Below are 72,089 nucleotides of genomic sequence, written 5' to 3'. Positions count from 1 at the left end.
TCATATGCAAGGGGTGTAAGTATCTTGATACATCGTTATATTGATATTAAAATAAGGTAAATAGTAAAAGATCAGGAGGGCCGATATGTTCTGATTGATTGTTTGTTGGAAGGAAGACCGTGGATAATAGCTAATGTATATATACCACCATCCTTCAAAATAGATGTCCTTTTAAAAATTTATGATTTTGTGCTCAAGGTAGGGGATAAACCACTTTTAGTTATAGGGGATTTTAATAATATTATGGATAGTAAAATAGATTGATGTAGGGTTGGTAAGGTTCAAAATGCCTGCACGGGTTCTAAATTAGAAAATATCACGGAGGAAATGGGCTGGATCGATATCTGGAGGGTGCTACACCCCAAACTAAAAAAATATTCATGTTTTTCAAAGACACATAGGAGTTTATCACGGATTGACTTAGTTTTCACAAATAACACAGGCGTGTTGGATATTGAAGGGGTTAAATATAGTCAACGAGGGATCTCGGACCATAACCCAATTATTATAAATATAAAAACACAAAAAAAACAGACTCCAAACTCTGCTCTGCTGGATGACAGTGTAGATGCCTGTCAGCGCCTTCCTGGTGAAGTCTGCCCCAGGCTGTGTGACACTCCCCGCCGTGTGTAGCCAAGCCTCGCAGCTAAAGGCTTATTCTGCAGCATGACTTGCGATCGAAGATCCGGGCTGTGCACTGGAGGCAGCTGCCGAGGACCCCGCCAGCAGCCGGGGACCGTGACTGAGTCATCACCGAAAGGAGGGGAACTGATCCCAGCGGCAGAGTCGGGGACACTTCCATTCCCGGGCCGAGGCAAGCTGGTTTCTAACTGGCTTCTGTGCTCTGATGGGCAGAGGACAGCTGGGTGCTGCCGAAGGCTGGAGCACGGCGTGTGTGTGGCACTGATCATGTATGGGTCATGCGAGCATTGGTAAACATAACTCTTCACAGACAAAAGGAGGATGAAAGAGCCGCAGCTAAACCCAGTCAGTTCTGCTGCCTAGTGATGAATGAACATCAGCCGTGACGATTCGCGAACGCAATCAAATGTTAGCAAACCACAAGTTCGCTGCGGGCCCCATTCACTTTAATAGCAGGCGAACCTGAAAAACCATCAGGTCAAATTTGTAGCCACCAAATACTTACTAGAAGCGCACAAATCGTCCCACAACATGGACAGTGACATACCACAGGGGGATAAATGGCAAAAATTCCCCCCAAAAATATGTATTTTAATCAGGGGCCATTTTTATGCGTCTTAAAGGGAAACTGTCAAAAATGTGCCCTGCTGGAGCCTAGAAAATTTTTATTTTGGACCACGGGATTACAGGCCCCAATCATTAGGCATTCACCAGACAGAAAACATCAAGAGATTATGTGGCTGGAGGTATATTAGACGGTCATCGGATATCAATTTTATTGCAGGCCAGTGGAGTATAGGCCCCAAACATTAGGCATTCGCCGGACAGAAAATATCAAGTGATTATGTGGCTGGAGGTATATTAGATGGTCAAAGGATATCAATTTTACTGCAGGCCAGTGGACTACAGGCGCCAAAAATTATTAATTCACCGGACAGAAAACATCAAGTGATTATGTAGCGGGAGGTACATTAGGCGGTCACCGTATAACAATTTTACTGTTGGCCAGTTAGATTACAGGCCCCACAAATTAAGCATTCAACGTACATAAAAGATCAATGTTTATGTGGCTGGAGGTATTTTTGGCGGTCGATGGATATCAATTTTACTGCAGGCCAGTGGACTACAGGCCCCAAAAATTATTTATTCACCGGGCAGAAAACAGCAAATGATTATGTGGCTGAAGGTATATTAGACGGTCACCGTATAACAATTTTAATGCAGGCCAGTGTAGTACATATGAAAAGAATACTCAGGGTCAGGAGATCAATGGTCGTGGCCCAGTGTCTGATTACTCAGAGGTGTCTTTGAATATAACTATTGAGCTGAGTGTGCCTTATTGTAGTTATTTAAAACATAACTTTTATTTTATCCATATTTAGAATATTGTGACACTTAAATTAAAACAATGCTAGTGTTGCACTGCTTTATTGGAAGTGTGTCAGGTGTAACTAGCAGCTCTGGTCTCTTTGTTCAAGCGGCAAATATATCAGAGGGGTCGCCTTCAGAACGATATTTCAGCAGATTACTCGGCCTAGGTTCTATCCCTACATAAACTAGTCTTGGTGAGCTGGGAGAACCCTAAAAGGCTGTAATCCGGGCACCACCAGAGAGACCAGGAAACTGGCTCTCTAGAAAGCCTATGGGAACCTTTAAATGTGGCAGCTGCACAGCATGTGGCCAGATTAAAAAAACAAAAACATTGGGGGGCGGAGCTAGCCGTGAGCCGGGATGGACGTCTGATCCTAGAGCTCTTAACAGACGCTGCTGCAGCTCCGGTATAGCGGGTGTTATTTCCCCCTAAGATGGTGAAGACCAGTAAAGAAAGAAGCGACACTGCACAGGGCACTCAGAAGTCGTGCCATACGCAATCGGAGATGGATCGCTTTCTGAAAAAACAGAGTTTTTCGCCGGCACACAGATCCAAGATGGCGCCGGAAGGTGCCAGAGCTGCCGAACCGCCTGAGGATTCAGATGGAGAGAGCTCCTGCGCAATGTCGGAGGGACCTGAGCATGCGGATCTACCTCTGTCCAGGGCCTTCTTCAAGAAGACGCTCTACAAAGCGCTGCAGCCCCTACACAAAGATATTTCTGATATAAAAACCGAGGAAAAACAGATTGGGGGCCGCGTTATGGCACTAGAGGAGGCGCAAACTGCTATTACTAGCCACGGGGAAGCAGTGAGAAAGGTCCTACAAGGCCATAATACATATATCACCTCAGCACTTCTCCACCTGGAAGACCAGGAAAATAGAAGTAGGCGGAAGAATGTCCGCATAAGAGGTGTACCAGAAGATGTTCCTCCTGGTGAAATTGCGACAGCGGTTACCGCCATATTTGCGTCATTAATAGGGGAAGAGAAGGCCACACAGATCGTGATTGAAAGGGTTCATAGGGCTCTGAGGCCTAAGCCACTTGAGAACGGCCCCCCTAAAGACATTATATGCGGCTTATTGAACTTCCTAGACACTGCCTCCATTTTAAGAGCTGCTAGAGAAGCCAAGAACATCTCCTATAATGGAGCTCACGTTCAATTCTTCCAGGACCTAGCGTCCAGCACACTGGCAAAACGTAGAGCTTTGAAGCCAGTTACAGAAGCACTGAGGTCACATAAGCTGCCAGTAAGATGGCTATTTCCATTTGGCCTTGCAACTTCCAAAGCGGGTCAGCAGATCATTATCAGAACACCACAGGACTTAGCGTCTGCATGGGACAAACTTGGTATTGAACCTGTGGAGGTGCAGTCGTGGATGTCGATGCCAGAAGATCTGGGCATACCTGACCTGCCTGAGATTCCAACATGGCAGGTAGTTAAGAAGCCAAAATCGCCCAAGAACAGAAAGATCACCTGAAATAACAGAGAATTATCCAGTTATGTTCATATTTCTTTCTCATTAATTCTCCACATGCGCCCTTGTATACCATCAGAAGGGCATATGTATGTTTGCTGGAAGATGTCAGATGATCCATATTGATATCTTTCAAGGTTATACGTTCATAATGTTATATAGATACTAGCCAACCACTATAAAGTGGAGAGGCACCTAAAATGTACATGTCTAAATTTTCATGTCACTTTTGATCGAAGATGTTTAGAGCAGCTAATATTACTTTCTCACCAACTTAGGCTCATGTTTTATATTATTTTATTTTATTTGATATTGGTAGACACCCGTTACACAATAAGGTGTAAATCATGCTGTAAATGCAGCTAGTCTTGATGTCAAAGGCTTTCCTCCCTTCCATGCAGAGGTGGGGTGTTGCACTGGGCCGGGCCTGTCCTCCCTGCCCGCTGGGTGGGGTGGGCGGGGCTTGTTGGAGTGGAACGCACCCACCTCCATTATTGATAGTGTCAGTAATTGTTTACTACTCATTGTTCATTATTAAGGTTCACTGTAAAAATCTGTTTCCCCCAGTTTTATACCTTTGCAGGGCTCTTGATGATTCAAAACTTTCACTCTCTCATGTAGATTATGGCTAATCTAAACGTATTGTCACATAATGTGAATGGACTTAATATCCCTCAAAAAAGAAGACAGATTTTTAGTCTATTGCTTAAACAGAAAGCTGATATTGTCCTTTGGCAAGAGACTCACTTCCGCCATGGTCATATCCCCTCAAAATATGCACAGTGGTTCCATGCAACCCACTCATCTGCCTCTAGAGGCGTTTCCATTGCTGTCAGCTCATCAATACCATTTAAATTAACTAAATCCTTTGTTGACCCAGAAGGGCGATTACTCATCATTCAAGGCACTATCTATAACTATAAGATTACCATAGCTAACATATATGCCCCGAACGCAGGTCAAGTTCCCTGGCTAATAAAGGCACTTAGGAAAATTAAAGAATACTCTGAAGGTTTGCTAGTAGTAGGGGGGGACCTTAATGTCTCAATGGACATTACCACCCCAAGGTCCAATAATGTCACTAAGAAACAAATGGGGAAATTGATGATGGCTTTGGTGGAGGTGCGTCTGATAGATATTTGGAGGACCATTCATCCATTAGAGGCGGATTCCACATATTTCTCCCATGTTCATAACTCATATAGTCGGATAGACTACCTCTTCCTGCCAGACTCCTATATTACCTGTGTGAGAGAGGTTGAAATAGGGAACATAGTGATCTCAGATCACGCTCCTGTTACAATGATGCTGTCTCTCCAAGAACTTCCACATAAAGCCTGGTCGTGGAGATTAAATACCACACTTTTGGAAACACAATCATATGTAGACTCACTGACAGATAAATTGGAGAACTACTTCAAAACAAATGATACACCAGACACCTCCACCCCGATGCTTTGGGAAGCCCATAAGGCTTACATAAGAGGAGAGTTGATAGCACTGGGCTCCTATGTTAAAAAGAAATCCACAAAGGAACTGATGTCTACTCTCACAGACCCAAACTCAAGAAAAATTGCATAAACTAACACATTCTGATAGTCACAAAGACGCTCTAGTCACTCTTAGACGTAAAGTTAAAGACCTTCTTAATATCAAGGGGACTAGGTCCTTACTGTCTTTGAAAAGTAGAATATATGAACACGGGGACAAGAGGAATAAAATGATGTCCTATTTAATTTAAAAAAGGAGAGAAAAAACCTTTGTCTCCTCGATAAAATCTGGTCCCACCCCGAAAGTAACTTCGACCCCTCTCATAGCTAAAGCTTTCCAGTCATTCTACTCACAACTTTACAATCTCCCAGTGCCAAATGTAGATTTAGTTTCAGGCGAAAAAACACATACCTCCTTAATTGAGGAATTTTTAGCTTCAATTAAAGCACCCTCACTTTCAGAAGAGGAGAGCGGGCGTCTCCTTAGACCCTTCTCTGTAGCGGAAGTAGAGAAAGTCCTTAATTCCATCCCCATAGGGAAGAGCCCAGGTCCTGATGGATTGCCTATTATTTATTTTAAAAAATTTAAAAAGACTCTCCTTCCTCACTTTACAGATCTATGCAACTCGCTGTTGAGAGGGATGTCGTTGGCTCCCCAGGCCTTGAGGGCGCATATCACCATCCTACTCAAAGAAGGGAAGGATCCAGAGGACTGCGCGAGCTACAGACCTATATCCCTTCTCAACTGTGACTTGAAGTGGTGGTCTAAGTTGTTAGCATATAGGATTTCCCCCATGCTGAGCAGACTCATAGACCCGGAACAGGTAGGGTTCGTCCCTGGTAGAGAGGGAAAGCACAATATTTGGAGATTGATTCACTTGATCCATAATGCTCATGCCACAAAAGTCCCTTTGTTATTATTGGGGACTGATGCGGAGAAGGCATTCGACAGGGTAAACTGGGACTTCATGAGAGCTAATTTGTTGAAATTTGGTTTTCCTCTGGTATTTATCTCTGCCATTTTCTCACTATACTATATTCCTGCCCCATGGCTCAGGTTTTGGTGAATGGTGCCCTGTCGGATGCCTTCCCCATCAGGAATGGGACTAGGCAAGGATGCCCTCTTTCACCCACTCTTTTTATTTTATGTTTGGAGATGTTCCTTCTAAGAATTAGACAATCTGACAAAATTCAAGGTGTTTCCCTAGGCCAAATCCATCACAGGACTGCAGCATTTGCAGATGACTTGCTAATCATAATTTCTAATCCTGAAGAAGCCATCCCAACCATTATGTCCTTATTTGACCAATACAGCGTAGTCTCTAATTTTAAGATTAATTTCTTCAAGTTGGAAGCCATGCAGGTTAACATTCCAAATAAGATCCTAGACCCACTCAAACGTTCTTCCCCGTTTAAATGGCCAACAACTGCAATCAAGTTTCTGGGTGTCAATGTCCCAGCGGACCTGAATTTGCTGTTCAGACTCAATTACACCCCGTTACTTAATAAGACCAGATCCTTTATTTCCTCATTAAAGGTGCCTTTCATGTCCTGGTTTGGTAGGAAAAACCTGTTGGCTACGTTTGTCCTGCCCCAATTATTATATTTGTTCCAAGCCCTCCCGATACACATACCCGCATCTTTTCTAACACAAATCAGGAGAATATTTACGTCTTTCTTGTGGAAAACTAAAAGACCCAGATTAGCCTACAAACTTCTTGCCCAGAAGAAACACAAAGGTGGTATATCATTACCGGATATGGCTATGTATAACAGAGCCATTCATTTGGCTAGATGGGCGCTCCTGGCAAATGAAAAAATACAAGCTCCCTTTCTAGAAAATGTGCATACTGACAAAAAGTATGTTAGTTTGTTATCGTAACTCTACAGTGACTTCATTACGGGTAAACAAGATATCAAAAATGACTCCACTAAGTGTCCTACCTTACTTATTTGACAAAGTGGAAGGGGGAGATAAAAATTGGTGGCACTTATGGGGTAATATCAGAATAGGTGAAGTAACAGAAAATAACCGATTCTTATCATTAGAAGAAGCTCATGTCAAACTGGGTAGAAAACCCCCTTCTTTGGTGCAAAGCTGGGATTTTAAAAACACATGCAGGAAATATGATAAAACATCAGATCACTCGTTTTTGGAGCCCACTTGGCTAGAAAACTTTACTATTCTTCCCTCAACCTTGAAGAAGTCGCTCTCAGTCACATATAACAACTTGCTATCCGAACACACTATACACAAACCATACTATTTATGTCAGTGGGAAAAAGACTTAGGGAGGAACCTCTCAGTGGCAGAGTCTACGTATGTCCTCTCCTATGCACAAGGTTTCTCTTCTTGTGTTCGCTATCAAGAAAACTCCTATAAAACTATTACTAGATGGTACAAAACCCCTGAATACTTATGCTCTATAGGACTTTCTCCCTCGGATCGATGTTGGAGATGTCAATCAGATGTGGGATCTATGATCCATATATGGTGGTCTTGCCCTTTAATTAAACAGTTTTGGAAAGATGTGGAGAGTTCCATTAACGCCATATGTTCAATACATATAAATCTGTCTCCTGAGCTTGTACTGCTATGGATCCCTACTACTAATTTCAGGCCTTCAAAGGCGGATCTCCCTACTCATATGATTGCCACAGCCAAGCTACTCATTCCAACAAAATGGAGGGACACTTCTCCGCCAGATCTAAAAATGTGGTTCAACAAAATGCACCAGCTCCACAGATTGGAGGAGATGGTGGGATGGATCCATAGCAGTAGACTTAAATATCTGGAGACCTGGCTTCCCTGGAAAAGATCTCAAGAAGTAAGAGACTCTGAGGTTCTAGATTCAGTGGATTCTGAGTTGACCTGACTGATATGTCTTTACAGTAGTCACTGACTCATTTACAGATATAGGTCATAATTGGAGTGGGTTATGGGAAACTTCTGTTCAGGTTGTGGAATAGGAATGAAAACTCTATATGCAGATATGATGTGTAGGGAGATTTGGTTCATTCTATATAGACCCAGACATTTTTACATTTTCTATACCATTATACACATAGCCTATGTAAGATTATTAAATTTTGTGTCATTAGAGAGCTTTCCAGTTAATACTCTCCCTTTTATTATTTCTTCCTCTCCTTATACACTGCTCAAAAAAATAAAGGGAACACTTAAACAACACAATGTAACTCCAAGTCAATCGCACTTCTGTGAAATCAAACTGTCCACTTAGGAAGCAACACTGAGTGACAATCAATTTCACATGCTGTTGTGCAAATGGGATAGACAACAGGTGGAAATTATAGGCCATTAGCAAGACACCCCCAATAAAGGAGTGGTTCTGCAGGTGGTGACCTGACCACTTCTCAGTTCCTATGCTTCCTGGCTGATGTTTTGGTCACTTTTGAATGCTGCCGGTGCTTTCACTGTAGTGGTAGCATGAGACGGAGTCTACAACCCACACAAGTGGCTCAGGTAGTGCAGCTTATCCAGGATGGCACATCAATGCGAGCTGTGGTAAGAAGGTTTGCTGTGTCTGTCAGCGTAGTGTCCAGAGCATGGAGGCGCTACCAGGAGACAGGCCAGTACATCAGGAGACATGGAGGAGGCCGTAGGAGGGCAACAACCCAGCAGCAGGAGCGCTACCTCCGCCTTTGTGCAAGGAGGAACAGGAGGAGCACTGCCAGAGCCCTGCAAAATGACCTCCAGCAGGCCACAAATGTGCATGTGTCTGCTCAAACGGTCAGAAACAGACTCCATGAGGGTGATATGAGGGCCCGACGTCCACAGGTGGGGGTTGTGCTTACAGCCCAACACCGTGCAGGACATTTGGCATTTGCCAGAAAACACCAAGATTGGCAAATTCGCCACTGGCGCCCTGTGCTCTTCACAGATGAAAGCAGGTTCACACTGAGCACATGTGACAGTTGTGACAGAGTCTGGAGACGCCGTGGAGAACGTTCTGCTGCCTGCAACATCCTCCAGCATGACCGGTTTGGCATTAGGTCAGTAATGGTGTGGGGTGGCATTTCTTTGGAGGGCCGCACAGCCCTCCATGTGCTCGCCAGAGGTAGCCTGACTGCCATTAGGTACCGAGATGAGATCCTCAGACCCCTTGTGAGACCATATGCTGGTGTGGTTGGCCCTGGGTTCCTCCTAATGCAAGACAATGCTAGACCTCATGTGGCTGGAGTGTCTCAGCAGTTCCTGCAAGACGAAGGCATTGATGCTATGGACTGGCCCGCCCGTTCCCCAGACCTGAATCCAATTGAGCACATCTGGGACATCACGTCTCGCTCTATCCACCAACGTCACATTGCACCACAGACTGTCCAGGAGTTGGCAGATGCTTTAGTCCAGGTCTGGGAGGAGATCCCTCAGGAGACCGTCCGCCACCTCATCAGGAGCATGCACAGGCATTGTAGGGAGGTCATACAGGCACGTGGAGGCCACACACACTACTGAGCCTCATTTTGACTTGTTTTAAGGACATTACATTAAAGTTGGATCAGCCTGTAGTGTGTTTTTCCACTTTAATTTTGAGGGTGACTCCAAATCCAGACCTCCATGGGTTAAAAAATGTATATTTCCATGGGTTTTTTTTTGTGTGATTTTGTTGTCAGCACATTCAACTATGTAAAGAACAAAGTATTTCAGAAGAATATTTAATTAATTCAGATCTAGGATGTGTTATTTTTGTGTTCCCTTTATTTTTTTGAGCAATGTAGTTTTATTTTGCTTCCCCCCCTCATTACCTGTTACCCATTGTTATATATATGTAACGATTCTGTAATCTGATAAAAATGTGCTTATAGGTATAAACACATGCTTAATATAATTTACAACAATGTACACACATATGATGTTTACTGTATAAGAAATGATGTAATTTTTTGTACATGTGCTTATAAAAAAACAAAAAAAACATTCACGTGCTCCCACAATAACAAAGAATACACCATCAGAGACTTTATAAACTGTCTCGCTACTGGTGTGGTGTACCTGGCCCATTGTACTTGCCCACTAGATTATGTGGGCAAGACAAAACGAGAATTCAGGAGACGCATAAAGGACCACGTGAATGATGTTTTGAATGAAAAAGACACATCAGTGGCACGCCACATTGTACAACACCATGGAGGCAACACCAACTGCCTTAAATTTATAGGAATACAACATGTCCCCAAACCTAAGAGAGGTGGCGATTGGGACAAGATGATCCTGCGAGCCGAAACAAAATGGACATATAGATTAAACTCTGTGACACCGCAAGGTTTAAATGAATTTATTTCATATAAGCCTTTTTTGTAAATACCTGCCATAATTCCTTATTTGTTCCTGCCAGGATGTGCCTGGATCTCTCAAATACCCATTCTGCCAAACTAGGGTGCATTGAAGGCAGAAGCTTGATCTAAATTTGCTCCCCCAAGGGCTATAATCGATATTTGCTATCTAAGTTGTGGCATCTTACTGTCCACTTGACAGTACATTTCATCCCTCAAGCACTTTAGAGCACTGTAAATGCAGTAAGTGACCAGTATATATAAAAAGGAAATTGTGACCTGCAAGGACCTTAAATCCTGCATGGTCTAAACATCCTGAAACCTACAGTGTTTTTTCCTGGAATCGTTTAAATGGAAGTTCTGTGAGTGAGTGCTTGTGCGCACCCTGCAGACTACACATAATGTAAATTTTGATTGTCGATCTCTTTGCTCGCTTCTGTGGACGCATGTACCAAGTGTGTTTACTTTTACCCTGCAAGGACCTGCCGGGGACGCGGTGATAGATCCCCATAGCAACTGAGACGCCACCCACCAACGTCACTTCGGGTTTGAGACAGAGCGCTGCTGACTGGGCGAGATACAAGGTAACGGCCCAATGCATGTGCGCGTCTGCCCTGGATTACATGACGTATGCTCCAAAAGCGCTCACCCAGCAACCCTTGGTTAATTAACCAAGTGGGCAGGGTTGAGACGCCATAAAAAGAGACACTTTGAATCAATTAGTTGCCACTGCCTTTATATACATGCGGGAGCGCTGCCACTGTACCAGACACCCCGGCGTTTCATTCTGTGTCCCTGAAGAACCACTACTCTTTGTGGTGAAATGCGTCGGACATTTTTGAGGAAGACTTTTATGGTCAGGGTTTAGCAGCAATAGATCCGAGGTTCCAGCGGCTGTGGGTCGCCCTTTTAAGGGCGGGTGCCCGGAATACAGCCTGTTAGGGTTCTCCCAGCTCACCACGACTAGTTTATGTAGGGATAGAACCTAGGCCGAGCAATCTGCTGAAATATCGTTCTGAAGGCGACCCCTCTGATATATTTGCCGCTTGAACAAAGAGACCAGAGCTGCTAGTTACACCTGACACACTTCCAATAAAGCAGTGCAACACTAGCATTGTTTTAATATAAGTGTCACTATATTCTAAATATGGATAAAATAAAAGTTATGTTTTAAATAACTACAATAAGGCACACTCAGCTCAATAGTTATATCCAGTGTAGTACATGCCCCAAACATTATTCATTCAACCTTACAGAAAAGAACAAGTGATTATGTGGCTGGAGCTATATTAGACGGTCATTGGATATCAAATTTACTGCAGGTCAGTACAAATACATGTCAAATTCATATGTTTAAAAGAACTAAAGATATAAAATTGGATTAAAAACATGGCTAACGAAATCCCCCCTCTTGAAAAAAAAACAAATGATAATAGTTGAAATTCGATAACACGTGGTCGTCACAGGCGTTGAATTCCTCCGTGGCCCCAAACATTAGGCATTCACCGGACAGAAAAGGCCTTTTATGCCACTGTATTTACATAAGACAAGGACCAAAATTTGTTCAGTTTGGTGGTGGATATGTGTGGGCTGGCATGAGGAAATTCAATTAAACTTGGTCGTCACAGGTGTTGAATTCCTCCGAGATCCATGCCTCATTAAATATTAGAAATATGCACGATCCCCCCTGCTGTGCTGAACGTCCTTTCGGACAGGACACTCGGCGAGGGGAAAGCCAAGAGTTTCATGGCAAACTGTACCAGCTCTGGCCACAGGTCTAGCCTGCACACCCAGTAGTCATGGGGTTCCTCTCTTCTCAGAGCGTCCACATCGGCCGTTAACCCAATGTAGTCGGACACCTGTCAGTCTAGGCGTTCCCTGAGGCTGGATCCGGAGTGCGGCTGTCGATGGGTTGGCTGCAAGAATGATCTCATATTTGAAGTGACCATCACATCTTCAAACCACCCTCTTCTTGCATGAGCTGTAGGATTGGAACCCGCAACTGTTTCTCTGTGGGTGGAAATTCCTCTGCCAGCGCCCGCAACAGCAGAATGCAGAATCTCTTGAAGCGAGGCCTGGAAATGCTGCATTCTGACAGCCCTCTGTGATGCTGGTAACATGGCCGTCATTTTGTGTTTGTATCGGAGGTCTAAGTACGTTGAAATCCAGTACTGGTCTTTTCCCTTTATGCTTTTTATATGGGGGTCCCTCTTCAAACACTGGAGCATGAAGGGCCCCATTTGCACTAAATTGGAAGCGGTGGAGCGGCCTCGCTCCTGTTCATTGCCCAGGAGAATGTCGTCCTCGATCTCCTCCATCATCCACGGACAACACCAGGGATTCCATAAAAGTTTAGAGCCGGCTCTTCTTGCTCCTCCTCTTCCCCCAGGCATCATCCTCCTCTGACTCCTCTTCAGACTCCTGCTGACTTGTCTCAGATGGAGTAGCCCCCCCCTGGGAATTCATTCAGCATTGCGACTTCCTCATCTTTCTGCTCCTGCTCCTCGACGGCTTGATCATTGACACGATGCAATGCACGCTCGAGAAAGAAGGCGTAAGGTACGATGTCACTGATGGCGCCCTGGCTGCAACTGACCAGTTTGATGATCTCATCAAATGTCTGCAGAAATCTGCATGTGTCGCGCATGAGCAGCCACTGGCGCGGTGAAAAACAAACAAACTCCCCAGAACCTGTCCTGCCGCAGAGTTCGTACAGATAGTCATTAACTGTATGTTTCTGCTGAAACAGCCTATCAAGCATATACAAGGTGGAGTTCCAGCTCATTGGGCAGTCACAAATCAACGTCTGAAGGTCAAGTGGTGTTGCAGCTGAGCATCAGCAAGGCGAGCCATGGCCGTGTAAGATCTTCTAAAATGGGCAGAGATTTTCCTGGCCTGCCGCAAGACGTCCTGGACCCTGGTGTATTTGGCAACGAATCGCTACACGACTAAGTTCAGGACGTGTGCCATGCACGGCACGTGTGTCATTTTGCCCTGTTTCAGTGCATTCAGCAGATTGGCACAGTTCTCACACACCACTTTTCCAACGGTCAAATTTAGCGGGGTTAGCCACTGATCGGCCTGTGACCGCAGAGCTGAAAGGAGTGCATGACCGGTGTGACTTTTGGCTACCAGGCACAAAAGCCGCAGCACAGCATGCCAACGTCTCACCTGGCACGTCGAATAGGTTATGGGGAGCTGGGGGGTGCAGAAGAAGAGCCGGTAGCAGTGGAAAAGGAGGAGTCAGCCAAGGAGGAGACAGAGATGGAGGAGGAGGAGAAGGAGAAGAGGCAGGCCTGCATGCAATCCATGGCGGTAACACCAAATCCACGCAGGTGCCACGGGTTGCATGCTTGACAGCTGTCAGAATGATCACCCAGTGGGCAGTAAAAGTTATGTACCTTTTCTGCCCGTGTTTGCTAGACCACCTGTCTGCGGTCAGATGTATCTTGGCACCAACACTGTGTGCCAGAGATACATTCACTTGCCACTGAACATGGACATATAGCTCTGGGATGCCCTTCTGGGAGAAATATTTCCTTCCGGGGACCTTCTACTGTGGTGTGCCAATGGCCACAAATTTTCTAAAGGCCTCAGAGTCCACCAGTTTATATGGCAGTAGTTGGCGGGCTAGCAGTTCCGACAAGCCAGCGGTCAGCCGCTGGCCAAGAGGGTTATCCTGCATCATCATCTTTTTAAGTTCAAACATTTGGGTGACGGAGGCCTGCCTTTTGCCAGATGAACGCGATGACGGCATGGTGGAAGGTGGAGTGGAGGACAAATGGGAGGAGAGAAGAGAAGGAGAAGAGGCATGACGTGGAGCGCCGGGAGTGTGACTTTGTGGGTTCTGACGGTGTTGCTACCACTGGTCTTGGTGATGGGAGGCCAGGTACCTTCTTAAGGCGGTTGTTCCTAGGTGAGTGTTGGGCTTACCGCGACTTATGCGTTGACAGCACAGGCTGCAGATGGCAACACCATTGTCAGCAGCTGACACGTTAAAAAAAATCCCACACTGCAGAGCCATGTGCCGGTGTCCTGGGAGCGCTAGATGTGACCGTTCATGGTGAATGGCTCGCTCCAGATACATTTGCAGTCTGCTTTTTGCCTCCTGTGCACTGCGAGTTCTGCCTGCTTCTCCTTCTCCTCCCTATCTGCTGCTCCGTCTCTCCCTCTGAAATCCCCTCCTCTTCCTCTCTTGTGGGCACCCACGTGACGTCCATCGACACGTCATCATCGTCACCTTCACCACCACTGACATTAGAGATCTTGGAGTAGGCAGCAACAGCGGTAACCACCCTCCTTGGGATGATCTGGGTACTGTCGTCAGACCGCTGGGTGGTGGCCGTTGCTACCTCCTCTTTCTCATCCGATGGTAAGAATGGCTGCGCATCGGTAAGGTCTGGGAATGGATGGGAAAATGATTCCTCTGACTCGAGTGGAGGGGCTATTGTGGTGGTGGTGGTGTATTCTTTGGGGGTGCACACAGCAGAGAGTGAGGAGGGTGCAGAAGGTGCCTGTCATTTTCAAAATGACCCTGTGACAAAGTCCATATAGAAGAGCAGTATTTGTGGAAGCAGGTACAGTATATCGCAGGCCTCAATTAATATTTTGTGGAAGCCGGTATATCAATCCCATGTATCAGTATTTTGTGGAATCAGGTATATAGAGCCCATTAATGAGTATTTGCTGGAAGCTGGTAAATCAAACCCCTTAATCAATATATAGTAGAAGTTGGTGTATCGCAGACCTCAATCAATATTTGGTGGAAGCCGGTATATCAATACCCTGTATCAGTACTTTGTGGAAACAGGTATATAGAACCCAATAATAAGTATTTGCTGGCAGCTGGTATATCAAACCCCTTAATAAATATTTGGTGGAAGCTGATGTATCGCAGGCCTCAATAAATATTTGGTGGAAAGCCGGTATATCAATACCCTGTATCAGTATTTTGTGGATACAGGTATATAGAACCCAATATTGAGTATGTTCTGGAAGCTCGTATATCAAACCCCTTAATCAATATTTGGTGGAAGCCGGTGTATTGCAGGCCTCAATCTATATTTGGTGTAGGCCGTGGTATCACATCCCTCAATCAATATTTTGTGAAGGCCGGTGTATCACACCCCACAATCAGTATTTTTTGGAAGCAGGTATATCACACCCCTTAATCAGTTTTTTGGGGGCAACAGGTATATCACACCAGTTGCAATTAGTTATTCGGATAGCGTTTGTCCCTCTATATAGCTGCGGTATCTCAGCAGAACCGCATAGAACTGCTGCACAATACAAATGCACTATAATATACTTTCTATGTTAGAAGGTATATTATAGGTATATCACACCCCTCTATCAGTTTTTTTTGGGGGGCAACAGGTATATCACACCAGTTGCAATTACTTATTCCAATAGCGTTTGTCCCTCTATCTAGCTGCAGTATCTCAGCAGAACCACACACAACTGCTGCACAATACAAATGCACTATAATATATTTTCTATGTTAGAAGGTAAATTATAGGTATATCACACCTCTCAATCAGATTTTTTTGTTGGGGCAACAGGTATTTCACACCTGTTGCAATTACTTATTCCAATAGCGTTTGTCCCTCTATCTAGCTGCGGTATCTCAGCAGAACCGCACATAATTGCTGCACAATACAAATGTATTATAAAGAAATGATAGTCTAGGTTTATCGCACCCCTGTATCAATCAATTTTTTTTAGGTGGCAACTGCTAGATCACACCAGTTGCAATTAGTTGTTCCAGTGGAGTTTGTCCCTCTGTATAGCTGCGGTATCTCAGCAGAAACGCACACAAATGCTGCACAATACAAATGCACTATATAGAAATTATAGTATAGGTAAATCGCACCCCTACCTCAATCAGATTTTTTGGGGGGCAACCTTTATATCACACCGTTTGTAATTAGTTGTTCCAATGTCATTTGTCCCTATGTATAGCTGCGGTATCTCAGCAGAACCGCACACAAATGCCACACATATACTATCTATGTTAGAAGGTATATTATAGATATCACACCCCTCTGTATGTCACACCTATCGATAGCACACCTATACCAGTCCTTAAAAGGACTTTTGTGGCCCTATTAGCTAGCATTTGGTGTCACTAACAGTCTGTCCCTGCTCCACACAGCAACCTCTCCCTATACTGGCAAAAAACTGAATGTAAAATGGCTGCCAGAACGGTTTTATTTATAGGTTAGGGGGTGTGTCCATATGCTGAAACGTCTCAATTGGCTGTCCTGTCCCACCTGATGGATGTGTCATGGGTCAAAGTTCGGCGCTATGCAAAAAAATATGGCACGTGCGAATATCGCCATATATTCGCATGTTTGACAAATAGTAAACGAGTTTGCCGCAAAACGACTGACGGGCGAACCGCAAGGCCATCTCTACTGCTGCCCTCTGGCTTAGGGGAATCAGCACACGGCGTCGCAGGCTGCATTACCGCAGTGTTCTTTTCCAGACTCGATGTGCCCGATATGGAAACTGAGAGCAGACCGATGTGGGCAGTATGTGGAGGGCATTGTTCAGAGATCATATAGAGGACTAAGGGTTACACTATACTAGGGCTGAAATCAACTTAATCAACTTAATTGAGTTAATCGACACAAAAAGCCAATGTGGTCAAGTTCCCTTGACATTTAAGATCTACTGTTCCTACTAATGTTTATGCACTACTGTTCTAGTGGCCGTTATTCTAACGGGCTTAATGTGTAGTATATATATATATATATATATATATATATAGTATAGAAGAATGGCGGCACTGACAAATATATATGTATATACACTCACCTAAAGAATTATTAGGAACACCATACTAATTCGGTGCTGGACCCCCTTTTGCCTTCAGAACTGCCTTAATTCTACGTGGCATTGATTCAACAAGGTGCTGATGGCATTCTTTAGAAATGTTAGCCCATATTGATAGGATAGAATCTTGCAGTTGATGGAGATTTGAGGGATGCACATCCAGGGCACGAAGCTCCCATTCCACCACATCCCAAAGATGCTCTATTGGGTTGAGATCTGGTGACTGTGGGGGCCATTTTAGTACAGTGAACTAATTGTCATGTTCAAGAAACCAATTTGAAATGATTCGAGCTATGTGACATGGTGCATTATCCTGCTGGAAGTAGCCATCAGAGGATGGATACATGTTCTCATTCTGTTTACGCCAAATTCGGACTCTACCATTTGAATGTCTCAACAGAAATCGAGACTCATCAGACCTGGCAACATTTTTCCAGTCTTCAACAGTCCAATTTTGGTGACATCGTGCAAATTGTAGCCTCTTTTTCCTATTTGTAGTGGAGATGAGGGGTAGCCGGTGGGGTCTTCTGCTGTTGTAGCCCATCCGCCTCAAGGTTGTGCGTGTTGTGGCTTCACAAATGCTTTGCTGCATACCTCGGTTGTAACGAGTGGTTATTTCAGTCAACGTTGCTCTTCTATCAGCTTGAATCAGTCGGCCCATTCTCCTCTGACTTCTAGCATCCACAAGGCATTTTTGCCCACAGGACTGCCGCATACTGGATGTTTTTCCCTTTTCACACCATTCTTTGTAAACCCTAGAAATGATTGTGCGTGAAAATCCCAGTAACTGAGCAGATTGTGAAATACTCAGACCGGCCCGTCTGGCACCAACAACCATGCCACGCTCAAAATTGCTTAAAGAGGACCTTTCACCGATTCTTACCCTATGAACTAACTATACAGATAGGTAGAGCGGCACCCGGGGATCTCACTGCACTTACTATTATCCCCGGGCGCCGCTCCGTTCTCCTGCTATGCCCTCCGGTATCTCCGTTCCCTAAGTTATGGTAGGCGGAGTCTGCCCTAACGCTGGCCAATCGCATTGCAGAGCTCACAGCCTGGGAGAAAATAACCTCCCAGGCTGTGAGCTCTGCGCTGCGATTGGCCAGCGCTAGGGCAGACTCCGCCTACCATAACTTAGGGACTGGTATCTCCGCCTACTATAACTTAGTGAGCGGAGATACCAGAGGGCATAGCGGCAGAACGGAGCGGCGCCCGGGGATAATAGTAAGTGCAGTGAGATCCCCGGGTGCCGCTCTAAGTATCTGTATAGTTAGTTCATAGGGTAAGAATCGGTGAAAGGTCCTCTTTAAATCACCTTCCTTTCCCAAACTGACATTCAGTTTGGAGTTCAGGAGATTGTCTTGACCAGGACCACCCCCCTAAATGCATTGAAGCAACTGCCATGTGATTGGTTGACTAGATAATTGCATTAATGAGAAATAGAACAGGTGTTCCTAATAATTCTTTAGGTGAGTGTATATATATATATATATATATATATATATATATATTTCAAAAATTAGTTAAATTCATGAATAAATCAATAAGAGGTTTAATAAATTAATGAAAAAAAATATTAATAAACTCATCGATTGGAAAAAAAATACGTAAAGAAATTCCACAATAGAGAAATATATAAATGAAGTCATCAATAAACAAATACATAAATAAATATATAAAAAAATGAATCCATAAATAAATACATAAATAAATTCATCAATAAATACATAAATAAATTCATCAATACAGAAATATATAAATAAAGTTATATATAAATAAATATATAAAAAAAAATAATCCATAAATAAATAAATATATAAATAAATAAATAAATTCATCAACAAAAATATATATAAGTTAAAAAAACAACGAAGTTTGGGAGGGAGAGCCAAGGAGAGGGATTGACAAGGGACCCTTCAGCGCCCAGAACCGACGGCGGGGGCCAAGAAGTCGCTGCCGATACAGGACTAGTTCATTTTGATAATGTAGTCTGTCCACGGAGTCAGTGGACAGACGGGTCCGCTTGTAGGTGACCATCCCACCTGCCGCGCTGAATGTCCACTCAGACAGTACGCCTGGGGGGGCAAGACAGTACTTCCAGTGCATACTGAGCGAGCTCACGGCAGGTGTCTAGCCTGGCAACCCAGTACCCCATGGGGTTTTCGGTGCTCATGCTGTCGGAAGCACCGACAGACCCTATGTAGTCTGCCACCATGCGGGCCAGCCACTGGTGGTGACTGCTGCTGCTGCTGCTACTGGATCATTCAGACTGGTAGAACAACCTCATCTCACCCATTAAATCACTTACTCAACTGGAGCTGCTTGGGCCAGCCACCTGCTGGGTGAGATGGGCGGGGAGAACTGGAGCGTGAGGCTGAGGGTTTGCCTGCTCCAGCCGGAGAATCAGACAGGCCCGCAGGTTATTCATACGGGCATCCCTCCAGCTGCCTGGGATGAACTACTCCAGTTTCCCCTTGCAGTGAGGGTTTAAAAGGGTAGGAAACCAAAAATCATCCCTCTCCTTAATTTTCTTGATCCGGGGGTCCCTCCTGAGGCATCGCAGCATGTGGGCAGCCATGGGGAAGAGGACAACCCGCTGTGCCCAGGACAATGACATCTTGGTCCTCCTGCTGCTCCCTGTGGGAGCCACCACACCCCCGGACTAACGGTGCCCTCAGCACCGGCTCTCCCTCCAGACCAAACCCAGACTCCTGGACGTCGGCAAACTCCTCAACAAATTCTTCCTCCTACTACTTGTCACGAGGGTGTCAAGAACCACGCCTGACTCCGTTATACCCGGGGTCAGGAAGTCGCAGCGGTTGGCTGCGCGCTCTATGTAAGATAGGGCTGTTTCCTTATGGTAGCTTTCTGGGTTTGCTTTGCAAACCCTTTTGGCTCACTCAGGGATCCGTAGCTCCTTCTCCTCAGCTGTTCCTTGTCCAGCACTCCCAAACCTCCTTATATTCCCCTCTCACACTTCTCTGGTTGCCAGATATAGAGCTTCCTGCCTGGATATCTATTCTGACACTCTGGAGCTGTATTGCTGCGTTCTCTGGTTGTTGGTCCAGAATGCTACCCTCCGGATCCCTGTTGGACCTTTGTGGTCTGCTGTGGTCGCCCACCTGGGTGTATGTGTTTGTCTGTATTGTCTGTCCTCTCCCTGGTGTTTCCCTCTTAGTGTCAGTGGTGCGGACTAGCGATCCCACCGGCCCGTTCACTATCTAGGGCTCATTTTAGGGAAAGCCAGGGTTTAGGCACGTGATCGCCGCACGGGTGAGGAACCCGTCTAGGGACGCCAGGGCAGTCAGGTGCCAGCTGCAAGGTGAGTCAGGGGTCACCACCTTACCCTCTCCCTTGGGCAGGGCTTTCCCTTTTCCCTCCCTGTGCGTGACGCCGGTCATTACACTACTACTCCTCATCCTCGGCCTGGTCTTGGTGGAGCATTGTTGCCTCTTCTTGCTCCACCAAGACACTCTCCCCAGCATCGAGCAGGCGATTTAGTGTCCTGTCCAGCAGGAACACTATGGGGAGCATGTCATTGAGGCCGACATGCTCCCTGCTGACCATCTTGGTTGCCTGCTCGAATGAGGCCAACACGTGGCAGACCTGGTGTATTGGCCCCCACTCCGCATTGGTGATGTAGGGAAGTGCCTTGGTCCATCAGGTATTCTTTCACCGCCCGTCGCTGCTCCCACACCTTCTCCAGCATATGGAGGATGGAGTTCCACCGCGTCACGCTGTCAACAATCAGCCTGTGAGGTGGCAGACTGTTGTCCTGCTGCAGTTTAGACAGGGACGCGGTGGCGGTTGGGGAGCATCGGAAGTGGCTGGCAATCCTACATACACGTTGTTTGATGTCGCTCAAACTTGGGTATGTGCGTAGGAACTTCTGTACCACAAGGTTGAGGACATGTGCCATGCAGGGCACGTGTTTTAGACTGCCAGCATTGAGGGCAGCGAGGAGGTTGCTGCTGTTGTCACAGACAACCATACCTGTTTGGAGCCTGCGGGGTGTCAACCACTTATGGACCTGATCCTGGAGGCGGCCAGAACATCAGGTCCAGTGTGTCTATGTTCCCCTAAGCTCACAAGCTGAAGCATGGCCTGGCAGCGGACGTGCCCCACACTTGCGCAGCTACGAGGATGCTTTCTGGGGGGCTCAGCAGCGATGGAGACAGTGGCTTGGGGGAGAGCAGCAGTTCTTCCCCAGACACCCCGGGGTGGCACCACAAACTGAGATTCCGCCACATCTGATGATCCTTCCCCGGCACCTCGGAGGGACACACAATGGGCTATAAAACTGATGTATCGTCCCTGCCCATGTCTGCTGGTCCAGGCATCCATTGTCAGATGCACCCTGTCGCTAACAGCGTGACCCAGTGACAGGGATACATTCTGCACAATGTGCTGGTGTAGGGCAGGGACACCAGTCCTGGCAAAGAAATGGTGGCTGGGCACACGCCATCTGGGTTGGGCCTGCTCCAACATTTGCCGGAATGGATTGAAGTTCACAATATTGAAAGGCAGCAGATGTTGGGCGATAACCATTGCTAGGAGGCCATTGAGTAAACACACGTGTCAGTCCCCGGGGGGCCAAGGGTGCGGTACGTTCAAATGCGTCGGCAACCGACGGTTGGCGCTGGACAGCAGTGAAGGCGATAGAGGAGAGTGCAGAGGAGGCAGAGGTCTGGCTGCCGGTACCAGTACCTCTAGGAGAGGGAGTGGGGGATTGGGAATGCATTGTTGGAAGGGGGTGGAGTGGCTACAGGACAGTGGCAGGAGCTGCTGCCCCCTGCGCAGTGCTGCTAGCTCTGCTGCGACCACCCTGCATCTGTTCACACTCCCGCAAGTGGTTGACTCTCAGGTGCTGGATAAGGGCAGTGGTATCCAGCCGAGCAACAGACCTCCCCCTCCTCACCCTGGCATGGCACAGCTGACAGATGACAATTGTCACATCTTCTGCTGCCAGGGTGAAGTAAGCCCAAACAGGCGACTTACGTACCAACCTCCTATCAGATGGGGTGGTGCTGGCTTGCGCCTGTTCGGGCTTGGTGCACACAGGTGTAGGTGGCACCTGCTGCTGCTGCCGCCTCCTACTGCCGTTACCAGTGGAGCCCCTGCCACTGGGCTCCCTGGTGACCTGGCACACCGTTTGCCTCAGGTGCCTAACTTTCTCATCAGTGCTGCTGTCACCTGACAAGGGAATTGGCACCCATTCTAATTCACCCTCTTCTTCAATCGCTGTAATGTCAGACCCAAGGTCAACCAGTGGTTGCCTTAGGGGAACAGCAGATGTGGAGTTCCTGAACTGGCTCCGCTGTCCCCTCGCTGACGCCTGGGTCTGACTAACTGCGGGGGTTCTGTGGCTGAAACCACCCGCACCAGTTGAAAGGGATGTCACTGAGGTACTGACGGGTGGTACCCCCTCCTCCTCTTCCTCCATCCCTTCCAAAAGGTCCTAAGCTTCTGGACCAAGCTCTAGCTCACTCTCCTGCATTACTACCCTCTCGCTGTCGCTGTCAAACAGCATCAGGGTCAATTCTTGGGGGCTGGGGGCTGGTCCTGCAGGAGGCGGAGAGCTGCTGCTGCTCAGAGCCGGGGCAGAGGACTCGTTCCACTAGCTTGTGTCACGAATGACATCACTGCCTCGGCGTCTTCAGATGAAATGGGGCGGCTGCCACCCCCCAAAAAAAATCACAGATGAGGCGGATGCCCCTGCCACCTACACCCGCCCCTCTGTGGGTAGAGGAGCGGCCTCGTGCTGGCAGCGGTCTAGCACTGGAACTAACTCCCCTACCATGACCAAGGCTGCCGGCACGCCCACGTGCACTCATGATGTGTTTTTATATACAAAAAAAATATAAGGAAAATAATTTGGGAATTTTGGAAAAATTTATTGGGTTGGGGACAATGGGGCAAAAAAGACAAAATAAAATATACACGAAAACCTAAAACATAGAAAAAGCCTTTATTTTTTTTTTCCCAGAAAAAAGACGCTGACACTAACCACTACCCACACGAAACCTTAAAACACTAGCCCTAAAACACTGAAAAATACTTTTTTTTTGTTTTGTTTTTTCACAGACAAAGGACGCTGACAGTAATCACTACCCACATGAAACCATAAAACACTAACTCTAAAACACAGAAAAAATACTTTTTTAGTTTTTTTTTTCAAAGACAAAGACGATGACACTAATCACTACCCACACGAAACCCTAAAACACTAACCCTAAAACACATAAAAAGCCTTTTTTTGTTTCTTGTTTTTGTTTTGTTTTCATAGACAAAGGACGCTGACAGTAATCACTACCCACATGAAACACTAAAACACAGAAACAAATATTTTTTTTTTTCACAGACGAAACAGACAGCAAAAGCCTACACTATACTATATCTCTATCTAACCTACACTACACCCTGCACTGGACCCTATCAGCTACACTATTCACTCACTAACCTACACTGACTATCTAACACTAACTATCTGGATTATATATATATGAGCTTCTTAACTAATGTACCTAACACCCTACACTGAACCCTATCAGCTACACTATTCACTCACTAACCTACACTGACTATCTGAGGCTCCATTCAGATGTCCACAAATGGTTCCGCATCGTGTGAATGGACCCTTACACTAACTATCTGGATTATATACACTGCTCAAAAAAATAAAGGGAACACTTAAACAACACAATGTAACTCCAAGTCAATCACACTTCTGTGAAATCAAACTGTCCACTTAGGAAGAAACACTGAGTGACAATCAATTTCACATGCTGTTGGGATAGACAACAGGTGGAAATTATAGGCAATTAGCAAGACACCCCCAATAAAGGAATGGTTCTGCAGGTGGTGACCACAGGCCACTTCTCAGTTCCTATGCTTCCTGGCTGATATTTTGGTCACTTTTGAAGGCTGGCGGTGCTTTCACTCTAGTGGTAGCATGAGACGGAGTCTACAACCCACACAAGTGTCTCAGGTAGTGCAGCTTATCCAGGATGGCACATCAATGCGAGCTGTGGCAAGAAGGTTTGCTGTGTCTGTGAGCGTAGTGTCCAGAGCATGGAGGCGCTACCAGGAGACAGGCCAGTACATCAGGAGACGTGGAGGAGGCCGTAGGGGGGCAACAACCCAGCAGCAGGAGCGCTACCTCCGCCTTTGTGCAAGGAGGAACAGGAGGAGCACTGCCATAGCCCTGCAAAATGACCTCCAGCAGGCCACAAATGTGCATGTGTCTGCTCAAACGGTCAGAAACAGACTCCATGAGGGTGATATGAGGGCCCGACGTCCACAGGTGGGGGTTGAGCTTACAGCCCAACACCGGTCAGGACGTTTGGCATTTGCCAGAGAACACCAAGATTGACAAATTGGCCACTGGCGCCCTGTGCTCTTCACAGATGAAAGCAGGTTCACACTGAGCACATGTGACAGTTGTGACAGAGTCTGGAGACGCCGTGGAGAACGTTCTGCTGCCTGCAACATCCTCCAGCATGACCGGTTTGGCATTGGGTCAGTAATAGTGTGGGGTGGCATTTCTTTGGAGGGCCGCACAGCCCTCCGTGTGCTCGCCAGAGGTAGTGTACTGCCATTAGGTACCGAGATGAGATCCTCAGACCCCTTGTGAGACCATATGCTGGTGCGGTTGGCCCTGGGTTCCTCCTAATGCAAGACAATGCTAGACCTCATGTGGCTGGAGTGTCTCAGCAGTTCCTGCAAGACGAAGGCATTGATGCTATGGACTGGCCCGCCCGTTCCCCAGACCTGAATCCAATTGAGCACATCTGGGACATCATGTCTCGCTCTATCCACCAACGTCACGTTGCACCACAGACTGTCCAGGAGTTGGCAGATGCTTTAGTCCAGGTCTGGGAGGAGATCCCCAGGAGACTGTCCGCCACCTCATCAGGAGCATGCACAGGCGTTGTAGGGAGGTCATACAGGCACGTGGAGGCCACACACACTACTGAGCCTCATTTTGACTTGTTTTAAGGACATTACATCAAAGTTGGATCAGCCTGTAGTGTGTTTTTCCACTTTAATTTTGAGTGTGACTCCAAATCCAGACCTCCATGGGCTGAAAATTTGATTTACATTTTTTTATTTTTGTGTGATTTTGTTGTCAGCACATTCAACTATGTAAAGAACAAAGTATTTCAGAAGAATATTTAATTAATTCAGATCTAGGATGTGTTATTTTTGTGTTCCCTTTATTTTTTTGAGCAGTGTATATATGAGCTACCTAACTAATGTACCTAACACCCTACACTGGAACCTATCAGCTACATTATTCACGCACTAACCTACACTGACTATCTACCACTAACTATCTGGATTATATATATGAGCTAACTATATAATGTCCCTAACACCCTACACTGGAACCTATCAGCTACACTTTTCGCTCACTAACCTACACTATCTAACACTATCTGGATTATATATATGAGGTATCAGAAGTCACAGGAATTCAGCACAGCACAAAGATCACACTCCCCTCTCTCTCACAACTGCATGAAACAGCACAAAATGGCTGTGTGGAGGTTCTTATATAGTAAGGTGTAGGCAACTTTCCTATTGGTTGCTAGGGAAGTTGCTAGGGAAGTTGCTAAGCTCTTGCAGCCTTATCATTGGCCCACAAGCTAGAAGCAGGGAGGGATCATGTGTACTGTGAAAAAAACGAATATTCGAATTTACGAATATATAGCGCTATATTCTAAATATTCGCGTATTCTCGAAGTGCCGATATTTGCGATTAAAATTCACTCTTCGAATATTCGCGCTCAACACTAATTGTAACAGAGATTGTACTGCCAAGGCAAATACCCATTCCAGACTAAATCCCCCTACTATGTGCCATTATTGGTAGCCACCAATCTTTGTACACATTAGAGATTGTAACCACCAAAACTTGTCTTTATGGTTTTCTTTTGGTACCTAATAATCTGTATAACATAGTAACATACTTTACAAATCACTAGTCAGACCACACATGGAGTACTATTTACAGTTCTGGGCTCCTGTGAACAAGGCAGAAATAGCAGAGCTGGAAAAGGTTCATAGAAGGGTTTTTCAGCGTTTTCAGATCTACAGCGATTTTGTTTTGTGGGTGCAGTGCAACATTTTTTTACCCTGCACTGAGCCCAGTGACACAGAAAAATAACTTTTATCCGTCTGTTAGTTAGGTGGGCGTCGGCAGGCCATTTTGTGCAAGTTCAGTGCACCAGCACAGCATATGTGCCAGGGACAATCATTTAACCCTGTTCTTTTAGTTCAGTGGGCAACATATACCCATATTTTAAGTGCACCTGAACTGCATATTTTCCAGGGGAAGGCAAAATAATATAGGGAATAGTTCTGTGAGTTCAGGGACCCAGGGGGTGACATATTCACATTTTTTCCTGTAAAGTACAATCCAAGTAAATCCATCTGTTAGATTCTGTGGGGACAATTTTTTTATTTTTTGCTAAAAAGTACATTTGCGCCCTGCACTGTATTTTTGACAGTCCAATACAAGCTTCAGATACTGCTGTTATATTCTGGTTTAAAAAAACACCCATTTTGTGCAAGACACTACATTTCGCAGCCTTTGCTGCATATCTGACAGTCCAATATAACCAGTCAATACTCAAGTTACATTGTTGGTTGACAAATTAAAATATTTTGCGACCGTGAAGTAATTGTAAAAAATTTGCCTGTTGTGTGACCTCAAGAAATTTTTCCTCTTTATGACACCGGCACTGCCTTGCTCTCAGTGAACTTAATTGTTGACTATTGCCGGTTACATTGTTGCCTGACATAAACCATCTGTTAGTTTTTTGGGTGAACGCAAAGAATGAGGAGAGCGTCAAATAAGGGACGTGGCCCCGGTCGTGGTGCTGCTAATGGAGCTCCTGTTTCAGGGAGAGGACGTGGTCGATCTGTGCCAGCTACACGCACAAGTAAAACACCTTCCTCAGGTGCAAGTAGGCGATAGAACTTTCAGCATTATTTGGTAGGCCCGAATGCGGCTCTACAAATGGTGAGGCCAGAACAAGTACAGGCGATAGTAGATTGGGTGGCTGACAGTGCCTCCAGTTCCTTCACATTGTCTCCCACCCAGTCTCCTGCTGAAAGATCAGAGTTGGCACCTGCAGCCAATGTCCATCAGTCTTTCACCTCACCCCCTTGCAAATCAAACAAGCAGTCTGAGCTCCAAGTCATGCAGCAATCTCTTCTGCTTTTTGATGACTCTTCTAGCAGGGTTTCCCAGGGCAATCTACATAGCCCTGCTCCAGAAGTGGAAGAGATTGAGTGCACCGATGCCCAACCACTTATGTTTCAGGATGAGTACATGGGAGGACCACCGTAGAACGTCTCGGATGATGACGAAACACAGGTGCCAACTGCTGCAGCTTTCTGCTGTCTGCAGACCGACAAGGAGGGCAGGGGTAAAGAGTGGGTGGAAGATGATGTGGAGGATGATGAGGTACTAAACCCCACATGGAATCAAGGTCATGCGAGTGACCTTTCTAGTTCAGAAGAAAAGGCGGTGGTCGCACAGAGGCACCAGCACAGCAAAAGAGGGGGCAGGGTGCAAAAGCGTCTGTTACATTCTTGGGTGACATTTTACCATTTTTGCTGTGAATAAACCTCTGCTCTGCATAGTAGACAGGGACCGAAATTTTTAAAAATCGTCTGTTCCGTTGGTGGGTGACATTAACCCATTTTTGCCGATGAAAAACCCCTGCTCTGCATAGATGACAGGGACTTAAATTTCTAAAATTCGTCTTTAATTGACAGGCGCACCCTACTTTCATTAGATCCTTCCTCTTTAATAACTTGTCCCACATTTCCGCTCGATCACATTTCAGCCATTGACCTCCCTTGGATGTGGTATCCCTTTCTCATGCTACCTCTCCGGCATGGAACCCTGATTCCCCACTACCCGTGATCACCATGGTAGGTGTGAAAGTTGATAGAGAAGATATTTAATTGGATCGTAGACGTCACTGGGACATGCGATCAGGCGGAAGTTATCTAGAGTCAACAAAGCGGCAGCAGGGCCTCTCCTGTCTCATGTTTCCAAATCCAAAATACCCCAGTGACATTTCCTATAATTTTTTGTTAATCATTCCAATAACAGGGCATCTTAAGAGTCCTGTATTGTTATTTATCATCACTACCTCCCCGAGTCGGGAGTGGGTAATTGCCGCGTGCCCCCTCCTTTACTTGGAAGCTTCTGCTTCAATAATTTGTCCCACATTTCCGCTCGATCACATTTAATTTCATCCATTGACCTCCCTTGGATGTGGTATCCCTTTCTCAGGCTCCCTCTCCGGCCTGGAACCCTGATTCCCCATTACCTGTGATCACCATGGTAGGCGCATAAAAGAACATCGAAAGTTGATAGAGAAGATATCCAATTGTATCAAGGCCGTCACGGGGACGTGGTTGAGCAGTGTGACGTGCGACGTGGTTGAGCAGTATGTGTGCACACGCTTACATGTACTGACTGATTGGTCTGCCCCCTTCAACTTCTGGGTCTCCAAATTGGGCACATGGCCTAAGCTTGCTCTTTACGCCTTGGAGGTGCTGGCCTGCCCTGCAGCCATTGTATTGTCTGAACGTTTGTTTAGCACGGCAGGAGGGGGTTATCACAGACAAGCGCAGCCGCCTGTCCACAGCCAATGTGGACAAGCTCACGTTTATTAAAATGAACCAGGCAGGGATCCCACAGGACTTGTCCATACCTTGTGCAGAATAGACATGTATACTGGCCTCACCCAGCCATTGTTGTACTCCAGCGCACTTTCTATTTGTTTTATTTTTTATATTTCCCAATGTTTTGGGGTCTACCAAAATTTGAACAAAAAAATAAAATAAAATAAAAAACAAAAACCAGTGTTGGCTACCTCCTCCTCCACCGCCGCTTCGACCTACACCACCACATTCACCGCCTCCTCAGCCTAAACCTCCTAATCCATATGTACCTCCTCCTCCTCCAAACCACTAGCCCTTTCCATGACTTTTTTGGGTCCCCGTTGACTTCAATCGGGTTCGGCGTCAAGTTCGGTCCCGAACTCGAACTTCTTTGTGAAGTTCGGCCGAACCCGTCTAGCCCAAACATCCAGGTGTCCGCTCAACTCTAGTTGCCTCCTCTAGTGGGTCCTAATGGAGCACACAGGGTGGAAGAGAATGGCATTAGAGCAAGAAAGACTGCACATGTAACAAATAGAGACATGCAAAGGTGCTATGTAGCTGTAAGGGGGTAAGAAAAGGTCAATATTACACACAAGCGCAGTTCAACCTTAGGTATGAACAGAAGACTGGCAAGTATGGGCAATGGCGGCCCAAATAAGTTCTTGCAAGAGACAATGATATAAAGATAGAAATACCTATATAGGTATATATTCACATCCATCATAAATGTATAACAACAATAATCTAAAAGGTTTGTAAAACCAAGTGAAATCCCAACCTTATTGTTATGTCTGATTTATACCACTAAGTATTTTGATACCTTCATATTAGGAATGTATAGAAGAAACACAACATAATGGCAAATTGTAATCTTTTGTACAACTAAATGAAGTATCCTTTTAAAATATAGCTTTTATAAGATATGCGATAAAATATACACCATAGGATGCATCAACAATACAAAACATATATAAGGGGTTTCTGTGATAGATGCCCCACTGCTGGTAAAGCTAAGGTAAGCAATAAAACTGCTGCGCCTGAATGGACGCACGCAGTCTTACCTAAAGCAAAGGTAAGTATTAAACCGGCCGCGCCCTGTGGACGCAATCCGTCTCACCTGACCGTCTCACCTGCGTCCATTCAGGCGCAGCAGTTTTATTGCTTACCTTAGCTTTACCAGCAGTGGGGCATCTATCACAGAAACCCCTTATATATGTTTTGTATTGTTGATGCATCCTATGGTGTATATTTTATCGCATATCTTATAAAAGCTATATTTTAAAAGGATATTTCCCCACACTTCATACTGTGGGCCACTGGCAGCTTTGAATCTTGAAATATCGGTGAGACTTTTGTCACCATTAGTCCCACTCAGGTACAACTAAATGAAGAAATTAGATAATCTGTCTGAGGTTCCAGCATTATCCATTGCCAATGATTTTTGCATGGTATAAATGTGGTGATCTGTGTTTAATATTATTACTGGCGTATATTGCTTTTCCTATCATATGGTATAAAGTGGACTAGATAGAACCTGCCGGTGAAAATTCAGGCAATATAAGAAATCCAGCAAGTCAGTATCTCTTTTTCAAAACTAAGTGGGGCTTTCCACTAGCAAATACCCTCCCTTGTCATTTTCTCTGTGGAAATCATTTTGGTAATCTTGAAATACACTTTTGTACAGAATAAGCTGATTTCTCTTATGTGACCAAAAGAATGTTCTTTGTCAAATTATATTCTTCTTGAAAACCTTTCAGCTGACTTAAAAATCCATTTTGCACAAAACAATGACCATGCATCAGCTTGAAGAGATTGCACAGTGGTTACTTAGCCCGGCGAATGGCAGCAAAATGTCAGCTGAAATGAAAGGCACACAGCCCAGGGCTTATCAGGAAAAGTACAGATGATTCATGTAACATCATAAATAAGTAATACAGGCTTCATGTCGCCTAGGTTTAACTGCAGAGCTTCTCTTACCAGTGCTGGCTTATTTCAAAGAGGCAATAATAGGAGTTTTACTTGTTGATGGTGACAAGTAGCAAGATAAGCTGTACTACTTGCCCCATTAATATTTCAAGGTCACCATGAAAATAGTTTTCTTGTGATGTGATACTACAAACATACAGAACAAATTGCCTAGAATGAGAAAAAACACATCTCATTGCAATGCTTTATCGGTTTATGCAACCCCTATGTATGAGATTCCTTAGTGGTTGATAGCAGCTAACATGGCATAAAGATATTTTTTACTACACTACATGGTAATTATAACATGCAATCACTGTTTCTTTCATGGCATTATAAGTAACAAAGGCAGTAATGTGCAATTGCCCTGAGATTTGTTTGTCAGAATTCACCACAAAAATAAACGGAAATCACTATAAGATACTGCCTCTGTGTGTGCGTCAAGCAACAAGACAGAGCATGAAACATTTTATTTTCTTTCAGATTTGTATGAAATACCACAGAAAAAAGCACCTTAGGACTGACGTATTTTGGAGGTATAAATTCGTACAGTAGAGGCTCCATGCACTGGTACAGAATTGGTATCGGTAAATGGGTATTCCTAATACATCCATTACTACCTAATATTAATTGTACTTATGGAATCGGTGTTGTCAAACAGATCCAAAAATTATGATCAACATTTTTTTAAAGGTGAAATGATATAACCCAAAAAAATTAATGAAGAGTATAAGTGAAGTATGTCCAAAGCTCAGATATCAATATGAGCACATTAATAGCACTTTCTGTATACTGTACTGCAATGATAATTGCAATCACAACAATAAAGTCTCCACTTTACATTATATTTATTATATATGTATAATATGTATATTATTTAAAAATGCATTATAGCTCTATACAAGCTACAAGTCGTGAAATAACATGACACCAGTCCCATAGACTTTTATTGGGTCCTATTGTACCTTTCTGTGAATCCAGCAAATAAAAAAATAGGTTATACTACCATATGAAATTGGAGTCTTATGGAGGCACAGTAGGGCGCCATAGAAATCTATTGGCGCAGTATTACCGTACTGTACAACTCAAAGCTTGTACTGAGCCATAATACAGCCGTGTGTCTTTTCTCTGGGAAAAAATCTGTACAACTTGAAGTACCCTAAGGTCACACTGAATTGTAAAGTGTATTTAATCCTCCAAAAATTAGAAAAAGCAAATGGGATGGCACTACTGAATGGAATCTTCTGGAGCAGTTAAATACAGGAGACACTTAATATTCGCAGTTGTATGCTGTAGTCGGTGCTCTGCCCCTCATGTATAGTCCATAGACAAATTGTTAAACCTACAACAACCCACAATTACAACGCATCAATCCTCCGAAAAAACATAAATAAACAGCAAAAAACGAGGATGCTATTTGTATAAAAATAATTAATTTTATTAAATTACATAGAACAATAAATATCAGTGTTAGTCAAAAGGGATAGGACATGAAGAAACAAGCCTCTAGAATAGGGCTCAACAATGCGGAGAATCGCACTTGAGGGAAATTGCACCCTGAGCAGCCACAGTTGCAAAAGTGTTAAAGAGTCGGTGACAATATAATGAGTAATAGGTAGTGATGACAATACCATATCTCCACAAACATGTTACATGACCATCCAAACTATCCTGGCATCCTCCTCATTGAAACCCAGGTATACCCAAAGCCAGGAAACCCAAATAGTAAGACTGCCGCTGTATAATGATATATCTGGTGGCTAATGACTACTAAATGATAACTAATACCGCCCACACTGAGTCTCACATTGCATACCCATATTGCTGCTGCTCATGGTGTCAATGGATCCCCAAATGCCTCAACCTCGACACGTGTTTTGCCACGTAGGCTTCGTCAGGAGGTACATTCAACACTAAGACAAGTTGGGCATATATAGACGAAAGAGGAGAGATCAATCATTTACCTACCACGATCACCTGCATTGGGGGACGTTCTGGCGCGGTCCCGCCCATGATGTGTGACTGCTTCTTTCAGCGCCTCCCCGTCGCCCAAACAAGCGACCTAATTGGAGCATGTCTGGACAGCAGCCACACAGCGCATGCGCGGCGTGTCACCCCCAACCACGTGATCATGAGATGGTCACCTGATCCCGACGTCACCGTCACATGATCACGTCAAAGGTTCTTCAATCCCCGTTCTCAAGTCATACATCCTAGGACCTTGTACACTCATGAAAGGACCATGTGATCATCAGCTGCAAGCCGATCATGACGCCAACATCATGTGACCATCCCGAAAGGTCCTACAGTCCCTATTACAAGACCCTCAGGTGCATAATCCTTTGACCCCATACATATTCATTATAATATCACCAGCCAAACCCTAAGGACCACATGATACAGTCATCAAAAAAGAAACATCCCATAATACCATCATCAAAAGAAAAATACATATATATATATACACTCACCTAAAGAATTATTAGGAACACCATACTAATACAGTGTTGGACTCCCTTTTGCCTTCAGAACTGCCTTAATTCTACGTGGCATTAATTCAACAAGGTGCTGATAGCATTCTTTAGAAATGTTGGCCCATATTGATAGGATAGCATCTTGCAGTTGATGGAGATTTGAGAGATGCACATCCAGGGCACGAAGATCCTGTTTCACCACATCCCAAAGATGCCCTATTGGGTTGAGATCTGGTGACTGTGGGGGCCATTTTAGTACAGTGAACTCATTGTCAAGTTCAAGAAACCAATTGGAAATGATTCGAGCTTTGTGACATGGTGCATTATCCTGCTGGAAATAGCCATCAGAGAATGGATACATGTTCTCATTCTGTTTACGCCAAATTCGGACTCTACCATTTGAATGTCTCAACAGAAATAGAGACTCATCAGACCAGGCAACATTTTTCCAGTCTTCAACAGTCCAATTTTGGTGAGCTTGTGCAAATTGTAGCCTCTTTTTCCTATTTTTAGTGGAGATGAGTGGTACCCGGTGGGGTCTTCTGCTGTTGTAGCCCATCCGCCTCAAGGTTGTGCGTGTTGTGGCTTCAAAAATGCTTTGCTGCATACCTCGGTTGTAACGAGTGGTTATTTCAGTCAACGTTGCTCTTCTATGAGCTTGAATCAGTCGGCCCATTCTCCTCTGACCTCTAGCATCGACAAGGCATTTTTGCCCACAGGACTGCCGCGTACTGGATGTTTTTCCCTTTTCACACCATTCTTTGTAAACCCTAGAAATGGTTGTGCGTGAAAATCCCAGTAACTGAGAAGATTGTGAAATACTCAGACCGGCCCGTCTGGCACCAACAACCATGCCACGCTCAAAATTGCTTAAATCACCTTTCTTTCCCATTCTGACATTCAGTTTGGAGTTCAGGAGATTGTCTTGACCAGGACCACACCCCTAAATGTATTGAAGCAACTGCCATGTGATTGGTTGACTAGATAATTGCATTAATGAGAAATAGAACAGGTGTTCCTAATAATTCTTTAGGTGAGTATATATAAAAGTTATTTCATGAATTATAAAAAGTGCCTACAAAAACAGGCTTATATCCCTTAACCCTAATCTCATACACCCCCTTCGTAGATCATGTCATTCTACTATACTGATCTATTTAATGAACATTACATTAGTTTGAGGACCCTCATAATGCAAGGGATAAAGTGCATACGTGCATCAACTAAAAAAACAATTCATAAAACAATGTGCAAACAATTGTGCCTAATACTATCACATGAAAGTGTCATGAAACAAATATAATTGGCTGATTACAGCAACCCCGACCGCCAGTGACCAGCAGCAGAAAAACCGACCCCATTGTTACACAGATGTCGTCTCTCCGCTACCTCCAGTGGCAAGTCGGCGCCGCACAAAAAATATAAGAGGGTCCGTTGTCCAAGTGGACGGTGGAATGGGACGCCACCACGCGATGACCCAGTCCAAGTGCAAGGACAAACGTACCCCATAATCTCATGTGTAAAGTGCATATAATTTACAATGAAGTACATAATTAATTAGGTGACCACCAATAACATTATGTTGACAGTGTCGCCGTCCAGCGGCCGGAAGCAGAAGTCCTGACAAATATCAGCACTCCCCCACCACAGGTGGACAGCGGCACTGTGAGGGAAAAAAAAAACAAAACTAAATGCCATAAATTAATAAAGTGTTAAGAACTTCCTCTTCACATCGATTCTTAAATCATGACATCCAATGATGACATCCATCATAGGGACACGGTCCATGTCTTCATCTCAGTTCACGTGATTTGACAGGCTCGCTCATATCTGCCATACAGTCATATCCCCCTCCATCTAAAGTCTAAACAGAAATAGAACACATATATTAAAAAATTCTTTTATACCCACACATAAAATTCACGTCTTACAGAAAGGATTTGAAGCTATTATATTTGTTTAATCCACCTGGAACCACAGTATCTAGCAAAGTAATCCACTTAGTTTCCTTTTGTAGTAATGCTTTTTTTACATCACCTCCTCTCACTCCCAACCTCACTTTATCTATCCCTCTTACCCTCAGGACGCTGGCGCACCCCATCTCAGAAGAGAACAAATGGGAACATCAGCGACAGGGACAAGAAATCCAAGAATTGAAGGTAATAAATTTATCTAACATTACCCTGAGTGTCCCTCAGAGACAGGTTTTACAAAAGGGTTTGTCCTTTTCCCCTACGGGGAAATTAGATTTTTTTGAGGCAGTTAAGGATCTTGAGCTTTTTTCACGTAAGTTAATATTGAAGAAACATTTTAGTAAGAGTGAGGATAAATCAGCACTTATGACTGTAACTGAACAACAAGCGATGCAAGACCTGGTGTCCCTTTTAGATGAGCAGGAGGGTCAGCTGGAGACGACGACTCCTGTACATCTGCACCGGAGATCGCAGACGTTCCCCCCCAGGTCCCTATGCCCAGTGGTGGCTATCTTCACTAAATTGGTGAAGCAAGATTTTAACAAAATTATATCGAGGAAAAACAGAGATAATTTGACCCCATCACAAAGGAAAGCATTGAGGGAATTAAAATCTCTCAAAGATGTGGTAATAAAACAAATGGACAAGGGGGGTAACGTTGTGATCTGGCCGGTGCAGTTATATGAGCAGGAGGTCTTCAGGTAACTTAATGACAGATCCTGTTACAGGCGCCTGGATGGGAATCCTTCGGTCAAGTTCCAGGCAGAACTACAGTTGTGTTCAAAATTATTCAACCCCCACTGAAATTGAGTGTTTTGGCCAGTTTGACATTGATTTTGATCATTTCAGTCATCTTGTTTACAATTAAATCAAAGAGGCACTTTACGTTAAATATAACATAACATTTATAATGAAATAACCACAAATGTCTTTTCTGTGCTCACATCATTATCAGTTTTATTCAACCCCCAAGTGACATTCAATCTTAGTACTTAGTACAACATCCTTTTCCAGTTATAACAGCTTTTAAACGTGAAGCATAGCTTGACACAAGTGTCTTGCAGCGAGCTACGGGTATCTTCGCCCATTCTTCATGGTCAAAAGCCTCCAGTTCAGTCACATTCTTAGGCTTGCGCACTGCAACTGCTTTCTTTAAGTCCCACCAGAGGTTCTCAATCGGATTTAAGTCTGGTGACTGCGATGGCCACTTCAAAATGTTCCAGCCTTTAATCTGCAACCATGCTCTAGTGGACTTGGAGGTATGCTTGGGATCATTGTCCTGTTGAAAGGTCCAACGTCTCCCAAGCCTCAGGTTTGTGACGGACTGCATCACATTTTCATCCAATATCTCCTGGTACTGAAGAGAATTCATGGTACCTTGCACGCGCTGAAGCTTCCCTGTACCTGTAGAAGCAAAACAGCCCCAAAGCATGATTGACCCCCCGCCATGCTTCACAGTAGGCAAGGTGTTCTTTTCTTCATAGGCCTTGTTCTTCCTCCTCCAAACATAGCGTTGATCCATGGGCCCAAACAGTTCTAATTTTGTTTCATCAGTCCACAGAACACTATCCCAAAACTTTTGTGGTTTGTCCACATGACTTTTGACATACTGCAGTCGACTCTTCTTATTCTTTGGAGACAGCAAGGGGGTGCGCCTGGGAGTTCTGGCATGGAGGCCTTCATTACGCAGTGTGCGCCTTATTGTCTGAGCTGAAACTTCAGTACCCACATCTGACAAATCTTTTTTCAGTTCCTCAGCAGTCACACGGGGACTTTTCTCCACTTTGCGCTTCAGGTAGCGCACAGCAGTCAAAGTCAGCATCTTCTTTCTGCCACGACCAGGAAGTGTTTCAACAGTGCCCTTTGCCTTGAATTTGCAAATGATGCTTCCTATGGTGTCTCTTGGTATGTTTAACATCTTTGCAATCTTCTTATAGCCATTGCCCTTCTTGTGAAGAGAAATCACCTCTTCTCTTGTCTTCCAGGACCATTCTCTTGACTTCACCATGTTTGTAAACACACCAGTAAATGTCTAGAAGGAGCTGAGTATCACAGTCCTTTTAAATCTGCCTAATTGGTGTTTATTATGCTTGATTGCTGCTCCTTGACATCCACAGGTGTTTTCAATACCTGATCGAAAACACTTGAATAAACCTCTGTTCTTAAGAGTGGTAGTCTTTAAGGGGTTGAATAATTGTGTCAATGAAGAAATCACAAAAAAAAACATTTAATACTGTATAACAAAAACAATTGATGTCATTTTAGTTGCATTTGGTTCTTTAAAAAGTCCTTGTAAGATTTCATTCTGAACACAATTACAAATGTACACTAAATTCCCTAAAACCCTTTACAGCATTGGGGGTTGAATAATTTTGAACTCAACTGTATATATACTGCTGCATGAGGCAGTGGAAAATAACGTCATCAGCCCAAAAATGATGGAGGGATTGATGGTGGGGTCTCCGGTCAGCCCTACATTGTATTTGTTGCCCAATGTGCACAAGAATGCCACCAATCCCCCGGGACGACCCATCGTCTCAGGGATTGGTGGATTGTGTACCAACATTGGCAAGTTTATTGATTTTTACCTTAAGGGCTGTGTGGAGACTCTGCCATCATTCGTGCAAGATACGTCAGATATGTTAAGGCGATTGGATGGATTGTACTTGGATAATGACATGCTTCTGGTCACCTGCGACGTGGAGTCCCTGTACACGTCGATATGCCACGACCAGGGTTTGAGAGCGTCGAGAGATTTTCTTTCCATGACGAACCTGGACGACGAGCTTATTGAATTGATCCTGATATTATTACAATTTTTGTTAACCCATAACTATTTTCTTTTCAAGAATCGCTTCTTACTACAGCTCCGGGGAACTGCTATGGGGGCGACTTGTGTGCCCTCATATGCTAATTTGTTCCTGGGGCTGTGGGAGGGAGAGGTCGTCCAGAATTCAGTGGGATTTGACGCTGCTCTGCTCTGGTCGAGGTATATCGACAACATGTTTTTCATCTGGCAGCGCTCCACGTCGCAGTTGGATGACTTCTTAGTGGGCCTTAATTCCAATGATCGTAATATTATATTAACCTGGAAGTACAGTCCACTAGAAGTGGACTTCTTGGACATAATGATCAAGAAGGATAGAGGGGGTATGATCATGACGAATGTACACAGGAAGCCCACGTCGGTGAACGCATTATTGCATGCTACTTTATCACACTATCCCAATGTAATTCAAGCTATACCAAAAGGTCAATTTATGAGGATGAGGCGTATATGTTCTGAAGATGAGAGGTTTGAACAACCATACCTGGACCTGATCGAACGATTCCTAGACAGAGGGTATCAGATGGGAGTTGTCCGAAGAGGCTATGAGATGGCTAAAACTAAGACGAGAAATGCTCTTCTATCTAGGAAAAAACGATCACAACAACAAAAAGATAGCACGGCAAGATTCATTACTCCATTTAATAGCGAATGGCGTACAATGCAGGAGATAATGAAGAGACACTGGTCGGTGCTGCTGACAGATAGGGATCTGCGGTCGTCTCTACCCAACTATCCACAAATTACATGGAGGAAGTCGAAAACGCTAAGGGATATCTTGACGAGAAGCCATTATGTAGCGGATATTCCAAGAGGAATCTTTGGGAGCAAGGGCCCCCCGGGGGGATCGAGAGCTTGTGGCAAGTGTGCTGCGTGTATCTACATGGAACGTTCCGCCACTTTCTATGACGCCTCCGGGGAGACGGAGTTTAAGATTGTACATCATATAACCTGTACCACAGAAAGAGTCGTGTATTGGTTGACTTGTCCGTGCCGATTGATTTATATCGGCATGACAACTAGAACCTTGAAAACTCGGATATTGGAACATGCTAGCAAAATTCGTACAGCCTCACAATGTGAAGATCAGGACGTGGAAGAGTTACAATCTGTGCCGCAACACTTTTTTAAGTGCCATAATAGTGATCCCTGAGGGTAAGAGGGATAGATAAAGTGAGGTTGGGAGTGAGAGGAGGTGATGTAAAAAAAAGCATTACTGCAAAAGGAAACTAAGTGGATTAGGCCTCATGCACATGGCCGTGTTCCGCGGCTGAGAGCGGTCCGTGGTGACCCGGCCGGGATTCCTGCTGACAGTAGGAGCGCACGGCGTCATTGGTTGCTATGCCGCCGTGTGCTTCATGCCGCCGCTGCTGTACAGTGATACACTCGTATGATCTATACGAGTGTATCACTGTACAGCAACGGCGGCATGAAGCCGTGCGCTCCTGCTGTCAGCAGGAATCCCGGCTGGGTTACCACGGACCGCTCTCGGCCGCGGAACACGGCCGTGTGCATTCAGCCTTACTTTGCTAGATACTGTGGTTCCAGGTAGATTAAACAAATATAATAGCTTCAAATCCTTTCTGTAAGACGTGAATTTCATGTGTGGGTATATAAGATTTTTTTAATATATGTGTTTCATTTCTGTTTAGACTTTAGATGGAGGGGGATATGACTGTATGGCAGATATGAGCGAGCCTGTCAAATCACGTGAACTGAGATAAAGACATGGACCGTGTCCCTATGATGGATGTCATCATTGGATGTCATGATTTAAGAATCGATATGAAGAGGAAGTTCTTAACACTTTATTAATTTATGGCATTTAGTTGTTTTTTTTTTCCCCTCACAGTGCCGCTGTCCACCTGTGGTGGGGGAGTGCTGATATTTGTCAGGACTTCTGCTTCTGGCCGCTGGACGGCGACACTGTCAACATAATGTTATTGGTGGTCACCTAATTAATTATGTACTTCATTGTAAATTATATGCACTTTACACATGAGATTATGGGGTACGTTTGTCCTTGCACTTGGACTGGGTCATCGCGTGGTGGCGTCCCATTCCACCGTCCACTTGGACAACACACCCTCTTATATTTTTTGTGTGGCGCCAACTATCCTAGAGTGCTACTGTTTCTCCTTGTTTATCTTTTAAACCAAAGGCGTCCCATTATGTGTGTGTATAGATATGTCTGTGTATTACACACATATATGTATATATATATATATATATATATATATATATGGATCAATAACCCCGTTCTATTTTTCAGTACCTCTCTTTTCCACCTTTCTATCCTTATTTGTTCTTTCCTTTTTATTTGTTCTTTCTTCACTGTTTCTTTCTCCTTTCTTTCCCCTGTCATCCGAGAGTTAGGATACCGCGATGACGAGTTTCCGGTCGGTGGAACGCAAGATCACAATAGTATGCGTTCCATGTAGCACACATCCGCCTAGATTCTGACCATCCCGCCCTCTCCATATAGTATGCCATCTAATAAAGCTTCCCAACCACATACTAGTGTTCCCTGCTGAGCCAACTATCCCCATTCCTAGTCCCATGCCTCTAGCATACGATGCTGCGCTCCACAGAGACACTTCCGGGTGGTGGAACGCATCGCGGCGATTCTATGCGTTCCACGTGACGCACTTCCGGTTCCTAGGCTTGTGTCCAGTATCATTAATGCCTACATTATACTGTGTAGAATATAGCTATGAGTATATCACTACAGATAGATACTAGTTTGTTTTTTTACCTGGGCAATTTCCTTAACCTTACCAACATAGCTGATTTTGTTTCATAGAGGATGACACTAGCTGACTGTGTCCTTGCCGCAACAGGTTCTTTCACTTTGAACTCCAGCGGAAATTTAATTTAATTTATTATTTTCCTTATGTTTCTATTTATTGCATTTATTTACTTTTTATTTTACTTAATTTACTTATGTAATGCTCTGATATACAAATATACACTGAACATCCGCTGTCATATCGAATGATATAGATATCATATTTATTTATATTTTTTTGCTGCAGTCTGATGAAGGCACAGAGTTGCCGAAACGTAACCTCGCCGCAGCAACCGACTTTGAATACCTAATAAACAAGTTGTATCTAACACGATCTAACTGGAGTTTTTGTATCAAATGTCTAAAGGGGTGGGAACCCTACTCCGGTAAAATATCCACTGAGTGCTACAAGGGCTCTGCTTGTGAATATATATATATATAAATATATATATATGTATTTTTCTTTTGATGATGGTATTATGGGATGTTTCTTTTTTGATAATTGTATCATGTGATCCTTAGGGTTTGGCTGGTGATATTATATTGAATATGTATGGGGTCAAAGGATTATGCACCTGAGGGTCTTTTAATAGGGACTGTAGGACCTTTCGGGATGGTCACATGATGTTGGCGTCATGATCGGCTGGCAGCTGATGATCACATGGTCCTTTCATGAGTGTACAAGGTCCTAGGATGTATGACTTGAGAACGGGGATTGAAGGACCTTTGAGGTGATCATGTGACAGTGACGTCGGGATCAGGTGACCATCTTGTGATCACGTGGTTGGGGGTGACGCGGCCGGCGCATGCACTGTGTGGCTGCTGTCCGGACGTGCTCCAATTAGGTCGCTTGTTTGGGCGACGGGGAGGCGCTGAAGGAAGCAGTCACACATCATGGGCGGGACCGTGCCAGAACATCCCCCAATGCAGGTGATTGTGGTAGGTAAATGATTGATCCCTCCTCTTTCGTCTATATATGCCCAACTTGTCTTAGTGTTGAATGTACCTCCTGACGAAGCCTACGTGGCGAAACACGTGTCGAGGTTGAGGCATTTGGGGATCCATTGACACCATGAGCAGCAGCAATATGGGTATGTAATGTGAGACTCAGTGTGGGTTGGACTGGCGGTATTAGTTCTCATTTAGTAGTAACCTGGGTTTCAATGAGGAGGATGCCAGGATAGTTTGGATGGTCATGTAACATGTTTGTGGAGATATGGTATTGTCATCACTACCTATTACTCATTCTATTGTCACCCGACTCTTTAACACTTTTGCAACTGTGGCTGCTCAGGGTGCAATTTCCCTCAAATGCGATTCTCCGCATTGTTGAGCCCTATTCTAGAGGCTCGTTTCTTCATGTCCTATACCTTTTGACTAACACTGATATTTATTGTTCTATGTAATTTAATAAAATTTATTATTTTTATACAAATAGCATCCTCGTTTTTTGGTGTTTAGTCCATAGACAAATGCAAAACAATAGATCCAGAAAAGATAGGGGGCACTCACCAGCTTTCTAAGAATCAGTTATTTTCTTTAATTAATATCCAACATGGTAAAATCATGTATACAAAGGTAGGGACAAACACACGGCTCATACCTGTGTGATCTTAGTGTGTCCGCCCCTACCTTTGTATACGCGATTTTACCATGTTGGATATTAATTAAAGAAAAGGACTGATTCTAAAAAAGCTGGTGAGTGCCCCCTATCTTTTCTGGATCTATTGTTTTGCATTTGAAGTCCACTTAATATTGGCTGTTTTATATTTTAAAAAGCTATTATATCGTTCACACCATAAAAGCATCTGAGGCACACAGAGAGATACAGTTAGATAGAGATATCTTAAATGCATTATCACATTCATTGTTTACTTTCCGTAATGGACTTCATAATTCCTATATAGCCATTTTCTATCATTTGCAATGTAAAAGGATTACCATCAAAATGCCTTTGAATGAGATAAAATCATTGCACAGAAACCAATTATGGAATGTGCATTGTATGTGAGGAATTTGAAATATAATTCATGGAAATATTTGAGGAGATAAGATGGGGCAAAAGATAAATGTTAAAGCTTAATTTAAGTTCTAAAATGTATGAATAAGTCCGGTCTGTTCCAATATTCCCCCTCCTTTCCCTTTTAGTCACACTCAGGAAGCCTTTATATAAGGTTTTTTATATATTTTTTTGAATCCCCAAAATATCGAGTTAAGTTGGATTTACATGTCCTGATAGTCAGGCAGATTAATGGGGATGAACGTTTCTAAGAATGTTCGTTCCTGACAATCTGCCTTTCTAAAGGTGCTGCCGCTCACCCAATGAAAGAGCGAAATGCTCATTCATCGGGTGAAATTGTTCTTCATACAGCACTCTGCTGCCCATAAACAATCTACCTTTATGAGGGTGAGCGATCGTAATAGCGATCATACTGTGGAGGTAATCACTGCATGTACAGTGGGATGCGAAAGTTTGGGCAACCTTGTTAATCGTCATGATTTTCCTGTATAAATCGTTGGTTGTTAGGATAAAAAATGTCATTTAAATATATCATATAGGAGGCACACACAGTGATATTTGAGAAGTGAAATGAAGTTTATTGGATTTACAGAAAGTGTGCTATAATTCTTTAAACAAAATTAGGCAGGTGCATAAATTTGGGCACCACAAAAAAGAAATGAAATCAATATTTAGTAGATCCTCCTTTTGCAGAAATTACAGCCTCTAAACGCTTCCTGTAGGTTCCAATGACAGTCTGGATTCTGGTTGAAGGAATTTTGGACCATTCCTCTTTACAAAACATCTTTAGTTCATTCAGGTTTGATGGCTTCCGAGCATGGACAGCTCTCTTTAAGTCACACCACAGATTTTCAATTATATTCAGGTCTGGGGACTGAGATGGCCATTCCAGAACGTTGTACTTGTTCCTCTGCATAAATGCCTTAGTGGATTTTGAGCAGTGTTTAGGTTCGTTGTCTTATTGAAAGATCCAGCCCCGGCGCAGCTTCAGCTTTGTCACTGATTCCTGGACATTGGTCTCCAGAATCTGCTGATACTGAGTGGAATCCATGCGTCCCTCAACTTTGACAAGATTCCAAGTCCCTGCACTGGCCACACAGCCCCACAGCATGATGGAACCACCACCATATTTTACTGTAGGTAGCAGGTGTTTTTCTTGGAATGCTGTGTTCTTTTTCCTCCATGCATAACGCCCCTTGTTATGGCCAAATAACTCAATTTTAGTTTCATCAGTCCACAGCACCTTATTCCAAAATGAAGATGGCTCGTCCAAATGTGCTTTAGCCCACCTCAAGCAGCACTTTTTGTGCTGTGGGCGGAGAAAAGGCTTCCTCTGCATCACTCTCGCATACAGCATCTCCTTGTGTAAAGTGCGCCGAATGGTTGAACGATGCATAGTGACTCCATCTGCAGCAAGATGATGTTGTAGGTCTTTGGTGCTGGTCTGTGGGTTGACTCTGACTGTTCTCACCATTCGTCGCTTCTGTCTATCCGAGATTTTTCTTGGTCTGCCACTTCGAGCCTTAACTTGAACTGAGCCTGTGGTCTTCCATTTCCTCAATATGTTCCTAACTGTGGAAACAGACAGCTGAAATCTCTGAGACAGCTTTCTGTATCCTTCCCCTAAACCATGATGGGGAACAATCTTTGTCTTCAGGTCATTTGAGAGTTGTTTTGAGACCCCCATGTTGCTACTCTTCAGAGAAAATTAAAAGAGGAGGGAAACTAACAATTGATCCCCTTAAATACTCTTTCTCATAATTGGATTCACCTGTGTATGTAGGTCAGGGGTCACTGAGCTTACCAAGCCAATTTGAGTTCCAATAATTAGTTCTAAAGGTTTTGGAATCAATAAAATGACAACAGTGCCCAAATTTATGCACCTGCCTAATTTTGTTTAAACAATTATAGCACACCTTCTGTAAGTCCAATAAACTTCAGTTCACTTCTCAAATATCACTGTGTGTGTCTCCTATATTATATATTTATCTGACATTTTTTATCGTGACAACCAACGATTTATACAGGAAAATCATGATGATTAACAAGGTTGCCAAAACTTTCGCATCCCACTGTAAATGTAGAGCTTTGCCTACACTTAATGAGCAGCCGATTGTCAGGAAGGATCACTTCCTTCCTGATAATCGTCATGTCCTTGGACCACGTAAATTCTCTTGTCTTAGGCCTCATGTAAACGACCGTTGTTTGGGTCCGCATCCGAGCCGCCGTTTTGGTGGCTCGGATGCGGACCCATTCACTTCAATGGGGCCGCAAAAGATACGGACAGCACTCCGTGTGTTGTCCGCATCCGTTGGTCCGTTCTGCGGCCCCGCTAAAAAAATATAACATGTCCTATTCTTGTCCGCGCTTTGCAGACAAGAATAGGCATTTATATTGCTGGCGCCCGTTCTGTTCCGCAAACTGCGGAAGGCAACACGGGCGTCTTCTGTTTTTTGCAGATCCGCGGTTTGACGTGTGCATGAGGCCTTACTGTGATATGGATTGGCCATTGGTAAAGGCTTGTTCCAGGCTAAGGATTCTTGAGCCCATCAGAGAAAAGATTCTGTGGACCTATCCTCTAGATGGCCTTGCTTTTCGCCCGGCGTTCGTTTCATGGCGAACTTTGCGCGTTCGCGATTTGTCGAACATGCAAACATATGGCGATGTCCGCCAGCTCCATATTCTTTTGCATTGCGCCAAATTTTAACTCATGAAACATCCATCAGGTGGGACAGGACAGCCAATTGAGATGTTTCAGCGCATGGACACAACCCCACCCTATAAAAGAACACGATCTGGCAGCTATTTTACATTTGTGTTTTGCCAGTGTAGGGAGAGGTTGCTTTATGGAGCAGGGACAGGCTGTTAGGGACACCAAACACTAGCTAATAGGGCCACAAAAGTCCTTTTAAGGACTGGTATAGATTTGCTATCAATAGGTTTGATATACTGAGGGGTGTGATATACTTATAATATATTTTCTAACATAAAAATATATTATAGTGTATTTGTATTGTGCAGCAGTTGTGTGCGGTTCTGCTTCAATAATGCAGCTATATAGAGGAACAAACGCTATTGGAACAACTAATTGCAACAGGTTTGATATACCTGTTGCCCCCAAAAAACATGATAGAGGGGTGTGATAAACCTGTTGCCCCAAATAAATAGGGTGGTGTGATATAACTGTTGTGGCAAAAAAAATAATTGAGGGGCGTGATATACCTGTTTTCACAAAATACTGATTAAGGGGTTCGGTATACCTGATTCCACCAAATATTGATTAAGGGGTGCGATATACCTGCTTCCACAAAATACTGATTAAGGGGTTTGATATACCTGTTTCCACCAAATATTGATTGAAGGGTTCGATATACCTGCTTCCACAAAATACTGATTAAAGGGTTTCTATCACTTCGTATCACATATTTAGGTGTCAGACACTAGCGATCCCCTAGTGTCTGCTCTAACAAACCATCCTAATATGATAGGTTTTGGGGCAGCCGTTTCGCTAAAATAAGAACTTATATCTATATGCTAATGAGCCTCTAGGTGCTATGGGGGCGTCATTAGCACCTAGAGGCTCCGTCTACCTTCATAAACTGTCGCCGCCCAGCGCGTCCCTCCAGCCCGCCCATCTCCTGCTGAATGCGATCCTCTCCGTGCGCGTCGCTGTTCGGCGCATGCGCAGTGAATGTCTGACCGCTTCCCTGCACAGACATCTCCACTGCGCCTGTTCCTCGGAGCACTATGATGTCATCGGCGCAGGCGCAGTGGAGATGTCTGAGCAGGGAAGCGGTCAGACATTCACTGCGCATGCGCCGAACAGAGACGCGCACGGAGAGGATCGCATTCAGCAGGAGATGGGCGGGCTGGAGGGACGCGCTGGGCGGCGACAGTTTATGAAGGTAGACGGAGCCTCTAGGTGCTAATGATGCCCCCATAGCACCTAGAGGCTCATTAGCATATAGATATAAGTTCTTATTTTAGCGAAACGGCTGCCCCAAAACCTATCATATTAGGATGGTTTGTTAGAGCACCTAAATATGTGATACGAAGTGATAGAAACCCTTTAAGGGGTTAGATATACCTGCTTCCACCAAATATTGATTGAGGCCTGCAATATACCTGCTTCCACAAAATACTGATTAAGTTGTTTGATATGCCTGTTTCCACCAAATATTCATTGAGGCCCGTGATATACCTGCTCCCACAAAATATTTTTAACCTCTTTAGGACACAGCCTTATTTCACCTTAAAGGGGTTATCCGACTTAAATAAATCTATTCTAATTGCATTTATTGTAGACCAGTGAAAGATTCTTAAAATCACTTTCATCACCTATCTATCACTGTTTGGCCAGTTCAGTTCAGGGTCATGTTACACCTGACGTCAGTAACCCTGCTCTGCTGATGATAACGTCTCGTTTACAGCCGTCTCCCTGCTTGAGGGAGTGTCCAGGCTCTGTAAACAAGACGTCAGAGCCTCTGGTGCCCTCCCCCCTCCAGCTCTTGTCACTGCATCGGCTCTGCTATGCGATCACTCGTGTGCAGTACACCAGAGCCGAGGTGATCTCTTCTCCAGCAGCACAGGGTATGTTTGTCCCTCCTGCATTCACTGGGGCTAGAGGTGGCAGTTTGTAAACGTTCCCCTCTGCATCTGGGGATCGTTATTACAGCCCTGCCCCCCCCCTCCCCCCCCCCACACTAGTACACATTCAACACCCCCTGGAAAATATAAATAAATTATTGGCCATCATTATTATGATCATCATCATCATCATTATTCAGCTATATAAAATCCTTATCTGCCACCAATATATGGATTTATCTAAGCAATATCCATATTGAATATATATTTGAATAATATAGATATTGCTTAGATACAGATAATGCTAATGATATTTTCACACTAGCGGCAGGACGTATCCGACAGGCTGTTCACCCTGTCGGATCCGCCCTGCCGCTATTTGACGGTGCCGCTGGACGGATCCGTTATTGCAATTCATTTCTAGACGGATCCGCACCTGGATCCGTCTACAAATGCTGTCAGTTGTCACACTGATCGGCGGATCCAGCAGGCACGCAGCTCCGACGACGGAGCTGCCGTGCAGATCCGGCGTTGCAAAACAACTGAAGGACGGATCCGCCCTTCCGGTCTGCGCATGCGCAGAACATGAAAAATGTGAAAAAGACTGACAGAGGGATCCGTCCATCGACATGGCAAGCGGATAGACGGATCCATTATTGCAATGCATTTCTAGACGGATCCGCACCTGGATCTGTCTACAAATGCTGTCAGTTGTCACACTGATTGGCGGATCCGGCGGGCAGCTCCGACGATGAAACTGCCTGCCGGATGACACTAACGCTAGTGTGAAAGTACCATAAAAAGTCGAAAATCCAGGACTTTTAGTCAAGTGGCCGCTCGCTGTGCACCGCCGTGCTGCGCCATAGCTCCACCACCGTCCCCTTTATAGTCAATGGGGACAGAGCGGCAGTCCAGCGGCACGGCAAAATAGTGGCTGGCCGGATCCGACAGGGTGAACAGCCTGTTGGATCGATCCTGCCTCTAGTGTGAAAGTAGCCTTAGGCTCCATTCACACATCCGCAAATGGGTCCGCATTTGTTCTGCAATTTTGCGGAACGGGTGCGGACCCATTCATTTTCTATGGTGACGGAATTTGGAATTAGTGCAAATACGTCCTCCTTGATATACTGTAATAACAGAAAGAAAATTTAGACTAGAAACAAAACCAAACATGAAAGAAATGTATGTAAAATAACATAACTTAGGCTACTTTCACACTAGCGTTCGGGTGTCCGCTCGTGAGCTCCGTTTGAAGGGGCTCACAAGCGGCCCCGAACGCATCCGTCTGGCTCTAATGCATTCTCAGTGGAGGCGGATCCACTGAGAATGCATCCGCCTGCCAGCGCTCAGCCTCCGCTCCGCTCAGTGAGCGGACACCTGAACGCTGCTTGCAGCGTTCGGGTGTCCGCCTGGCCGTGCGGAGGCGAGCGGATCCGTCCAGACTTATAATGGAAGTCAATGGGGACGGATCCGCTTGAAGATGACACAATATGGCTCAATCTTCAAGCGGATCCGTTCCCCATTGACTTTCAATGTAAAGTCTGAACGGATCCGCTCAGGCTACTTTCTGACTTAGAAAATTTTCTAAGTTATAATGCAGACGGATCCGTTCTGAACGGATGCAAACGTCTGCATTATAGGAGCAGATCCGTCTGATGAAACATCAGACGGATCCGCTCCGAACGCTAGTGTGAAAGTAGCCTTACACTGTGCAGCTGCAATGTGACAGGAAGATCTTCTGCCCTGTGTGTGTATTTATTTATTTTTATGCAAAGTGCAGAGCAGGGTGAAGGGAAGGTCAGGTTGTTCACGCCCAGAAATATTCATGAGGCAGAGCTCAGGCTTTGTTGTTATACGCCCCCTAACCTTGTACTTGAGCATGTAAACAAAGCAATGACAGAACCATGAAAAGGTGTAAATATGGGTTTTAACTTGATGAAATCAAGCTTAACCAAATTATATGTATATCCTGATGGATTTTAAGTGTTTTTTTTTTTATTAACTCGGATAACCCCTTTAAGGACCAGGCCATTTTTTGCAAATCTGACCACTGTCACTTTAAGTGCTGATAACTTTAAAACGCTTTGAATTATCCAGGCCATTACATTCCCCATATGTCTACTTCATGTTTGGATCATTTTGGGAATGACATTTTATTTTTTGGGGATGTTACAAGATCTTAGAAGTTTAGAAGCAAATCTTGAAATTTTTCAGAAATTTTCAAAAACCCACATTTTAAGGATCAGTTCAGGTCTGAAGTCACTTTGTGAGGCTTACATAATAGAAACCACCCCAAAATGACCCCATTCTAGAAACTACACCCCTCAAGATATTCAAAACTGATTTTACAAACTTTGTTAACCCTTTAGGTGTTCCACAAGAATTAATGGAAAATAGAGATACAATTTCAAAATTTCACTTTTTTGGCAGATTTTCCATTTTAATAATTTTTTTCCAGTTACAAAGCAAAGGTTAACAGCAAAACAAAACTCAATATTTATGGCTATGATTCTGTAGTTTACAGAAACACCCCATATGTGGTCGTAAACCTCTGTACGGGCACACGGCAGGGCGCAGAAGGAAAGGAATGCCATGCGGTTTTTGGAAGGCAGATTTTGCTGGACTGGTTTTTTGACACCATGTCCCATTTGAAGCCCCCTGATGCACCCCTAGAGTAGAAACTCCAAAAAAGTGACCCCATTTTAGAAACTACGGGATAGGGTGGCAGTTTTGTTGGTACTAATTTAGGGTACACATGACTTTTGGTTGCTCTATATTACACTTTTTGTGAGGCAAGGTAACAAGAAATAGCTGTTTTGGCACCGTTTATTTTTTTTGTTATTTACAACATTAATCTGACAGGTTAGATCATGTGGTATTTTTATAGACCAGGTTGTCACGGAAGCTGCGATACCTAATATATGTATACTTTTTTTTTTATTTATGTAAGTTTTACACAATGATTTCATTTTTGAAACAAAAAAAATCATGTTTTAGTGTTTCCATAGTCTGAGAGTTTTTTCACTTTTTGGGCGATTATCTTGGGTAGGGTAAGATTTTTGTGGCATGAGATGACGGTTTGATTGGCACTATTTTGGGGCGTGTAACTTTTTGATCGCTTGCTAGTACACTTTTTGTGATGTAAAGTGACAAAAATGTTTTTTTTATACTTTTTTTTTTTTTTTTACGGTATTCACCTGAGGGGTTAGGTCATGTGATATTTTTATATAGCAAGTTATTACGGACACAGCGATACCTAATATGTATACTTTTTTTTATTTATGTAAGTTTTACACAATGATTTCATTTTTGAAGCAAAAAAAATCATGTTTTAGTGTTTGCATTGTCTGATAGCCATAGTTTTTTCAGTTTTTGGGCTGTTATCTTGCATAGGGTATGATTTTTGTGGGATGAGATGATGGTTTGATTGGCACTATTTTTGGGTGCATATGACTTTTTGATCGCTTGCTATTACACTTTTTGTGATGTAAAGTGACAAAAAATGGTTTATTTAGCACAGTTTTTATTTTTATTTTTTATTTTATTTACGGTGTTCATCTGAGGGGTTAGGTCATGTGATATTTTTATATAGCCGGTCGATACGGACACGGCGATATCTAATATGTATACTTTTTTTATTTATGTAAGTTTTACACAATAACAGCTTTTTTAAAACAAAAAAAAAGATGTTTTAGTGTCTCCATATTCTGAGCCATAGTTTTTTTTTTTTTTGGGCGATTGTCTCAGGTAGGGGCTCATTATTTGTGGGATGAGGTGACGGTTAGATTGGTACTATTTTGGTGGACATACACCTTTTTGATCGCTTGCTGTTTTACTTTTTGTGATGTAAGGTGCCCAAAAAATCAGCACAGTTTTTATTTTTTTATTTTTACGGTGTTCATTTGAGGGGTTAGGTCATGTGATATGTTTATAGAGCCGGTCGATATGGACGCGGCAATACCTAAAATGTCTTTTAACTTTATTTGGGGAAAATTTTGTTTTTGTTTATTTTTACTTGAAAATTTTTGGGGGGGAAAACTTTATTTTTTTCACTTTTTTTTTCACTTTTTTTTTGTCCCACTTTGGGACTTCAACTTTTGGGGGTCTAATCCTTTACAATGCATTCCAATACTTCTGTATTGGAATGCATTGGCTGTATGAGTAATACAGTGTGTATTACTCATACAGTTTCCGGCCTGTGAGATCCAGGGGGCTGGATTTCACAGGCTCGTCACTGGAAGGCAGCGCGATGCCTTCCTTAGGCATCGCGCTGCCTTCCATGCCATCGGGTCCCCCCTACAGCCCCACGGGGACCCGATGGCACCTGCGCCCGCCACCGCCGCACCATTAAAAAGCCACAAACCGCAGGTCTGAATTGACCTGCATTTTGTGGCGATCGCCGGTCACAGAACACCCCTGGGCATTTAGCCAAGGTGCCTGCCCAACGATTTGAGCAGGCACCTTGTTCCGATCACCGCCCGCCGGGCGGCGGTGATAGGAAATACTCATGACGCACCGGTACATCATGTGTCCTTAAGTACCGGGACAACATGCCGTACCGGTACGTCATGTGTTCTAAAGAGGTTAAGGGGTTTGATATACCTGCTTCCACAAAATAGTTATTGAGGGCTGCGATATACCTGCTTTCACAAAATACTGATTAGGGGTTTGATATACCTGCTTCTACAAAATATTGATTGAGGCCTGCGATATACCTGCTTCCACAAAATACTGATTAAGGGGTTGGATATAACTGTTTCCACCAAATATTGATTGAGGCCTGCAATATACCTGCTTCCACAAAATACTGATTATGGGGTTTGATATACCTGCTTGTACAAAATAAAGATTGAGCTCTGCGATATACGTGCTTCCACAAAATACTGATTAACGGGTTCGATATACCTGTTTCTACCAAATATTGATTGAGAACTGCGATATACCTGCTTCCACAAAATACTGATTAAGGGGTTTGATATACCTATTTCCACAAAATACTGATTGAGGGCTGCGATATACCTGCGGAAATACTGATTAAGGGGTTCTATATACCTGTTTCTACCAAATATTGACTGAGACCTACGATATAACTGCTTCCACAAAATACTGATTAAGGAATTTGATATACCTGCTTCCACAAAATACTGATTGAGGGCTTCGATATAACTACTTACACGTCCTGAACTTAGTCGTGCAGCGATTTGCTGCCAAATACCCCGGGGTCCAGGACGTCTTGAGGCAGGCCAGGAAAATCTTTGGCTATTTTAGAAGACGTTCAGCGGCGACACCACTTGCCTGTCAGATGTCTGATTTGTGACAGCCGATGCGCTGGAACTCCACCTTGTATATGCTTGATAGGCTGCTCCAGCAGCAACATGCCGTTAACAACTACCTGTACGAACTTTGCAGCAGGAGAGGTTCGGGGTAGCTTGGTTTCTTTTAACCCCGCCAGTGGCTGCTCATGCGCGACGCATGTAGACTTCTGCGGCCATTTGATGAGATCACCAAACTGGTCAGTCGCAGCCAGGGCACCATCAGTGACATCGTACCTTACGCTTCCTTTCTGGAGCGTGCATTGAGTTGTGTCTTTGATCAAGCCGTCGTGAAGCAGGAGCTGGAAGATGAGGAAGTTGCAATGCTGAATGAATTCCCAGGGGGGGCTACTCCATCTGAGACAAGTCAGCAGTAGTCTGAAGAGGAGTCAGAGGAGGATGGTGGCTGGAGAGAAGAGGAGGAGCAAGAAGAGCAGGCTTTGAGGGGGACTTTAAACTTTTCGGGGATCACTGGTGTTGTCCGTGGCTGGGGGAAGGAGATGGATGATGACAATCTCCTGGGCGATGAGCATGAGCCAGGTGGCTCCACCGATTCCAATTTAGTGCAAATGAGGGCCTTCATGCTCCCATGTTTGAAGAGAAACCCCTATATAAAAAGCATAAATGGCAAGGACCAGTACTGGGTGCAACATATTTAGACCCCCAGTACAAACACAAAATGGTGGACATGTTACCAGCATCACAGAGGGCTGTCAGAATGCATAATTTCCAGGCTTTGCTGCGAGAGATGCTTCATTCTGCTGTTGCGGGCGCTGGCAGAGAAATTTCCACCCACAGAGAAGCAGGTGCTGGTACCAATCCTTCCGCGCCTGCAAGACGAGGGCGGTTTGAAGATGTGTTGGTCACTTCAGATATGAGATCATTCTTGCAGCCAACCCATCGACAGCCGCCCTGCAGATCCAGCCTCAGGGAACGCCTAGACCGACAAGTGTCTGACTACATCGGGTTAACAGCCCTCTGAGAAGCGAGGAACCCCTTGACTACTGGGTGTGCAGGCTTGACCTGTGGCCAGAGCTGTCACAATTTGCACTGGAATTCTAGGCTTGCCCCTTGTCGTGTGTCCTGTCCGAAAGGACGTTCAGCGCAGCAGGGGGGATCGTGATCGATAAGCGCACTCGCCTAGCTGACGACAGTGTGGACTACCTCACATTTCTAAAAATAAATGAGGCATGAATCTCGGAGGAATTCAACACCTGTGACGACCACGTGTTATTGAATTTCCTCATGCCAGCCCACACATATCCGCCACCACTCAGAACAAAGAATGGTCCTTGTCTTATTTATATACAGAGGCATAAAAGGCCTTTTCTGTCAGGTGAATGTCTAATTTTTGGGGCCTGTACTCCAGTTGCCTACAGTAAATTTTTTCTCCAGTGACCGACTAATGTACCTCCAGCCACAGTTCTTTCCTGTCAGGTTAATGCCTAATTTTTGGGGCCTGTAATGGCCTACAGTAAAAATTTTATCCAGTGACCACCTAATGTACCTCCAGCCACATCATCACAAGTTTTTTGCTGTCAGGTGAATGCCTAATTTTGGGGGCCTGTACTGGTCTACAGTAACATTTTTATCCAGTGACCGCCTAATGTACCTTCAGCCACATCATCACAAGTTCTTTTCTGTCAGGTGAATGCCTACTTTTTGGGGCCTGTACTGGCCTACATTAACATTTTTATCCAGTGACCGCCTAATGTACCTCCAGCCACATAATCACAAGTTTTTTTCTGTCAGGTGAATGCCTTATTTTTGGGGCCTGTACTCCAGTGGCCTACAGTAAAAATTTTATCCAGTGACCGCCTAATATACCTCCAGGCACATCATCACAAGTTCTTTTCTGTGAGGTTAATGGCTAATTTTTGGGGCCTGTACTGGCCTACAGTAACATTTTTATCCAGTGACCGCCTAATGTACCTCCAGCCACATAATCACAAGTTCTTTTCTGTCAGGTGAATGCCTAATTTTTGGGGCCTGTACTCCAGTGGCCTACAGTAAAAAAATGTATCCAGTGACCACTTAATGTACCTCCAGCCACATCATCACAAGTTCTTTTCTGGCAGGTGAATGCCTAATTTTTGAGGCCTGTACTCCCGTGGCCTAAAATAAAAATTTCTAGGCTCCAACAGAGCACATTTTTTAGAGTTTACCTTTAAGACGCATAAAAATGTCCCCTAATTAAAATACATATTTTTGGTGGGAATTGTAGCCAATGATCCCCCTTTGGTATATCACGGTCCATGTTGTGAGACTATTTGTGCACTTCTACTAAGTATTTGGTGGCTGCAAATGAGATCTGAAGGTTTTTCAGGTTCGCCTGCCATTAAAGTGAATAGGGCCCGCCGCGAACGCGCGGTTCGTTAACATTTGATGGCGAACGTGCAGTCGCGTTAGCGAACCGTCCCGGCCGATGTTCGTCCATCACTACTATCCTCCATCTATGCAGAAAATGTAAACATCCACATTCATCATAAACATTGTTACTGTATCATTGGACGTACAGGACCATCAATAATGTTGAATATTATATATGTGGATCAACTCATAAGCAATCCCTATAGAGATTCATTGTTTCTGGGCAAAATGTTGATGTTTAATATTTTCTACCCCGGATTTTTATTTTATTTATTTTTATTTTTTTGGGCTTTTATTGTATGAATACCCATGATGTGGCGATACCCATGATTGGAAATGTTATGCAGCAGCCCCCGGTGATTGTCTATGATAGGGACTGCTGCATACAAGCTCTGGCTCCTCCGATCGCCGCAACTCACGCTCAGATGCCGTGGTTAGGATTGACCACGGCATCTGAAGTGTTAATTTTGACTTTTTTCCATTTTAATATTATGGACGTTTGCTCATTATATGTATATATTTATTGTTTACATAGTTTTATTTACATTTTGGGGAAGGGGGGATTTGAATTTTTAGATTATAACATTTTTGGTATTTTTAAAGGGAACTAGGGATGAGCGAACCCGAACTGTATAGTTCGGGTTCGTACCGAATTTTGGGGTGTTCGTGACACGGACCCGAACATTTTCGAAAAAGTCTGGGTTTGGTGTTTGTCGCTTTTTTGGCGCTTTTTGAAAGGCTGCAAAGCAGCCAATCAACAAGCGTCATACTACTTGCCCCAAGAGGCCACCACAGCCATGCCTACTATTGGCATGGCTGTGATTGGCCAGTGCAGCATGTGACCCAGCCTCTATTTAAGCTGGAGTCATGTAGCGCCGCACGTCACTCTGCTCTGATCAGTGTAGGGATAGGATGCAGCTGCTGCTGTAAGGGCCAGATTAGGCAGTGATTTACTCTTCAAAAACACTCACTGAAGTGATCGATGTAAAGCTGTGTATCATTCAACCTCTGCTATTTAATTGCTCACTGTTTCTAGGCTGCCCAGAGCGTTTTTCTGTCACTTTTTTCTGGGGTGATCAGCGGCCATTTTGTGTCTTGTGGTGCGCCAGCACAAGCTGCCACCAAGTCCATTTAACCATCAATAGTGTGTTGTTGTCTTTTTTGCTATATCCTACATCAGGGGCTTGGCTGTGCTTGCTATTTTATTGAGAGGTGAAATACAAATGCCAAAATAGCAGTACCCTAAATCTGGTGTTTCAGCTGTGGCTAGCCAATTGTAATACTGTCTGCTGTCTGGCAAAGGATATATTTTTTTCTGGGTTGAAATACAATTCCCAAATTAGCAATTCCCTAAATCAGTGGTTTCTGCTGTAGCAGGCCAAGTTTAAATCTATCCATAAAAGGGTATATTACATTGAAGGTGCTGATAGGGTCATTCTCAATAACTTCACACGCTACCGTGCATATCCAAGTCTAATTCTGTACGTAAACGTATACCTGTCATCCAGCGCCTAAATAATAGGCCTACAATTTATATTCAGCTAAATCTGTGGTTACTGCTGTGGCTGGTCAAGTTATTTAGTGTCTGTCAAAGCACAGTTTTTGTTCTAGGTTGAAATATAATTCCTAAATTAGCAATTCCCTAAATCAGTGGTTTCTGCTGTAGCAGGCCAAGTTTAAATCTATCCATAAAAGGGTATATTACATTGAAGGTGCTGATAGGGTCATTCTCAATAACTTCACACGCTACCGTGCATCTCCAAGTCTAATTCTGTCCGTAAAGGGATACCTGTCATCCATCCAGGGCCTAAATACTAGGCCTACAATTTATATTCAGCTAAATCCGAGGTTACTGCTGTGGCTGGTCAAGTTATTTAGTGTCTGTCAAAGCACAGTTTTTGTTCTGGGTTGAAATACAATTCCCAAATTAGCAATTCCCTAAATCAGTGGTTTCTGCTGTAGCAGGCCAAGTTTAAATCTATCCATAAAAGGGTATATTACATTGAAGGTGCTGATAGGGTCATTCTCAATAACTTCACACACTACCGTGCATCTCCAATTCCCTAAATCAGTGGTTTCTGCTGTGCCTGTATTAGTGTAATACGGTACCTAAATAGATAGCCAGATAGTGTTAGGTGCCTGTAAAAAAAGGCCTGAATTTGAATTCAATACATTGGGCCAAATAATTTTTTTCTTATTGTGGTGAACGGTAACAATGAGGAAAACATCTAGTAAGGGACGCGGACGCGGACATGGTCGTGGTGGTGTTAGTGGACCCTCTGGTGCTGGGAGAGGACGTGGCCGTTCTGCCACAGCCACACGTCCTAGTGTACCAACTACCTCAGGTCCCAGTAGACGCCAGAATTTACAGCGATATTTGGTTGGGCCCAATGCCGTTCTAAGGATGGTAAGGCCTGAGCAGGTACAGGCATTAGTCAATTGGGTGGCCGACAGTGGATCCAGCACATTCACATTATCTCCCACCCAGTCTTCTGCAGAAAGCGCACAGATGTCGCATGAAAACCAAGCCCATCAGTCTGTCACATCACCCCCATGCATATCAGGGAAACTGTCTGAGCCTCAAGTTATGCAGCAGTCTCTTATGCTGTTTGAAGACTCTGCTGGCAGGATTTCCCAAGGGCATCCACCTAGCCCTTCCCCAGCGGTGGAAGACATAGAATGCACTAACGCACAACCACCTATGTTTTCTGATGATGAGGACATGGGAATACCACCTCAGCACGTCTCTGATGATGATGAAACACAGGTGCCAACTGCTGCGTCTTTCTGCAGTGTGCAGACTGAACAGGAGGTCAGAGAGGAAGACTGGGTGGAAGACGATGCAGGGGACGATGAGGTCCTAGACCCCACATGGAATGAAGGTCGTGCCACTGACTTTCAGAGTTCGGAGGAAGAGGCAGTGGTGAGACCGAGCCAACAGCGTAGCAAAAGAGGGAGCAGTGGGCAAAAGCAGAACACCCGCCGCCAAGAGAGTTCGCCTGCTACTGGCCACCGCCACTTGGGACCGAGCACCCCAAAGTTAGCTTCAAGGAGTTCCCTGGCGTGGCAGTTCTTCAAACAATGTGCTGACGACAAGACCCGAGTGGTTTGCACGCTGTGCCATCAGAGCCTGAAGCGAGGCATTAACGTTCTGAACCTTAGCACAACCTGCATGACCAGGCATCTGCATGCAAAGCATGAACTGCAGTGGAGTAAACACCTTAAAAACAAGGAACTCACTCAGGCTCCCCCTGCTACCTCTTCTGCTTCTGCCTCGGCCTCTTCCTCCGCCTCTGGAGGAACGTTGGCACCTGCCGTCCAGCAAACAGAGGATGTACCACCAACACCACCACCTCCGTCACCAAGCATCTCCACCATGTCACACGGCAGCGTTCAGCTCTCCATCTCACAAACATTTGAGAGAAAGCGTAAATTCCCACCTAGCCACCCTCGATCCCTGGCCCTAAATGCCAGCATTTCTAAACTACTGGCCTATGAAATGCTGTCATTCAGGCTGGTGGACACAGACAGCTTCAAACAGCTCATGTCGCTTGCTGTCCCACAGTATGTTGTTCCCAGCCGCCAATACTTCTCCAAGAGAGCCGTGCCTTCCCTGCACAACCAAGTATCCGATAAAATCAAGTGTGCACTGCGCAACGCCATCTGTGGCAAGGTCCACCTAACCACAGATACGTGGACCAGTAACCACGGCCAGGGACGCTATATCTCCCTAACTGCACACTGGGTAAATGTAGTGGCGGCTGGGCCCCAGGCGGAGAGCTCTTTGGCGCACGTCCTTCCGCCGCCAAGGATCGCAGGGCAACATTCTTTGCCTCCTGTAGCCTCCTTCTCCTACTCGGCTTCCTCCTCCTCTTCTTCCACCTGCTCATCCAGTCAGCCACACACATTCACCACCAACTTCAGCACAGCCCGGGGTAAACGTCAGCAGGCCATTCTGAAACTCATATGTTTGGGGGACAGGCCCCACACCGTGCTGGAGTTGTGGCGGGGTATAGAACAACAGACCGACGAGTGGTTGCTGCCGGTGAGCCTCAAGCCCGGCCTGGTGGTGTGCGACAATGGGCGAAATCTCGTCGCAGCTCTGGGACTAGCCGGTTTGACGCACATCCCTTGCCTGGCGCATGTGCTGAATTTGGTGGTGCAGAAGTTCATTCACAACTACCCCGACATGTCAGAGCTGCTGCATAAAGTGCTGGCCGTCTGTGCACGCTTCCGGCGTTCACATCCTGCCGCTGCTCGCCTGTCTATGCTACAGCGTAACTTCGGCCTTCCCGCTCACCGCCTCATATGCGACGTGCCCACCAGGTGGAACTCCACCTTGCACATGCTGGACAGACTGTGCGAGCAGCAGCAGGCCATAGTGGAGTTTCAGCTGCAGCACGCACGGGTCAGTCGCACTGCGGAACAGCACCACTTCACCACCAATGACTGGGCCTCCATGCGAGACCTGTGTGCCCTGTTGCGCTGTTTAGAGTACTCCACCAACATGGCCAGGGACCATGACGCCGTTATCAGCGTTACAATACCACTTCTATGTCTCCTTGAGAAAACACTTAGGGCGATGATGGAAGAGGAGGTGGCCCAGGAGGAGGAGGAAGAGGGGTCATTTTTAGCACTATTAGGCCAGTCTCTTAGAAGTGACTCAGAAGGAGGTTTTTTGCAACAGCAGAGGCCAGGTACAAATGTGGCCAGACAGGGCCCACTACTGGAGGACGAGGAGGACGAGGATGAGGAGGAGGTGGAGAAGGATGAGGATGAAGCATGTTCACAGCGGGGTGGCACCCAACGCAGCTCAGGCCCATTACTGGTGCGTGGCTGGGGGGAAACGCAGGACGATGACGATACGCCTCCCACAGACGACAGCTTGTCCTTACCTCTGGGCAGCCTGGTACACATGAGCGACTACATGCTGCAGTGCCTGCGCAACAACAGCAGAGTTGCCCACATTTTAACGTGTGCGGACTACTGGGTTGCCACCCTGCTGGATCCCCGGTACAAAGACAATGTGCCCACCTTACTTCATGCACTGGAGCGTGATAGGAAGATGCGCGAGTACAAGCGCACGTTGGTAGACGCGCTAATGGGAGCATTCCCAAATGTCACAGGGGAACAAGTGGAAGCCCAAGGCGAAGGCAGAAGAGGAGCAAGAGGTCGCCAACGCAGCTGTGTCACGGCCAGCTCCTCTGAGGGCAGGGTTAGCATGGCAGAGATGTGGAAAAGTTTTGTCACCACGCCACAGCTAACTGCACCACCACCTGATACGGAACGTGTTAGCAGGAGGCAGCATTTCACTAACATGGTGGAACAGTACGTGTGCATACCCCTCCACGTACTGACTGATGGTTCGGCCCCATTCAACTTCTGAGTCTCCAAATTGTCCGCGTGGCCAGAGCTAGCCTTTTATGCCTTGGAGGTGCTGGCCTGCCCGGCGGCCTGATTCTCTGCAATGGGACCTCTCTCCTCTGTCTGGGTGCCGGGGCTTGAATATCTGACAGTGGCCTGTTCCAGTGGTGGGTGACGTGAAGCCTGATTCTCTGCTTTGACATGAAGCCTGATTCTCTGCAATGGGACCTCTCTCCTCTGTCTGGGTGCCGGGGCCTAATTCTTTGCTATGGGACCTCTCTCCTCTGTCTGGGTGCCAAGCCTAAATATCTGACAGTGGCCTGTTTCAGTGGTGGGTGACATGAAGCCTGATTCTCTGCAATGGGACCTCTCTCCTCTGTCTGGGTGCCTGGGCCTAAATATCTGACAGTGACCTGTTCCAGTGGTGGGTGACATGAAGCCTGATTCTCTGCTATGGGACCTCTCTCCTCTGTCTGGGTGCCGGGGCCTAAATATCTGACAGTGGCCTGTTCCAGTGGTGGGTGACATGAAGCCTGATTCTCTGCTATGGGACCTCTCTCCAATTGATATTGGTTAATTTTTATTTATTTTATTTTAATTTTTATTCATTTCCCTATCCACATTTGTTTGCAGGGGATTTACCTACATTTTGCTGCCTTTTGCAGCACTCTAGCCCTTTCCTGGGCTGTTTTACAGCCTTTTTAGTGCTGAAAAGTTCTCCCCATTGACTTCAATTCAGTTCGGTTCGGGGCGAAGTTCGGGTCGAGTTCGGATCCCGAACCCGAACATTTCCGGGAAGTTCGGCCGAACTTCTCGAACCCGAACATCCAGGTGTTCGCTCAACTCTAAAGGGAACCTGTCACCGGGATTTTGTGTATAGAGCGGAGCACATGGGTTGCTAGACGACCGCTAGCACATCCGCAATACCCAGTCACCATAGCTCTGTGTGCTTTTATAGTGTAAAAAAAACGATTTGATACATATGCAAATTAACCTGAGATTGAATCCTGTCCCTGACTCATCTCACGTACAGGACTCATCTCAGGTTCATTTGCATATGTATCAAATCGTGTTTTTTTTACACAATAAAAGCACACATAGCTATAGGGACTGGGTATTGCGGATGTGCTAGCGGCCATCTAGGAACCCATGTCCTCAGCTCTATCCACAAAATCCCAGTGACAGGTTCCCTTTCTAAATTTTTTTTACACATTTTTATAGTTCCCGTAGGGTACTGGTACTATAACAAGCAATCATCAGATTGCTTTTCTCATAGCCTCTGATGCATTAGCATCTGAGTCAATGAGAATTTTACAATGTTCCTATGGAGCCCTGCCACAGAAGCTGTGTGAGGGCTCATTTTTTTAGGGTGATCTGTACTTTTCATTGCTACCATTTTGGAGTGTATGACATTTTGATCACTTTTTATAAAAAAAAATTGTGGGAGATGAAGACACCAAAAACGGTGAATTGGGCTTTAGTGAATTGTCGTTTGCCATATGAAATAAATATTTTTATATTTTATATTACAATATATTCACTGGCGCTAACACCTCGGCTGTAACTTTGTGTGTGCTGCAGTACCGCAGCAATACTGCAAAAAAATGCTGCCAAAAAACAATCTCAAACACACTAATACAAGGTACTGCGCACTACCTTTCCCTGCTATACACCTGATAACCTAGCTGGAGAGAAATTAGATTGCATGTCAATACTACAACAAGACAACCTTGCTATTGACTTTTCTTTTGCGATCTCTATATCACTCTTGTTGCAGGCTTTTGTTTCAGGGTATATCCGGGTCTGGTATCACTTTTTATGGTGCACGCTCCATGATGTTTATTTTTATTTTCCTTGGGTGATTTGAATTTTTATATTTTTATTTTTTACATTTTTTAAACACAGTTATATTTTTTTACACTTTTTTTTATAGTTCCCAGAGGGAACTTGAACAAGCAATCATTAGATTATTTTTCTATTATGAATTAGCATTGGTGTCTAGAAGTCTTACAATGTGTTCCTATGGAGCCCTGTGGCAGCCTCAGATCATTCAGGAAGACTGACGCTGCCACACACACTATATGGGTCCATCGATCCCTATTACGGGGAGTCGTGTGCGGGCCCGAGAACATGCGCTTTTGGTTGTTTGTGCTCCCAGATAGTGATGGACGAACATCTGCCGGGACGGTTCGCGAACGCGATCGCGCAAACGCAATCAAATGTTCGCGGCAAGTCCCATTCATTTTAATGGCAGGCGAACCTGAAAAACCTTCAGCTCATATTTGCAGCCAAGAAATAATTAAAAGAAGTGCATAAATAGTCCCACAACATGGACAGTGACATACCAGATGTATTATTCGAATTTGCGATCTCCATTCATAATTTTTTTCAATGCGAAATATCGGCAATATAATTTTCACGTATGCGCATGCGCAAATGCACTATACAGTACCCAAATGCACTATAAAGAAAGTATATTGGTATATAACACCCCGCTTCAATCAGTTTTTTTGGGGGACGACTGGTATATCACACCAGTAGAAATTATTTGTTCAAATAACGCTTGTCCCTCTACAGGGAGTGCAGAATTATTAGGCAAGTTGTATTTTTGAGGATTAATTTTATTATTGAACAACAACCATGTTCTCAATGAACCCAAAAAACTCATTAATATCAAAGCTGAATATTTTTGGAAGTAGCTTTTAGTTTGTTTTTAGTTTTAGCTATTTTAGGGGGATATCTGTGTGTGCAGGTGACTATTACTGTGCATAATTATTAGGCAACTTAGCAACTTAACAAAAAACAAATATATACCCATTTCAATTATTTATTTTTACCAGTGAAACCAATATAACATCTCAACATTCACAAATATACATTTCTGACATTCAAAAACAAAACAAAAACAAATCAGTGACCAATATAGCCACCTTTCTTTGCAAGGACACTCAAAAGCCTGCCATCCATGGATTCTGTCAGTGTTTTGATCTGTTCACCATCAACATTGCGTGCAGCAGCAACCACAGCCTCCCAGACACTGTTCAGAGAGGTGTACTGTTTTCCCTCCTTGTAAATCTCACATTTGATGATGGACCACAGGTTCTCAATGGGGTTCAGATCAGGTGAACAAGGAGGCCATGTCATTAGATTTTCTTCTTTTATACCCTTTCTTGCCAGCCACGCTGTGGAGTACTTGGACGCGTGTGATGGAGCATTGTCCTGCATGAAAATCATGTTTTTCTTGAAGGATGCAGACTTCTTCCTGTACCACTGCTTGAAGAAGGTGTCTTCCAGAAACTGGCAGTAGGACTGGGAGTTGAGCTTGACTCCATCCTCAACCCGAAAAGGCCCCACAAGCTCATCTTTGATGATACCAGCCCAAACCAGTACTCCACCTCCACCTTGCTGGCGTCTGAGTCGGACTGGAGCTCTCTGCCCTTTACCAATCCAGCCACGGGCCCATCCATCTGGCCCATCAAGACTCACTCTCATTTCATCAGTCCATAAAACCTTAGAAAAATCAGTCTTGAGATATTTCTTGGCCCAGTCTTGACGTTTCAGCTTGTGTGTCTTGTTCAGTGGTGGTCGTCTTTCAGCCTTTCTTACCTTGGCCATGTCTCTGAGTATTGCACACCTTGTGCTTTTGGGCACTCCAGTGATGTTGCAGCTCTGAAATATGGCCAAACTGGTGGCAAGTGGCATCTTGGCAGCTGCACGCTTGACTTTTCTCAGTTCATGGGCAGTTATTTTGCGCCTTGGTTTTTCCACACGCTTCTTGCGACCCTGTTGACTATTTTGAATGAAACGCTTGATTGTTCGATGATCACGCTTCAGAAGCTTTGCAATTTTAAGAGTGCTGCATCCCTCTGCAAGATATCTCACTATTTTTGACTTTTCTGAGCCTGCCAAGTCCTTCTTTTGACCCATTTTGCCAAAGGAAAGGAAGTTGCCTAATAATTATGCACACCTGATATAGCGTGTTGATGTCATTAGACCACACCCCTTCTCATTACAGAGATGCACATCACCTAATATGCTTAATTGGTAGTAGGCTTTCGAGCCTATACAGCTTGGAGTAAGACAACATGCATAAAGAGGATGATGTGGTCAAAATACTCATTTGCCTAATAATTCTACACTCCCTGTATATACCTGCAGTATCACAGCAGAACCGCACACAACTGCCGCACAATACATATGCACTATAATATACTTTCTAACATAGAAAGTATATTATAACATTGTACAAGGAAGGCAATCCATTAGAATATACATAAAGATAAAATGTAACCTTTAATAATTTTACTATGAGGGTCCATTTAGACATCCATAAGTGTTTTGCGGATCCGCAAAACACGGACACCGACAATGTGCATTCCGCAATTTGTGGACCGCACAACACCGGCACTGTAATAGAAAATGCCTAATCTTGTCTGCAACTGTGGACAAGAATAGGGCATGTTCTATTTTTTTGCGGAAACGGAAGCACAGATGCGGAAGTGCGGATCCGCAAATGCGGATGTGGACAGCACATTCCGGCCCCATTGAAAATGAATGGGTCTGCACCCATTCCACAAAATTGCGGATCGGATGCAGACTCATTTTGCAGACGTGTGAATGGAAAAGATATCCCTCAAAATGAAAATAAATTAAATTATTAAAGTTAAGCAAAAAGCATAGATGTGGTAGTCAATAACAAGTGCTCGGCGACACTAAATCAGGTGCTCGACAGCACCAAATCAGAAACTATACAGTACAGACCAAAAGTTTGTACACACCTTCTCATTCAAAGAGTTTTCTTTATTTTCATGACTATGAAGGCATCAAAACTATGAATTAACACATGTGGAATTATATACATAACAAACAAGTGTGAAACAACTGAAAATATGTCATATTCTAGGTTCTTCAAAGTAGCCACCTTTTGCTTTGATTACTGCTTTGCACACTCTTGGCATTCTCTTGATGAGCTTCAAGAGGTAGTCCCCTGAAATGGTCTTCCAACAGTCTTGAAGGAGTTCCCAGAGATGCTTAGCACTTGTTGGCCCTTTTGCCTTCACTCTGCGGTCCAGCTCACCCCAAACCATCTCGATTGGGTTCAGGTCCGGTGACTGTGGAGGCCAGGTCATCTGGCGCAGCACCCCATCACTCTCCTTTAGGGTCAAATAGCCCTTACTTTCAAAGTTTTCCCAATTTTTCAGCTGACTGACTGACCTTAATTTCTTAAAGTAATGATGGCCACTCATTTTTTCTTTACTTAGCTGCTTTTTTCTTGCCATAATACAAATTCTAACAGTCTATTCAGTAGGACTATCAGCTATGTATCCACCTGACTTCTCCTCAATGCAACTGATGGTCCCAACCCCATTTATAAGGCAAGAAATCCCACTTATTAAACCTGACAGGGCACACCTGTGAAGTGAAAACCATTTCAGGGGACTACCTCTTGAAGCTCATCAAGAGAATGCCAAGAGTGTGCAAAGCAGTAATCAAAGCAAAAGGTAGCTACTTTGAAGAACCTAGATTATGACATATTTTCAGTTGTTTCACACTTGTTTGTTATGTATATAATTCCACATGTGTTAATTCATAGTTTTGATGCCTTTAGTGTGAATCTACAATTTTCATAGTCATGAAAATAAAGAAAACTCTTTGAATAAGAAGGTGTGTCCAAACTTTTGGTCTGTACTGTATGTCCTACCACAATCCAGGGGGTTCCAGGGCACATCCATAAATCCCGGAGGGAAAGCAAAATACATCTATCCCTGGGCTAGATGATGATGTGGTATTGAAGGACAGGGTGGGCAAAGAACTGTCCCTGATATTGCCCTACAGGGGGGTGCTATTCTGGCCCTGATAGCCTAACCACAGACCACCCGCCCTGATAAGAGCAACCCCGTCCGGAACCTTACCGTATATAAATAAAGGCCCCAGTAAGCCCCTAGGCCCTAGGCCCCTGACTTCCAGGTGATCACTATATAGATCTATGTGTTTTGACTCATTATAAAAATATATTATAAGTATATTGCACCCCTCTGTGTATCACACCTATCGATAGCACACCTATACCAGTCCTTAAAATGACTTTTGCGGCCCTATTAGCTAGCGTTTGGTGTCCCTAACAGCCTGTCCCTGCTCCACACAGCAACCTCTCCCTACACTGGCAAAACACTGAATGTAAAATGGCGGCCAGATCAGGTTTATTTGTAAGGTGCGGGGTATGTCCATGTGCTGAAATGTCTCAATTGGCTGTTCTGTACCACCTGATGGATGTGTCATGGGTCAAAGTTCTTCATAATGTAAAAGAATATGGCGGGCGCAAATTTCTCCATATGTTCGCATGTTCGGCGAATCGCGAACGCGCAAAGTTCGCTGTGAAACGACCGCCGGGCGAACCGCAAGGCCATCTCTACTCCAAGATGCCCCAGTTACATTTGACCAAGGCATTTGAGGGGTTAAATGTGTACTATCAATTATATCATCAATCACATACATTAGCTTCAGGTGTCTATGTCGCCCACTGTGCTTTAAAGACCCACCCTGTGCCATACATGTACAGCGCTGGGTAGGAAGGGGTTAAAGTTTATAGTGCATTATTAGACACACTACATACACAGCAGTTCTAGTGAACTTTTTGTATTGTATTGTATTTTTGGCATTTCTTTTTTCAAAGCATAATATGCTCTAGATATGGCACTTTTTGGCAATGTTACCATAGGATTCTGTCTAGGATTTTAATACCGCCAAAAAAAAAACACCTCATGCATAAATTTCTGCACACAAAAAAGACACCTTTAAAAATGCCATAATAAAAACCTCAAGAAAAAATGCTAAAAATGGCAAAAAATAAATTGTGTGAAGGAAATCTGAGGCCTCGTGTATCCATGAGCCAAGTTATACAGAAAATGGTGCCTCTCACAGAGAAGTATACAGACTACAAGGACTCTGATCACCACTGTTCAGGGTTTGTGCATGAACTGATGCTGTGCACATAGACCCTGAAAAGTTTATCATTTGCTATACTTCTTTGATCTATTTTGTTTTCACTTCAATCAGATGCGCTCTAATTCATTTCTGGTCTCCTTCCTAGTTACTCCAGTATTACCCTCTCTGGACAATTTACTGTAATTTGCTTCCTCTGTTTCCTGCATTAGCTGTTTGCAGCCATTCATTTTCAGCACTTATTACTGACTAAAATCCCTTTCATACATGGCTTATTACTGAGAAGCCTAAGAAAAAAAAAACACTTTATTCAAAGTAAGTAATTTATTCCAAATTATATATAAGCAATTACTTTGCCGATGATTAAATTCAGAGATGATTTTGTTAAAATGACCTTATCAGCTTTTACATTTATTTAAAGTAATGTAACTCATTCACCTTAGTGAAATAGCTTTGGAGTATATTTAAGCCAAAATTGCCTTATCTACAATCTATGAATTGTAATACCTGGTTATTGATAGAATAAGTCTTTGAAATGTTAAGTATATTTTTTCCCAGTTTTGATTAATTACTATTTAATTTCTATTGCCCTCATATTTACCAAGTTACAAAACTGATTTATTAATATTTGACTTTCTGCAGCTTTTTCGCAGCAATATAATGTGTAGTTATTTTTATTCTTTCTAAATTTCTTCAAGAAGTCCTATACTGTAGGAATCATGATTGCGTAATATTGTATTATGTGTTAAAGGCTATGTCCACCATAGCAACTATTCTTACCTACTCAATATTGCTGTGCTGCTGAAATATTTCTCTTTCATATAAAATGAAAAATGCAACAATTTTAAAAAAGTCTTCCTTTGAAATATACTGTTTAAGCTCCTATGCAGAACTATGTGTCTCCATGGTTACAGTCTTCAAGCAAATCCAGTGTACTGTAGTTCAACTCTGCAGTCATACTCCCTTTTATCTTCCTCCCTCCTTCCCTAAACACATGTAGGAAGATATAACAGCAGATAAAAGATAGTATGATGGCAAAATAAAACTACATAGAGATTGTTTGTAGTCTGTTACCATGGAGATGCATAGATCTTCATGACAGCCATAAAAAAACAACATAGAATATTTTCTATGAAGACAAATTTGCAAATTCATTTTTATTTTCAGTTTAGACGAACACCATGTATAATGGCCAGGAAATCATTCAGAAATGTATTATTTCATCTATTCTCCCATTGCTACATTAATTCTTTATTCCATAATATTTATATGATACTTATTGTCCAATCAATATTAATCTATGCACTTATTTTTTTTTAAATGTGTGCTTTAACGTGCTTTTATGCATTTGTTCAAAACGATAATTGAAGTCTGCCGAGAGTGTTGTTCAAAATATGTACCCATTCATATATTATCATATGTATTGCATTTACATCCATATTTAAAAGGGGCCTGATCTGTTACCTGTTCTTCCTAGCCCATCAGTTACCAGTCTGTAATATGAAAAAATTAATAATGGGACACAAACTGTTTGAGACCTGGTAACCCACAATTATTATTATTATTATTATTATTATTTTTATTAGTAGTTAGTAGTATTACTACTGATTATATAATTAGAACTACATTAAAGGAAGTAAAAAATAAGTCTAAGTTAAGTCTTTCTAAAAAAAAAAAAAACTATAGACAATATAGTTAGACTCCAAGCCAATGAAATCTGAAAGTATGAATTTGCAGTAGGAAAGGTCTCGGGTTCAGATTTTCATCACAGAACAAATTATAAAACCCTAGCATTGATTAGTCCTCCTGTACACGTACTATATTTCTGTCATGAAAATCAATTGGTGACCTTTCCTCCAGAAGAATTGATGACACTATGGAGAAGATCTACTAATCCTCTCTAATATTTAAACAGTAACATAGTAACATAGTACGTAAGGCCGAAAAAAGACATCTGTCCATCCAGTTCGGCCTGTTATCCTGCAAGTTGATCCAGAGGAAGGCAGAAAAAAACAACCTGTGAGATAGAAGCCAATTTTCCCCACTTTAGGGGAATAAAAAATTCCTTCCCGACTCCAATCAGGCAATCAGAATAACTCCCTGGATCAACGACCCCTCACTAGTAGCTATAGCCTGTAATATTATTAATTAGATCTCCCCTCAATCGTCTTTTTTCTAAAGTGAATAACCCTAATTTTGATAATCTTTCAGGGTACTGTAGTTGCCCCATTCCAGTTATTACTTTAGTTGCCCTCCTCTGGACCTTCTCCAGCTCTGTTATGTCTGCCTTGTTTACAGGAGCCCATAACTGTACACAGTACTCCATGTGTGGTCTGACTAGCGATTTGTAAAGTGGTAGGACTATGTTCTTATCACGGGCATCTATGCCCCTTCTGATGCAACCCATTATCTTATCGGCCTTGGCAGCAGCTGCCTGACACTGGTTTTTATAGCTTAGTTTGCTGTTTATTAAAATTCCTATATCCTTTTCCATGTCAGTGTTACCAAGTTTTTTATCATTTAGTATGTACGGGTGACTTGCATTATTCCTTCCCATGTGCATAACTTTACATTTGTCGGTGTTAAACCTCATCTGCCACTTATTTGCCAAGTCTCCAATCTATCCATATCCCTCTGTAGTAGTATACTGTCCTCTTCAGTGTTAAACCTCACCTGCCACTTATTTGCCAAAGCCTCCAATCTATCCAGATCCCTCTGTAGTAGTATACTGTCCTCTTCAGTGTAAATTACTTTACACAGTTTAGTGTCATCTGCGAAAATTGATACTTTACTATGCAAGCCTTCTACAAGATCATTAATAAATACACTGCTCAAAAAAATAAAGGGAACACCTAAACAACACAATGTAACTCCAAGTCAATCACACTTCTGTGAAATCAAACTGTCCACTTAGGAAGCAACACTGAGTGACAATCAATTTCAGATGCTGTTGTGAAAATGGGATAGACAACAGGTGGAAATTATAGGCAATTAGCAAGACACCCCCAATAAAGGGGTGGTTCTGCAGGTGGTGACCACAGACCACTTCTCAGTTCCTATGCTTCCTGGCTGATGTTTTGGTCACTTTTGAATGCTGGCAGTGCTTTCACTCTAGTAATAGCATGAGACGGAGTCTACAACCCACACAAGTGGCTCAGGTAGTGCAGCTTATCCAGGATGGCACATCAATGCGAGCTGTGGCAAGAAGGTTTGCTGTGTCTGTCAGCGTAGTGTCCAGAGCATGGAGGCGCTACCAGGAGACAGGCCAGTACATCAGGAGACGTGGAGGAGGCAATAGGAGGGCAACAACCCAGCAGCAGGACCGCTACCTCCGCCTTTGTGCAAGGAGGAACAGGAGGAGCACTGCCAGAGCCCTGCAAAATGACCTCCAGCAGGCCACAAATGTGCATGTGTCTGCTCAAATGGTCAGAAACAGACTCCATGAGGGTGATATGAGGGCCCGACGTCCACAGGTGGGGGTTGTGCTTACAGCCCAACACCGTGCAGGACGTTTGGCATTTGCCAGAGAACACCAAGATTGGCAAATTCGCCACTGGCGCCCTGTGCTCTTCACAGATGAAAGCAGGTTCACACTGAGCACATGTGACAGACGTAACAGAGTCTTGAGACGCTGTGGAGAACGTTCTGCTGCCTGCAACATCCTCCAGCATGACCGGTTTGGCATTGGGTCAGTAATGGTGTGGGGTGGCATTTCTTTGGCGGGCCGCACAGCCCTCCATGTGCTCGCCAGAGGTAGCCTGACTGCCATTAGGTACCGAGATGAGATCCTCAGACCCCTTGTGAGACCATATGCTGGTGCGGTTGGCCCTGGGTTCCTCCTAATGCAAGACAATGCTAGACCTCATGTGGCTGAAGTGTGTCAGCAGTTCCTGCAAGACGAAGGCATTGATGCTATGGACTGGCCCGCCCGTTCCCCAGACCTGAATACAATTGAGCACATCTGGGACATCAAGGCTTCGCTCTATCCACCAACGTCACGTTGCACCACAGACTGTCCAGGAGTTGGCAGATGCTTTAGTCCAGGTCTGGGAGGAGATCCCTCAGGAGACCGTCCGCCACCTCATCAGGAGCATGCACAGGCGTTGTAGGGAGGTCATACAGGCACGTGGAGGCCACACACACTACTGAGCCTCATTTTGACTTGTTTTAAGGACATTACATCAAAGTTGGATCAGCCTGTAGTGTGTTTTTCCACTTTAATTTTGAGTGTGACTCCAAATCCAGACCTCCATGGGTTGAAAAATTTGATTTCCATTTTTTAATTTTTGTGTGATAATGTTGTCAGCACATTCAACTATGTAAAGAACAAAGTATTTCAGAAGAATATTTAATTAATTCAGATCTAGGATGTGTTATTTTTGTGTTCCCTTCCCTTATTTTTTTGATCAGTGTATATTGAAGAGAATAGGGCCCAATACTGACCCCTGAGGTACCCCACTAGTGACAGTGACCCAATCTGAGTGTGTACCTTTAATAACCATTGAGCTATCATTGAGCCAGTTACTTACCCACATACAAACGTTTTCTCCCAGTCCGAGAATTATCATTTTATATACTACAGTGTAAACTTTATATACTTACAGTGTAAACTTAAACCAGCCAATCTAAAGTGCCAACTATATCACAGTGGTTCATGCTGTAAGAA

The sequence above is a fragment of the Bufo bufo genome, chromosome 2 (genome assembly GCF_905171765.1).
Source record: "Bufo bufo chromosome 2, aBufBuf1.1, whole genome shotgun sequence".
Lineage (NCBI taxonomy): Eukaryota > Metazoa > Chordata > Amphibia > Anura > Bufonidae > Bufo > Bufo bufo.
Note: the sequence above shows the minus strand (reverse complement) of the source record.